Below are 72,089 nucleotides of genomic sequence, written 5' to 3'. Positions count from 1 at the left end.
TTTGTGTATTACTATACTGACTGTGTATAATTCACTAATTATAGAGGACAGCAGTGTGTACATTACTGTATGAAACTGAGTACAATCCATGGGTGGCAGGGAACAATGGTATGTGTATTGTTGCACTAAATTGTGTATAATCTACAGATTGCAGAGGGCAGCAGTGTGTGTCTGATAGTACTGGATTCTGTATAATCCACAAATTAGAGGGGAGAGCAATGCATTTATTATTGTATTGGGGTGTGTATAAAGCCATCAATTGAAGGGGACAACAGTGTGTATAATGTTGTACAGGGTTGTGCATAATTTACAAATTGTAGGGTACGGTAGTATGTGCCTGATTGTACTGGATTGTGTAATCCATAGACTCTAAGGGACAAAAGTGTGTTTGCATTAGTGTACAGGGATATAGGCAATCTTGAACGGATTTTTTGACTATAGTGTGTATGTTTGTGTGCGTGACCCTGTCTCCTATACTGTATAAACTATCTGTATTCTGATATATTGTTAACAGTTTGGCATAAATTGCATGTGAATGCTGAACATTACATTGGGATATAAAAGCAGTGATTCTCTACCCAGTCCTTGGGACACATCTAGACAGTCAGGTTTTCAGAATACCCACAATGAATATGCATGAGATATATTTGCATACAATGGAGGTAGTGCACACAGATGTATCACAAGCATATTAATTGTGGAACTCCTGAAAATTTGACTGGTTGTCTGTGGCCCATGGACTGGGCTGTGAACCCCTACTCTAAGGGGACCCGAAGGCTTAGGTCTGCCAGTGTGTTTCCTCCGGCAAAGAGCAGGAGGAAACTTGCTGCTGTCAGTTGTATTCTCTCACACACAAAATACACATCCATGGGAATTATGTCAAATATCTTTACTAGTCATCACATTACATATGCAACCTCAACATTTTATAATATCCCAGTTTAAAAGAAACAATCTAAGACTCTGTCATGTGACACTACATAGCACACTGACTAATCCATAGGCTACGCAGGAAAAAGGGTCACAAAGATTTGTGAAGATGCAGAACCCTGGCAGACTTTTATTTATTTAATGAAATAAGACCTGTCAGAGGATCCAAATCAGATTAAAAGTTGAGAAACAATGACCAGGACAGCAGAGGAAAGGAAAGAGGTGTCCTTCAACAAATTGAACTGGGACCAGGGCTGCTCAGTCAGTGTACTCAGAAATGATCACAAAAAGAGAGCAAACAATGATCTGGCAAAGTCTGCAGGGGACATACGGCTATTATGGATAATTAAGAGCAAATCTAATTGTGAGAAGAAACCAAATTTCTTGCAAACTATAATGGGTTTTGGTACAATGATATCACTCAGGACAGAATCACTATAGACACTTCTGTACAAGCATCCATGTGCCCAATGTGCGGTGGAGATAAATAAACTACTAGAATGTTGAGTATTATTTAAAAATGTTAAAAAAGGAGTCCTCAAACATTTCAAGAGAAGGACCATCCAGCACAGGGCTAGTGAGTAGGGTCCCAATCAGAGTTTTCGGAGCAGAGTGAGGCATGACACCTTGGAGCACCTTCAGCTTGTGGGCATGACATGTTGTCATCCTTGTCTTCAGCGGGTGCTATTTGGGAACTCTCCAGCTTTGTTGCCATTAGCCTTGTTACACATGAATAAAAGCAGAACTTCTTTCATGGGCCACCAGAAAAAAAGGACCTTTTGGACCAAATCTGGCCCACAGGCTGTTATTCGGAGATCCCTGGTTTAATAATTGCATTCTGGAAAGGCAGGGGAAAAAGTCCCTGCTGAAAACCAAACAAAAAAGAAGAAGTGGTGACAACTAATGGGAGGGATGATGGACAACATGGGAATCCATCATATTCAAACATTTTTATTCATCGGTATTCACAGAGGCCCAACACGGACCATGTTTCAACGTGATGTGCCTGCATCTGGGGTCCTGACTGTGATATGCCAGATCTTAAATTCATTAAAGTGAATAGGAATCCTTGATAATGATCAAGCTCTTTAAAAGCAAATTTTGCTTGCGCTGCAGTTCACCACAAACCCTGCTCAAAGATGTTAAACAAAGCAAGATCCATTAAAAGCACACATTTTCTGGTCATCCCTTTCTTACAAATGACATAGTTTTGTTTTTGTTACATTTGTACCCCGTGCTTTCCCACTCATGGCAGGCTCAATGCGGCTTATATGGGACAATGGAGGATTAAGTGACTTGCCCAGAGTCACAAGGAGCTGCCTGTGCCTGAAGTGGGAAGCAAACTCAGTTCCTCAGGACCAAAGTCCACCACCCTAACCACTAGGCCACTCCTCCATCTGGAAAAGTTACAGACAAATCAGAGGTAGATGAGGAGAGGATCATTGTAACATAGTAGATTAAGGGGGGGGGGGGAGTTAGCAACATGGGCTACCTTTATGACGGGTTATTTTATCACAGTAACAAAAGAGAGGGTAATACAACATACAAATATACAGCACAGACAAAAAAGCACCACTGGGCCTTCAAGAAAGAGATAATAGCTGTCCTTTTATTGTGAAAAAGACCTGACATGGTCCGTGTTTCGGCGCACAAGCGCCTGCCTCAGCGGTCAAGGTGTATCTTCACAATGTATAAGCAGAAATCCTAAGTGAATTGCCAGCTACCGCAGGAAGTTCTTTCAATCACGCTGAGAGCTGGCTAGTATCCAAAACAGCCAAAATAATATTTTTAAGTGCCTTTTGAAAAAGAAGAGATTAAATCTGATGAATCTGATAAGGAATATTATTCCAAATTTTGGCACTTTGATATATGAAAGATCTCTGTCAAATAGACTTTTGACTAACCTTTTTCATTGATGGAAAATCTAAGTACAATTATGACATGTTTTCAATGGAATTTTTCACCTTCTCATATTTTATTGAACTCTGACAAATATTTGAATGTTTCTATCATATCTCCACGGCCGGCTTAACCATTGGACCAGGTGAAGCACTGGCTCAGGGGCTGGGTGATAAAGGGCACCAAATTCCCTAGCCTCTGATATCAATGGCTGTGCCTTACCTGGTCTAAACGTTAAGCCTTCTCTTCCCCCCTCCACACGAGTTCAGCATCTACTTTGCTCACTCAGTCCAAAGTCTCTCCCCATCCTCCTGGTCCAGTCTCTCTCTCCCTATCTTCAACTGTGGTCTTGTACATTTCACTTTGATTGCCAGCAGTGGCATGAACAACAGGCAGCTGAGATAGTTTTTGATGGGGGCCACGTGACAAGATGGCGGCATGTTAGTTTGTGGCTTGTGAGCTCCTGAACTTTGTATGCCAAAACTCTTACCTTTTGTTTGAAGAATGCCTCATACTAAGCGTAAAGGGTCAGTCAGGGGTGATACCTCGACGCCTAGACCTCCCATAGGGCAACAAACAATGGAGAGATACGCCACAACTACATCTATCCCGTTATCTGGGGGCAGTCCTGCTGCCTCTATGGAAGGAGACCATGGGGGCTTGGGACTTGATGTCACTCTATCTCCCCCGGAACTCGAACCGCCGCCCCAACCCGAAGGACGCTATCTTCAACGGGAGTCCTTAGGACCATGTGTGGTTGTGCAAAGGCCCCTGGATTGAGGAGTGGAGGTGGCGAAGGCCGACGGAGGGAAGAAAGGGGAATCCCCCCTTCCTGAGCCGAGAGCTCTAGTTACCAGACTTGGGGTGGTGACGCTGGAGAGTATTTGGGAAGCTCTCCAGCGTTTGGACACATCAGTAGCCAATTCTACAAAAGAAATTTCATCCCTTGTAAGTAAAGTGGATTCATTATCTAATAGTATGGAAAATACAAAACAAGAATTCTACTCGCAGGTGACGGATTTAAAACAAGAAGTGAAGACTCTGCAGGAGTTTAATGTAACAAGAGTTAAAGACAGGACTTTTATTCACCAGAAAATAGAACAGATTGAAAACTTTAATTGTAGATTAACACTATGTTTCTTGAACTTTCCAAAGTCTTTAGGGGTTAGTCCATTGGACGCATTTAAGAAATATCTATTGGAAATTTTACATTATTCCCCAGAAATGATTCTGCCAATAAGCAAGATTTATTATTTACAGCCAAACAAAGTATTTGACTTACAATCAGGCCCAGAGACTTCTGAATTATCAAAACAAAACAAGGATATTTTGAATTTGACTGATTTCCTAGAAACTTCTATGACTGAAGACTCTGAAAGATGGACACTGTTAGTGTCTTTTGTATTTGAGCAGGATCTAGAGGCGGTCAAATGTTTGTATTTTAGAAATGCAAAAGCACTTTTTTTTAGGTAAAAAGATATGGATGTTCCCAGATGTGACTAAATCTACTCAAGAGAGAAGGAAAGCTTTTCTATCTCTTAGGACTGAAACTTTAGCTTTGGGAGCATTATTCTATCTCAATTACCCCTGTAAATGTATGGTTAAGTTCCTAGGGATAAAGTATGTGTTTTTTCAACCTAAACACCTTAGTGAATTTGTAAAAATCAAGAAATTGACTGCTGGTTAGAGCCAAAGCTGAGAGGATATTTAGAATGGTTAGGTGTGTGCTAGGCTATAATAATGCTATTTTTGTTTTGCCTTAAAACTTCTCCTGTTATTTTTCCTTCATGTGGCCCTGGATTTTAGTGGTCTAAAGAGGATAAAAAACTTTTTATTGAACTTACTTATTACTTTAATATATTGGTCCTTATTGCCTGTTAAAGTTTGTATATGGCTTGTAAAATAAAATTGTAAATTTACTAATAAAAAACAAAAAAAACAACAGGCAGCTTTCTGCGTGCTTCTGCATCTTCCCCTTTGCTTTGTCATGCCGACAGGATATTACATCAGAGGAGGCAGGATGTATCAGAGGGAAGACGTAGGGCGGGCCAAAAGCACTCTGCTGTTCATGCTGCTGCTGCCACCACTGTCACTGCTAGCAACCAAGGTAAAGTATATAGGACCATAGTGGATGAGGGAGAGAGATGGAGCAGGGGTTGGGGAGATAAAGTGAGAGACACTGGACTGAGTGAGTGAGGGAGAGATGCCAGACCCATGGGGAGTGCTGAGGATGGACGTAATGTGGTGGTGGTGGGGGGGGGGGGGGGCGCACCACCCAAGCAAGTTGGCTTAAGGCACCATAATTACTTGAGCCGGCCCTGCATATCCCTCCGCCTCTTTCCCTTCTTTGCTGATATGAAATAAATTGAGTGTAATGGTAACATAGTAGTTTACAGCAGCAACAGACTTATTGGCCCATTTCATCTGCTCAGTTACCTTTGTCCACCCTGCAAGAATATATCCCAGCTGTAGAAGCCTGACCACTTTTTAAATGTATTTATTGGGATTTATTATAATTTTGTTAACAGCAAAATAATAGTAAAATGACCAAATATAAGCATAAATACAGTCAGTGAGATAAACTTAGAGACAGTCAACTTGAATCCTACTAATAGGAATAACATGATACAGAGTCAGAAATACATTCATATAACAGAAACATGACAAAAGTCAGTAGAGGCAGTCATATAACACAGATATGATACACACAATACAAATGATCCCCTTTAATAGGCAACATATTAAAACATTCATATAACGTAGATATGATGCTCATAACGCCAATACAATACAATGATCAACACAAGCGTCCAAAGGAAGAGAGCAAATAACAATTCCTAATTGAAAAAAAAACCACTTCATGCTTTATCTCATAAATACTATGAAATAACTAAAATTAATATCAATGGTGGTTCAAAAAGTGGAGTTAAACTCTAAAAGTGTGTTTAACTCCACACACACACAAAATCTCTAATAACAAAAGGACAGTCATAAAAAAGGCAGGATCACCCACTCATCATAGTCACAGGCATCCATCAAAGCCTCTAAAATTTTAGTCATATATCCCTTTACTATTAAGTCCATTCTATATTCCAACAATGTTATGTTATTATCTTATAGAAAACAAGTATCAAAATGAAGATTCACTTATCTTAATAGTATTACTCTTCCATGGTTCAGCAGCTGTCAAATCAATCAAAATGCAACCAATGTGATCACGTTTTGAGCTGGAAGCTCCACCTCAGGGTTTGCTCTTCTCAACATTTATTCCTAAAACATATCAGTTACAAACAATTTATTATTAAAAAACATTCCCTAACTTATACCTCACCATCATGTTCCCCTGTGATTCTCAAAAGAGGGTATAAGTTAGGAAGCGGGGGAATGATGGTTTTTTTTTAAAATAATAAATTGTTAGTAACAGATTGATTCTACAGTATAGTCTCAATTATCCCACCTTCACTAATCTGACCATCCAGCATATCCAACAGACCCCCTGGTAATGCCATCTCTTTCCATTTTCCGGTGTAGCACAGAGGGAAGTTTCAACCTAAAACAATTTGTTTCAGACCCAGGACCCTGCTTTTACAGCTTTTGTTTACGCATTGTTTGAGGGGTTAACCATTGTATTATCTGACTTTTCACTTATCCAGCAACAAATGGATTGGTCCCATTTACGTCGGATAATTGAGACTTTACTGTATGTATTTTAGGAATAATTGTTGAGAAGTGCAAACCCTGAGGCAGAGCTTCCAGCTCAAAACATGATCACATTGGTTGCGTTTTGATTGGTTTGACATCTGCTGAAGCATGGAAGAGTAACACTATTAAGATAAGTGAATCATTTTGACACTTGTTTTTGATAAGATAACATTGTTGGAATATGGAATGGACTTTAATAGTAAAGGGATATATGACTAAACTTTTAAAGGCATTGAGGGATACCTATGACTATGATGAGTGGGTGATCTTGCATTTTTTATTGACTGCCCCTTTGTTATTACACATGTATTTTGCGGAATTAAATTCACTTATTGAACCCTCATAGACATTAATCATAGTAATTTAATAGTATTTATCAGTTAAAGCTTGAAGTGTTTTTTCAGTTATGAGTATGATACAATGAAATATCGTAAGAGACAGCTGACGGGGCAAATGCAGTTAGACATATAGGCACATAGATAAAATGGACAGAACAAAGTTGTTGGGTTAAATAGATGGGTGGCTAAATTGAAGGCAAATTATATGTACAGTTGAATAAGTTATGTGGAACTTGTCTTAGTTGCAAAGTTTGTGGCAAGCTAGTCCAGATGCAGAGTGGATAGCCAATTGCCACATGTATTAAAGACTTGGGAGAAGAGCCAGGCTTTTAACTTCTTCCTGAATTAGAGGTAGGCATAGCCCCTCTGGGAATGAGTTTCAGAGAGTCTGCATCACAGCTTCACAAGTCAAGATTGCTTTGCTTACATATAAGATCTCCAATGTCCTGGACAGACAACTACAAAAGCTCCCATCCTCATTCAAACACCCAACCATTGGGCACCATGGCACCAACGCCATTTCCTGGCTACTCCATGGCCTGCACTAAACTGTACTTTCTTTCTCCATCTTTTGTTTTGTCCTTTGCAACTCTCCCCTTGCTTCTGTTCTTCTTATACAGGAATATAGAAACAGAGAAAATGACAGCAGTATGTTAGCAATACTGCAACCTCCCAAATCTATTCTTGCTACTGTTTTAGACTAGAAACAAGAAATAGGTGGGTCAGCCCAGTGTCTCAGATGGTAAGTACTGTGCACAACCATGTGGTAGGTCTCCAGGCCTATTTCCTGGGCATCTGGGTATGGGGACGATGTGATGGTTATTGTTTAGAACTGATCTATGGGTGCTCTGAGTCAGGGAGCCTGGTTGTAAGGTCCCAAAGGGAGCCAGGCTACACCTTCCCTTGCTCAAGATAGTAACATAGTAGATGACGGCAGATAAAGGACCTGTATGGTCCATTCAGTCTGCCTAACAAGATAAACTCGTTGCAATGATCTAACTGAGCATGTTCTGGGGTGCAGTGTAAATATTGAAACAAACAAAAAACAAAAAAAGGAAAAAAATTCCTATTCTAGCTTGGCTCACACTGAACTGAAAAGGAGCAAGAGTGAACTGGTAGGTCTAAAGGTCTGCTCAGCACCATATCCAATGTAATGCCATCAATCTCTAACTCTCTTCTTCATCACCAGGGATCCTTTGTGAGTATCCCTTTTTATTTATTTTTTTGTTCTTACATGTGTACCCTGTGCTTTCCCACTCATAGCAGGTTCAATGTGGCTTATACAAGTACTTATTTGTACCTGGGGCAATGGAGGGTTAAGTGACTTGCCCAGAGTCACAAGGAGCTGCCTGTGCCTGTTGTGGGACTTGAACCCAGTTCCCTAGGACCAAAGTCCACCACACTAACCACTAGGCCACTCCTCCACTCCCCAATTTCTGGTGAAAGCTTTGATCAGAGCCTACAAAAGCTTCCACTGCAACCAGTTTTTTCACCTGCCTCATGTGGTTATACCTGAGCATTATAGACTGGGGCTGGAGCAGCAGCATTGGAGAGGAAGTGGCCTACTGATTAAGCAAAGGTTCTCAACCCAGTCCTCGGGACACACCTAGCAAGTCAGGTTTTCAGGATACTCACAATGAATATGCGTCACATAAATCTGCATGCTCTACCTCCATTCTATGCAAATTTATCTCATGCATATTCATTATGGGTAGCCTGAAAACCGGACTGGTTAGGGGTGTCATGAGGACTAGATTAAGAACCCCTGGGTTAGAGCAATGGGCCGAGAACCACTAGGGTCTGAAGTCCACATTTGCCATCAATACTCTTTGTGACCTTTGGTAAGTCACTTTAATCTCCCCCATTGCCTCAGGTAGCCACATAGCTCATTGGGGAAGGAAAAAATAGCACCTGAATACCTCTAACCCTTGTGGCATTATAAAAATAATAAGTATAATAAGTGGCAGCCATCCTTCCAATCACACTGGTTAGGAGGATGATAGCTGCAGTGCAGTCTTTTAGCCCTATCCTCCTCCTCTTCTGTGGCTGGGTCCCATATACTGGAAGTTTGGCATTTACTTCCTCTATCTCCACCCAGATTCCCTTGTTAGCAGGAGGACAGAGGCAGGGTGGTGTTTCTTCTAGTCGTGCTGGAATGGTATGGTATACCATGCAGTTCAAAGTGCAACACTTACCTCAAGGAAGCGGAGAATGTGGCTCAAAGTTCTGAACTGTCACTGCCCTCCTCCTAACAAATGGAAGGGCCACATGAGCATGACCAAGGGGAGAATCAATTGTACTGTGAAAATCGACTGGCTTACATTTTATTGTAAACTGCTTTGACATGTTTGGAAAACCGCAGCATATCAAATAATAAATATACACTTTTGGATTTATGGCCTACAAAAACAAAAGTAAAAACAATAACATCAACCTGTAAAACTTTAAAACTTCACCTTGGAAAGAAACATCTTTAGGGACATATAAAAGAAATGTATAAAATTATGAATAGCCATGTAGGGTTCTCACCTGTGTTACTTGTTCTTCATTGGCTTCCTGAGATATGGCAAATCCAATTCAAGGTCTTGTTATTTATTTACAAGGCCCTGAATATCAAAGCACCACTGATCATAACAGCAACCCTGAAAATCCATCACCCTTCGCGAACATTGTGTTTGGTGGCGAAAGGCCTACTGGAGGTGCTTTATTTCCATACAATTAGCTTACATGATTTACATGGGCTAGCCCAACCATTAAACAAGGGTGGCAACTTCTTGGGGCAAAACAATGGACCCGCTATACAGCCGGAAACAATCAATGTTTTGCCGACCGCCATCATTAAACCCGGAAATTCAATACCAGGCCATGTCAGGGCACTGGCAATGAATTTTCGTTAAATCTGATATTCAGCACTTAACTGGCTATGGGCTACTGCATAAAGGACTGACTTTTATGCGGGCCTATTTATGCAATTAACCTGGCCGAATATCAGTAGTTAACTGGAGAAGTGCCAACTCTGCCCCCATTCATTTTGGTGCTAACCAGTTATTGCTGCTGAAAATTAGCAGATAGCCCTTGAATAGGCAATTTAACTGGCCAGGAGCCATTTCTGGCCAGTTAAATCGCTTTGAATATTGACTCCAATATGTCCTGATGGCCACACAAACTCAAAGAACCATCAGCACATACTTTAAACCACATTTTTGTAGGATTTCTGCATTATGATCATTCTTGAGTGTAGTTATCAAAATCTTAGTGAAAGAGTTGGAGGTTAGGGGCATGAAAGTTAATTGAGGGGAATGTAAGGTTGAAAGTTCGCCTAGGGTACCAATGGCCCTTACACAACTCTGGGTTTACAGGTCAGCACTTTTCAAGTACTTGGGGTTGCAGTTATGGAACACACTTACAATTAAGATGTACAAGATGGAACAGTTGGTTTCATTTTGTGAACAACTGAAGCAGGCACATAAGTAGACCTCAGGTTTTGTGGGTGGGGGGGGGGGGGGGGGGGGTGGAGGGCAGAGCCCAAAGTGTGTGAGAGAGCACAAAAATTTGTCTCACCCTCTGCAACCCTATGTACTTGAGCTGGCAGGTGGTCCCAAGCTTTGCCAGTGGAATCTCTCCTCCACCCCAGCCTGGCAGTTGGCAGTGCTTTTTCTGGGCTGCTGCTGCACAACGCCCCTCACCCCCATGCATGCTTAGTTTTGTTTTGGGAAAACAGCATTCATGGGAGAGGCCTGCCCCCTGCCCGTGCTCAGTTTTCATGCATGTGCAGGGGGCAGGCCTCCCTCGTGCATGGTCAGTTTCACAAAAACCAAGCATGTGCGGGGAAGGGGGGGGGGGACGCAGCGGCGGCCCCTCAGGAAAAGCACCAACTTCCAGGCTTTGGGGGGAGAAGGGTTTCCACTGGCAGGGCCTGGGGACAAATTCCTTGACTCTGTCCAAAGACAGAGAGAGAGAGAGAAATAATTTTTATTGAGGTCATTTCATTTTGAAAAGCTGGCTCCCATGACCACAGATCCTATTTGATTTCTAGTTCTGACCCTCCTCTATCTTTACCATGGCCCTCTGTATCTATCCCATTGATATCTGAACCCTGTCACTGTACTGGTTTCTACCATCTCCGCTGGTCAATGATTCCAGGCACCCACCATCTTCTCAGTAAAAGAGGATTTCCTCATATTTTTCTGAGCCACCCTTGTCTTCAATTTTTTTTCCCTAAAATGTCTTCTTGTCCTTTATTGAAGCTATTTGAAGGTTTCTATCATAAGTTTCTAACTTTTCAGAGTGTAAAGAAAACACTACCCATCTCTAATTTGTCATAAAAAGGTTGGGGAGCACCAGGCAGTTTAAGAGGGATTTAAACTCTGGATAGCAGAAGACCTACAGATAACCAGTCGAAGAGGTACATAGTCAACAAGCAATGCTCAGCAAAATGGGTAAACATGTCCTAATCACTGTGCAGAGCTGTGCACACCGACCACGCTTTTAGAAATAATCAGTAATAGGCTACCCTGTTCACAGCCATGCAGAGGCCTTGGGTTCAATTTCTGGGCCTGTCTTCTGGTCTTCAGGCTGAAAATACTCCAGAGCTCACATTTATAGCCCCTGGAGTAAGTCTTGGTCATTGTGCAACGGCAATATTTAGTGATGTGGCTCAGGATGCTTACATACTAAGTTACAGAAGGAACTGCAATCTGTAACCCTTGGCCAAGGACTATCGCTGTGATAGCTGAGCTGAACTGAAAGGGGATACAAAAATAAGGGACAACCACTCCACAGATAACCGTGAATAAAGGCTTCTGATGCTGTAACCCGACAGAAGTCAGTTCTGATTGAACTGGGGAACCCAAAAGATCAGAAAAACTGCTAGGCCAAAGTAAAAATGAAAATAATTACTGAACATACAAGGTGCTTTACAGAGAAGTGTTCTGAGTTTTGAAGTAATAAAAGTGTCAATATTATACCTGTGACCCCAATGACTACTTATAGATGAAAGGGATTTTTTAAATAGTCATTTAACAGAGCTAGCTAGAGAGTTTTGAATATTTAATACATTGTGCAAAGAGGTGTAATAAATCAATCAATTAATGCTCAGAGCATAAGCTGTGCCATGCTGGATCAAGCATGTGGTCCATCAAGCCCAGAATTTTGTCAGATGGTGGCCATTCCAAGACACTAGGGAATACATGACAGATTCCAAGAGCAGCTATATTCCTTGTTACCCAATTTTAGGGATAAGTGATGCCTTTCCAAGTCTACCTGGCTAATAGTAGCTTATGGATTTTTCCTCCAAGAACTTGTCTACATCTCAGCCATGTTAAATGTCTTGACCACATCTTCCTGCAACAATTTCACAGCTTAATGTGCATTGAGTAAAAAAATATATTATATTTCTCTAATTTGTTTCAAGTTACCTATTAGTTTATGGAGTGTCCCCTAACAACTTTTTCATCAAACTTGTTATAGACCTCTATTCTTATTCCCTCTCAGTCGCTCTTCACAATGAAGGGCCCTAACCTCTTTAGCCTTCCCTCATAAGGGTGTCATTCCATTCCAGTGGAGGAGTGGCCTAGTGGTTAGAGCACTGGTCTTGCAATCCAGAGGTGGCCAGTTCAAATCCCACTGCTGCTCCTTGTGATCTTGGGCAAGTCACTTAACCCGCCATTGCCTCAGGTTCAAAATTAGATTGTGAGCCCTCCTGGGACAGAGAAATATCCAGAGTACCTGAATATAACTCACCTTGAGCTACTACTGAAAAAGGTGTGAGCAAATAAATAAAATTTTGGTTTGCCCTTCTCTGAACTTTTCTGGTTCTGCTATATCTTTTTGTAATGGATGACCAGAACCACACAGAGCATAATGATACTCTCATTTTATTCTCCATTCCTTTCTTAATAATTTCTATCATTCTATTAGATTGTTTGATCTCCACTTTATTCTGAGTTGAGGATTTCAATATATTGTCCACAGTGACTCCCAACTAGTTGGAAACTCTCAATATGGAACCCAGCAATGTGTACCTATAGGTAGGATTATTTTCCCTAATTGCAGCACTTTGCACTTCTCCACATTACATTTTCATCTGCCAATTCAATGCTCAGGCCTCCACTCATAAAGTCTTCTAGTAGCTCCTCACAATCCCTCCATTATTTAAGAATTTTCAATAATTGTGTCTCCTCTGCAAATTGGATCACTTCCTTCATTCCTCTCTTTTCCAGCTTATTTATGAATTTGTTATTGATCCTAGTATAGATTCTTGGGATACTCCGCTATTTTCCCTTCTCCATCAAGAAAACTGACCATTTAGTCATACTCTGTTTTCTGTCCTGGTAACCAGTTCTCATTCGACTCCATGATTTTTTAAATTCCAAGGCCTCTCTCATGAAGGACTTATGAAATGCCTTATAAAATCCAGATACACAATACTAACCAGCTTATCCTTATCCATGTTTATATATACCTACAAAAATTAGATGATAAGGCAAGACTTCTGCTTGGTGAATCCATGTTGGAACTTCCCTATTACTCAACAAGAACATAAGTGTTGCCATACTGGGACAGACCAAAGGTCCATCAAAGCCAGTATCCTGTTTCCAACAGTGGCCAATCCAGGTCACAAGTACCTGGCAAGATCCCAGAATAGTAAAACAGATTTTATACTGCTTATCCTAGAAATAAGCAGTGGATTTTCCCAAGTCCATCTTAATAATGGCTTATAGACTTTTCTTTTAGGAAATTATCCAAAGCTTTTTAAAACTCTGCTTTTAAAAAAGGTTTGGATAATATAGTAGATATACCACTTAAGCTTATTAGTATTCAGCCCAGATTCTATTGTACGCATCAAACTGCTATTTGATCTTCTGGAAGTGTAGGTTGAAAAGGAAAGAGAGGCTAAGCGTCTTTTTGCCAGCTAAGACCCGAGTTAGTTGGGTGGAGATTCCTGTCCCAAATTGTTTCAATATAGCCCCCTTGAAGAAGCTGTAGTTGACAGGCGAACCATGAATCCTTGTTTGGGTTGAGACTGCCTTGTCTTCTGTCTTGCCGTTGCAATAAGTTGTTACCATTAGACATTGCTAAAGGAAGAGATAAATATTGTTTAATACAATGTATTAAGTTATGATATGTAACAATGTGTGACCTTTGCAACAGCTGTAGAACAATGGAGATATAAGATGCCAGTATACAATTATTTTTTATTGTTTTGCAGCACCAATTTATTTCTGAGCACAGAATAAAAATGTAGCATTTAAAAAATTGAATACTGAACATTTTATTTTCTAATCTACCTGGATTTATTATTTGACACTTCCCCACTGAGACTTGTCTAGCCATAAGACTGGTGGTAATGTTTTCCATAATAGTTTCTACTACTCTGCCTGGCACCAACTCACTGGTCTATAGTTTCCATATCAATCCTGGAGCCTATTTTAAAAATCTGCATTACACTGACTACACCCCATTTTAAAAATAAGAGGTCCGAGATTACTAGTAACAAGCCTGCAATTTAATATTTGAATTCTTTCAAAACTCTGAGGTGTTTAACATTTGTTTCTGGTGATTCTTTTTTTTTTAACCATTTATTTTATTATTTTCATATATATTTTTGACAGTAAATAAAACATTACTAATACATCAAAACTGCTAGTCAAAGGCATCTTGAACAGTTCCAAATGCCTCTTTCTATACCTTGCTTATGAAGCTTCACTGGATACTTTATCAAAGTCCAATGCCGTACAAAATCTTGTGTCTACTCTTCAGTCCTTATACCAGGATGGACCGAAATATCTGGTTGAACCTGTGAAGTTCCGCTTCTATACTTTGGGTGGATCTGTTTTTAAGTAGACTTTATGATAGTGTGAACTTTAATTCTCCCACCAGCACGTTTTTGTATGGTTCTTCTGGTTGGTTTGATCCTTTCATGGACCATCTTGTTTGAGAGTTCCAATATATATAGATACTTAGAACTCATCACCTCCTTGAGCAGAGCTCAGACTTCCACTGATCCAGCATTTACCTCTGTGTTCCCTGTTGCTATCCTCTGAACTCCAATTTCCAATCATGCTCTTGATGTCATTGTCCCTAATCTCTGAAATGGTCCTTGTGTTGCTGTCTTTGTCAGCACTTTCACTGTCTAGTACTGATAGAATTAAAAAATGAACTTGCAGAACTATTGTTTTAGTAATATTTAATTTATCTTTAAAATCAAGCATGGCAGCGGAAGACTGAAGGGTGGCCAATGTAATGCCGATTTTTAAAAAAGGTTCCAGAGGTGATTTGGGAAATTATAGACCGGTGAGCCTGACGTCGGTGCCAGGCAAATTGGTAGAGACTATTATAAAGAACAAAATTACAGAGCATATTCAAAAGCATGGATTAATAAGACAAAGCCAACATGGATTTAGTGAAGGGAAATATTGCCTCAGCAATCTATTACATTTCTTTGAAGGGCTGAACAAACATATGAATAAAGGTGAGCCGGTCGATAATGTGTATCTGGATTTTCAAAAGGCATTTGCCACTCATGAAAGACTCCTGAGGAAACTGGAGAGTCATGGGATAGGAGGTAGTGTACTACTGTGGATTAAAAACTGGTTAGAAGATAGAGAGCAGGGTAAATGGTCAGGATTCTCAATGAAGAAGGGTAGATAGTGGGGTTCCCCAGGGGTCTGTGCTGGGACTTCTGCTTTTTAACATATTTATAAATGATCTAGAGATGGGAGTAATTAGTGAGATAATTAAATTTGCTGACGACAAAGTTATTCACAGTTGTTAAACCATAAAAGGATTGTGAAAAATTACAAGAGGACCTTACGAGACTGGGCATCCAAATGGCAGATGACGTTTAAAGTGAGCAAGTGCGGGGGACGTGTCAAGATGGCGCCGTAAGCAGTAGTGCTTGAAGCGAGGTCCTGCCTTCAACTACCGATTCCACTCGGTCTTTTTCCTGCTTTTTTCCAAAAATGCCGCATACAAAACGGAAGGGGACGATCTGGGGGGCTCCCTTACCTCCAGTGACGTCCACCCCGGTAGGAGCGGGTCTGGAGCGCTTCTTCCCCGCTCTGTCCCAGAGAAGCGGTGCGGAGTCCTTAGCGGGTCGAACCGGTGGAGCAGCTCCCCCGCTGGAAGCTAAAATATCTCTCTCCCTGCCATGCTCTGCGACGCCTCAATGCCCTGCAACTGTGGTGAGTCGAGTGGGGTTTCACTCGGAACCCAGAAGGAGCGAAACCGAGGAGGCCAGAGGGAAGCTCGACTCTCCAAACACATGTGGGGTTGCAGGAGAGACGGAGGTGAACTTGGATAGGATCTGGAGGAAGTTGTTAGAAATGGACAAGACCCTGAAACAATCATCTGAAGAGGTAAGATTTGAGTTCAAATGTACAGGAGGTGAAGAACTCCCTTGAATCGGTACAAGACTATTCTTTAAAAATTGAGGCCTTACAGAAAGAGACTAAGCAAATTGATGAATTCAAAGTGGCTGTGATAAAGGATGTTATAGATTTAAGAAGGAAGCTAGAATAAGTAGATAATTATAATAGGAGACTAAATCTTCGTGTATTGAATTTTCCAAGGTTGTTGGGAGTATCACCAAATGACATGTTCACTAGATATTTGAAAGAAAACTTGAAATTTCCTCAGGAAGTGTTTCCCCCTTTGAACAAGATTTATTATATATCCACTACAATGAAAAGAACAGATACAGAGAACCCAACAGATTTGCAAAATGTCACAGCCATCTTGGAACAGACAATTGAGGAAGAACCTGAAAGAGGGACGTTGTTAGTTTCATTTGTCTTTCAGCAAGATTTAAATGCAATAATGCATCTCTATTTCAAATCAACTAATCGGGTATTTGCTGGTCAGAAGATCTGGCTTTACCCAAAGTGTGACTAAAATACTCAGGAAAAGCGGAAAAATTTCTATAAGGTCTAAAGTTTTGGAACTAGGGGGCTCCTTCCTCCTGGCATATCCCTGTAAATGTGTTATTAGATTAAATCAGATGGAAATATATATACTACTAGTAAAAAAGGCCCGTTTCTGACACAATGAAACGGGGCGCTAGCAAGGTTTCCTTGGAGTGTGTATGTTTGGGAGAGTGTATGTGAGAGTGACTGTTGAGAGTTAGAGTGAAAGTGTGAGTGTGTGAGAGAGAGAGTGAGTCTGGGTGTGAGTGTGTTGTGAGAGAGTGTGTGTGTGAGAATGAGAGTGTGTGCAAGTGTGTATGTGAGACACAGTGTGAGAGAGAGTGTGTGTGGTGTGGGCGAGAGAGAGAGTGTGTGTGAGACACAGATTCTCTGTGAGAGTGAGTGTATGAGACCAAGCGAGTGTGTGAGTGACTGTGTGGCACATAGAGAGTGAATGTGATACAGTGTGAGATAGAGTGTGTGAGAGTGAGAGTCAGAAAGACATTGTATATGAGAGAGAGAGTGTGAGCCGTGCCCTCCCAATCCATGGCCATCTGTCCCCTGCCCCCTCCATTCATCCTTTCCAGCAATTCCCCTATCTCCCTGAGCCCTGCCCTCCCAATCCATGGCCATCCATGTTCTCTGTCACCTGCCCCCTCCATTCATCCCTATCCAAGCATTTCCCCTCTCTGCCTGAGGCCTGCCCTGCAATCCATATCCATCCATGCCATCTGTCCCCTCCATTCATCCCTATCCAGCAATTCCCCTCTCCCTGAGTCCTGCCCTTCCAATCCAGGCCCATCCATGCTCATCTGTCACTGGCTCCTCCATTTTCCCTATCCAGCAATTGCCCTCTCTCCCTGAGGCTGCCCTCCCAATCATATCCATCCATGCCCATCTGTCCCATCCATTCCATCCCTATCCAGCATTTCCCCTCTCTGCCTGAGGCCTGTCCTGCAATCCATATCCATCATGCCCCATCTGTCCCCTCCAGTTTTCCCTATCAGCATTTCCCCTCTCTGCCTGAGGCCTGTCCTGCAATCCATATCATCATGCCCATCTGTCCCCTCCATTCATCCCTATCCAGCAATTCCTCTCCCTGAGTCCTGCCCTTCCAATCCATGTCATCCATGCTCCTCTGTCACCTGGCCCCTCCATTTTTCCCTATCCAGCATTCCCTCTCATGCCTGAGGCCTGTCCTGCAATCCTATCATCCATGCCCATCTGTCCCCTCCATTCATCCCTATCCAGCAATTCCCCTCTCCTGAGTCCTGCCCTTCCAATCAATGTCCATCCATGCTTCCTCTGTCACCTGCCCCTCCATTTTTCCCTTTCCAGCAATTTCCCTCTCTCCCTGAGCTCTGCCCTCCCAATCTATGCCCATCCATGCTCCTCTGTCCCCTGCCCCCTCCATTCTTTCCTTTTCATGTAATTCCCCTCTCTTCCTTCCATGACCCCTCCTCGCATCCATGCTCCTCTCTGTCCCATGTCCCAGCCTGGCCCGCCCTCTTTCTTCCCCCCCCCCTCCTCTTCGCATCCATGCTGTCGTTTTTCCCCTGCCCTCCTGCTCCCAGTGTTCAACTTTGCTGCCCACCCACATCCCTTTTCTTTTTTTTTATTTACCTCCGTGTGGCGGTTCCGGCAGCGCAGCGTCAGGGAAGGAGGCGGCGCTCCCGACGTCTAGCCTTCCCTTCGCTGTGTTCCGCCTTCTTCTGACGTCATCTGACGCTGCGCTGCCGGAACCGCCACCACAGAGGTAAATGTAATATAGTAAAACGCACCGTGCCGTGGGTGCGATCCGTTTGTTTTTTTTTTTCTGCCCTCAGCGATCCGTGTGTTTCCCCCGCCCTCGACGTCATGACGTTTGACGCGAGGGCGGGGCAGAGACGGCTGGGTGGCTTCACGCCACGAACTCCACGAACCCCACGAACCCTTCAGGGAGTGTTTTTTAGTGACTTCAGAACGTTGTCCTCATTAGAACGTTCACGGTGCGTTTTATTATATTAGATATGCCTGATCAACTCCAGAACTTCCTAGATAGTAGATTGCTGCAGAGCTAAAGTTTGTAAGGGATTACGGAACCATAAATATTTCTTAAATACGTGTGTACTGTAAAGTGGTGTTAACTTCACTTATTCCTACTCCCCCACCCCTTTCAAGTAGAGGTCTAATGAAGCCAAGTAATGTTTAGATATTTGAGGAAGCAGTATTTTCTTTTTATTTGTAAATTATTGGCTGTATTACACTATGCAGTGTTGATATCTCTGTAAGTATATGAAACTAATAAAAATTATATGCATTATAAAGTGAGCAAGTGCAAAGTGATGCATGTGGGAAAGAGGAACCCAAACTATAGCTACGTAATGCAAGGTTCCATGTTAGGAGTCACCGACCAGGAAAGGGATCTAGGTGTCATCATTGATGATACATTGAAACCCTCTACTCAGTGTGCGGCGGTGGCTAAGAAAGCAAATAGAATGTTAGATATTAGGAAAGGATTAGAAAACAAAAATGATGACGTTATAATCCCTTTGTATCACTCCATGGTACGACCACACCTTGAATATTGTGTGCAATTCTGGTCACCGCATCTCAAAAAAGATATTAAGGGCAATTTTCGAAAGAAATGTCCAAGTGCAATTTGGACGTTCTTGCAAAACGTCCAACCCAGGGGCAGGGAAAACTGATTTTCGAAAAAAAGATGGACATTCATCTTCGTTTCGAAAATACAGTCAGAGACATCCCAAATCCTTAAATTTGGACGTCCCTAGACATGGACGTTTCTGACTTCGGCGATTTTCGAAACCAAACATGTCCATGTCAAAAACATCCAAATGCAGGCCATTGGAGCCAGCATTTGTAGTGCACTGGTCCCCCTGACATGCCAGGACACCAACCCTAGGGGGCACTGAAGTGGACTCATAAAATGCTGCCAGAAACATAGCTCCCTTACCTTGTGTGCTGAGCCCCCAAAACCCACTACCCACAACTGTACACCACTACTATAGCCCTTACAGGTGAAGGGGGGCACCTATATATAGATACAGTGGGTTTGTGGTGGGTTTTTGAGAGCTCGCTGTTTCCCTCCACAAATGTAACAGGTAGGGGGGGGGGGGGGTATGGGCCTGGGTCCGCCTGTCTGAAGTGCACTGCAGTACCCACTAAAACTGCTCCTGGGACCTGCATGCGCTGTCATGGACCTGAGTATGACATCTGAGGCTGGCATGACATATTTTTAAAGATATTTTTTGAGGGTTGGAGGGGGCTAGTGACCACTGGGGGAGTAATGGGAGGTCATCCCCGATTCTCTCCGGTGGTCATCTGGTCATTTTGGGTACCTTTTTGTGCTTATTCATAATAAAAACACATCTGGGTGAAAACGTCCAAGGGTTCGTCAGGGACATCCGTGTTTTTTTCATTTATAGGTCCAAACACGTCAAGTGTTAGGCACGCCCAAGTCCTGCCTTTGGTACGCCTCCGAACGCCCCCTTGAAATTTGAACATCCTTGCGATAGGCTGCATTTGGAGATGTCCAAAATCGGATTTCGATTATACTGATTTGGATGTCTCTGGGAGAAGGACGTCCATCTTCCGATTTATGTCGAAAGATGGACGTCATTTATTTATTTAGATTTTGCTCTGGTACTCTGGATACTTTCGAAAATGAGCCCAATAGTGGACTTAGAAAGGTACAGAGAAGGGCGATGAAAATGATAACAGGGATGGGCATCTTCCCTATAAGGAAAGGCTAAAATGGCTAGGATTCTTCAGCTTAGAGAAGAGACAGCTGAGGGGAGATATGATAGAGGTCTATAAAATAATGAGAGGAAATGAACAGGTAGACATGTATCACTTGTTTACTCTTTCCAAAAATACTAGGACTAGGGGGCATGCAACGAAGTTACAAAGTAGTAAATTTAAAACAAATCGGAGAAAATATTTCTTCATTCAATGTGCAATTAAAACTCTGGAATTTGTTGCCAGAGCATGTAGTAAAAGCAGTTAGCTTAACGGGGTTTAAAAAGGTTTGGATAGTTTCCTAAAAGAAAAGTCTATAAGCCATTATTAAAACTACTTGGGGAAAATCCACTGCTTATTTCTAGGATAAGCAGCATAAAATGTATTGTACTGTTTGGGATTTTGCCAGGTACTTGTGATCTGGATTTGGCCACTGTTGGAAACAGGATGCTGGGCTTGATGGACTTTTGGTCTGTCCCAGTATGGCAATACTTATGTAGTATTGCAGCCTCATGTACTGACCTTGTGCACCCAAGGCCCAGTGGCGACACATGATGGCTCAATCCAAGGAACAGCCAGCTGCTTCAAGACCGAAGTCCACATCTTCCTTGTTCTACTGCCAGGGTTGTCCCATTCTGTGGTTCTGCTTACCTAGTCCTTTGACTTTGGCCAGATCCCCATCCCACAATCTATGTTACTGCCAACAATCATCAGAGACCTTTTGTTAAATTACATCCCAGCAAAAATACTTTATTCTTTGCAACAAGCATTATTGAACATGCCTGGCTTTGTATATTTCAACACTACATGAATTTAGCTAAGAATTAAACTGAGAGCAGAACACGATTTTATTTATGGATTTGGATTTGGCTCATGCCGCTTTCAATTGTAGCTGAAGGTGAGTTGCATTCAGGTACAGTAGGTATTTTCCTGTCCCTAGGGGCTCACAATCTAAGTTTGTACCTGAGGCAATGCCCATATCACAAGGAGCTGCAGTGGGAGTTGGGATGTTTAATGTTTATGCTCCCTGGAGCTTTTAGTTTTAAACTGTTTCCTTCCAGAATTGGGGATGGAGGAAATCCTGTGTCAATCCAGTCAACCTAGGACCTCCTTTTCTTTCATGCCCAATGGATGCCTTTGTTCTTTGCACAGCAGGTACAGAGCCTATATTAATGAAGAGAGGAGGCAATTACTGCTTATGCGACCTAAAGTTCTTCAGACTGGGGCTTTACTTTTTCTTAATTCTCTTGCAAATATATAATTAACTATAGGAATGTTATATATCTATTTTTGGATCCTCTCGTTTGTTTTTTTCCTGAGCAACATGTTATTCTATTGACAATATGCTATCCTTTCCAGTGGATATTCTTGGAACTTCACTGTGTCTCTATATAATTTGGTACGTACCATTCAGGGCGTTATCTGCCCTATTCTCTTGGTGGGAGTGTTTTCCTTGCTTTGCTGTTTTAAGTCTGCTTCATCTCCCTATTAGAGGGCTTTACAGAGACAGAGAATTTCTTTGTCTTCTTTATTATTACAGAATTGCTTTATTCTATCATCTTTTCTTTTGAATTCGTTTCTAATATTTTACAAGTTCATGCTTGGATGGTGTATTGACAATTATATAAATAAAAATTAAACAAACTATCTGAGCTTTCATAAAAAGTTCAAGGCTTGCATATTTGTATAGAGACATGTATCCAGTTAGAGCCTTGCTTATTTTGCTAATCTCATTTGACAGTAAGGGTAAGAGGCTAGAAAACCATTCTGCATTATTGCTATCCTCAGGTGCTGAAGGTTCCTGCTACTTAGTTCAATTAATTAACCAGAGATCTGATTGTGACATTAGTTAAGAAGGGGTTTGACATTTTTTATTATATGTTTGGGGTTTTAGATATAATTATGGATTTGCAAGGATTGTTTACTTAGTATATATTATACACATCAATGAACTAGACAACATGAATTGAGGTTGCAGGCTGGCAGAATTAGGAGTAACATAAGGAAATACTTTTCACAGAGAGCACTGTGGAGGCCTGGAATGCTCTGGTGAAGGTGATGTGGACATAAACAAAAAGTGAAAGAATTCAGGTTTTGCTGTGTGAATTAGACAGTAGTTGAAGATGTATTATTGGGCCATTATATTTAGATGGTATAGTTTTATAATAAACAATAAAAATGTGTGGGATAAGCATAGATCATCCTTATCTAGAAAGAAGATGGAATCAAACAAAAATCAGATGACCACATGGCTGTTAAAATATTATGACGGATAGGAGTGGTACGTAAATGGCAACTCCAATTGGGTTCATAGGAGCCCTTTAGAGCAAAAATGTGCCACTGTCTACTTTTTGCATTATTTCAACTGTGCACTGATTCATAGCCTCTATAGTAGTGGTTCCCAAACCTAGCCCTGGAGTCAGTCAGGTTTTCAGGATATCCACAATGAATATTCATGAGAGAGATTTGCATGTACTGCCTCCACCTCATGCCTACCTTATGAATATTCATTTTGGATATCCTGAAAACCTGAGGTGCCTCCAGGGCCAGGTTTGGGAACCACTGCTCTATGGGCCTAAAGACTAACAACTTAGAAGAAAAATTGGGCCATGTCCATATTTATACAATTCTATCATCAGATGGCCATGGTCCGATTTTTCTTCTAAGTCATTAGTCTTTAGGCCATAGAGACAGTGAATCAGTGCATAGCCAAAATAATGCAAAAAAAATGGACGGCCGAGAAGGCCAGTGCTGAGCAGATTTTTAAGTCTATGTCCCCATAATGGCAAAAAGATCAAGATGGGCTGGAGTGGGCTTCAATGGCTTGCCAACTGATTGTGATGCCAATGCTGAATCATGAAGAGTGTAACCCGCACAGAGTGGCAAATATGGCTCTGGTCACCTTGCTGGGCAAACTGGATGGACCGTGCAAACCTTTATATGCTGTCATTTACTATGTTAATCTGAAGGTTATTTGTAATTCACCCTGGGTTACACTGAGCGGATATATAATGATTTCAATAAATAAACACAGCTCCAACTGACTACCTCACAGGCTTCAAATGTACTTTTAAAAAACTTTTTAAAAATTTAGTTTCTGCCTGTTTGATAGCTTGCTTCCTAAAGGTTTTTCTCAGTTGGAGGAATAATGTCTTTGATCCCCCAATCTAACGATTTGTACTTATTTAAAGCAGACTGGTGGTCTCTTATGCCTGCTTGCTTTTAGTAGGACAATGGATCCCAGGTTCTGATTCTATAGCTTCTTTTGGGATCTCTTTACAGCATTATCCCATTAGATAAAGTAGCCCCTCCTTCTCCTCAACTAAACTCCATCCGTCCTATTTACAATTCTCTACATCTTCTGACTACATTTCCCTTCCTCTAGTGTGCTTGGCTTGAAGGTGCTTCTCAGGTGTCAGGCACAAAAAAGCGAAAGATTCTGAAGTAAGGTTTAAGATTCTTTTAATATTAATGCTAAACAAGTGGCTCATGCACTCAAACCCCATCTTAAGCTTGGTTTACTTGTTTGAAACAGATTTTTTTTTTAGACTTTCAGCTTTGAATGCTGTCCTATCTAGATGTCCATGTGAGTACAGCAATACTCCAATTTCTTGCTAAAGACATAGAAAACACCTACCCACCCCACTGGCTTTTCTTATATACACTCCGAAGAACTTTCATTCTGTAGCCATATTCAATAAGTTGCTCCTTCTGCAATTCTTCTCACCTATGTTGCAGCCCGTTTAGCTTTTCCTAGTTATGGCCTTCATTAGCTCAAGGCCTTTTTTATGTTCTGTGTTTGGTTCATTTGTCTCTTCTGAGTCTCTGTACAGTACAGCATTGTGTACAGCTGGTATGTGAAATACAAATACATCAAAAGACAAACTGTCCCATATCGTTCCAGGAGTTCATCCTCCATGTAATGTTGAGATGAAAGTGATGCTGTCTTCATTCTGGAGTTTATAGGTCAGCTCCCCCTGCAGCCAGACAGAGAAGATAAGCTTTACTTTTCTCTCCCAAGAAGCACAAAATGCTGAACAAGCTTTCTGAAGGCAGAGGGGATGAGTACTAATGAGTGAGGTATGTCATCTTTTTAGGGGAGGAGCCTGCTATAATAATAAGGGAGAGGAAGGAAATGGGCATGTGGGTAGCACTGAGAAGGAAGAAAGCACAGGTGCCAGATAGGGCAGAGAGGCATTTAGAGGTGGATTCTAGGGAAAAGAAGGGTAGTACAAACCCAATGAAGCATACAGACCATTAACTCCCAGTCAGCATCATTGATGAGCACCAGGATACCAGGCCTCCTGTGAAAGAGAACAAGGAGAAAAAGTACAGCTTATAAGTTACTTGTGGTACAGAGAGAAGGGACCAAACCTTGTCTGCTCAAGCAGTCAGCAGTATTTGCATCAAGGGGTGTGAAAAATAACCATTTCTGCAATTAGAAGACAATCTCCTGACATTAGGCATCCTTCTACCTCCACATAGCAGAATTGTGGGTGCAGATGGAGATGTCTGCAGTGGGAGACATGGAGATACAGAAGAAAAGTATCTTGGGATGAACACTTACACTGAGTCCCCTTGAATAAAGAGCTCTGGTCTCTCTTGCAATAGGTTCTGTTTGATCCAGACCAGTAAGTGTCTGATATCCCCTAAAGAGTGGGAAAAGTACAGTCTTATATCAATGCTCTTATAATCATTAAGGAAATTCACATACAACACAGGAGTTCAGAGACAAATTTATGTACACACCTACTTGGACATGTGACATATTGTATATTTACAAGAGCATGCAAGCAAGACACATGGGAGGTGTACAGCCCCTATGTAGCAGGCTAGATTCCCTACACCAGAGAATGTGGAGCGTCATCCTCAGATATCTGACATCAGGGAATTCCTCTGCTATCTGATTATAAGGCACCAAAATTGAAATATGTTGCTGAGAGAATTCATTCTTACTTGGGTAAGTCACATATCCAAGAAAGGAGAGCAACAAATTACACCATGAAGAGCACATAACCTCGGGCATCCTATGGTCATCACCACAGTGCAAATCAAGGATTTTTGATGCTTCTCATTCCCTATAGATGGATTCTCTCAGAACACATTTCTGACAGCTGCAATACACCCAATAAGCATGTAAATGTGTTATAAGGGTGGAAGGTAGGGGGTGGTGTCAAAAGGCAGAAATGAGTCAGAGAAGGTGGAGGAGATGTAATGGTAGAGCTGGAGAAGATGTCCCCTCTTTACAGAAACTATTTAAATCCATTTTCCTTCCAAGTTTTAAAGCTCATGAGTGTCTCGGATTTCACATGAAGGCAATAAATGACCATGCACAAGGAAATTGGGGACTGGAGAGGTGAGGAATGATGCAAACTAAATAAGAGGGATACGTATGGGTATAAGCAATCGGGCTGCTGCAGTGTCTTCTGGTTCAGTGAATTTTTATTCTAAGGTTAGTTTGCGTTCCCTGAAACTGACGGCTCATTTAAGTCTCTCTGCTTTGGATTAAATCTCAGCTCATCTGACATAGAAATCTGCAGTCAGAGTAAAGATCTCTGGGCTGATTTTGGAGGTACATAATATTCGCCTTCTCCCCTCCCACTCCTCACTCTCCACCCACAGACAGGATGAGGTACTGATGTATTGACTTCATCCAGCAGCTGAGTCAAGATCTTGTTCCTTCCTGTGCTGTCCAGGGGACACAGGGGATGTGCTGTGTGCTGTCTGGGTTACACGTTAATTATTCAATTGATTCCTGTAGTCCCAGGCCAGGATCATGCATATAATCAGAGCTATTATCCTATAAAACATGAGGCTAGAGTCAGACATCACCAAGCAGAATCCAGGAAATAAATTAAGGAAAATGCATATAACGGTGGTCCTCGCTGGTATTACACCCCAGTTAATTGCAAGCTATGTTTCTGAATGTAAACACTGATGTTTGTTGGCGTGTTTGGAAGCTAAAAGGTACCTTCTACCATATATGGTGGGAATGTGGGAAAACACAGGCTTATTAGACCTTCGTTGTGCTGTATTGATATTTCCCAAGAACCCTAAGTCCTGTTTGCCCGGTGTTAGTAATAAGAGTGGACTCACTGGCAAGTACAGCTGAAATGCTTATGTCTGGCTGCGGCTAAATATGAGATAGCGGCTCACTGGAAGAAAACAAACTGGACCTACCCTGAGTGATTGGATGGTGTGTATGGCACATTTAGGAGAATTGGAAATCCTTACAGATTGTCTCCATGGACGTTATAATCTGGATAAATAAGAATGGACTCGTCTAATCACCATGCTCGTGTTGGGAGAGCAGGAGGTTAGGGGAGGGGGTAGATGCGGCAGGGTGGCACTGAAAAACCACACTGTGTCCCTCGGGTTTATGTTACTAAGAGTGGATTGTAAGTTGAAAGGGTGGAGATAGGGGACTGGGTTTGTTGGGATTTGCTATTTAGGTTGTATGGGGGGGGGGGGGGGGGGGAATTGTTTGTAATGGAATTGTGGTTTCCTTTGTATGCTTGGTTATTTAATACAAATTTATAGATTAAAAAAACAAAAAAAACCCAGCCAAACATCTGCAGGTCTTTATCAAAGACAGACCTCTTCTACATTAGTGATTGAGAGAGCTGACTGTGTGTAAATGGTCTTTCTCCAGTCCCCATGCTGACAAACCGCACCCTGTCAGTGCACCACCTTTTCAGCTTCTTGTAGCACACATAATAATGGCAGACACACAAGCTAACAGCACGAAGAGTGTTAATGCATGGAATTTGCTGTTCTATCTCATGTCCTCCAGCTACGATCTGGGTAGAGCTGTGTACTCAGACACTGCTAGGTTCCTGTATCTATGCACAAAGAACGTGAGTGCCAACAGTCAGTGTTGGGGTCAGTGCTCCAGGCCAGCCTTTCCCACTGCTGTGACCCAGAATATCATTGTTTATCACAGTGACGTGCTGAGGTCATCAGCTATGGCCCAGCTCCACCCACTCACATTCTCAGTTAGTAGTAGCCATTGTAACAGAGTAACCATGGCAAGCCCCAGCCTCACTTTGCCTCCTCCATTGTTCCATGGCTGGGAAGGGTGACATCCTTCATCTCTTGCCTATTTATTCTGAAACCTGCAACGGATCACTGGGGGGGGGGGGGGGGGGGTGGACTTAAGGCAGGGCAATCAGCTATTTTACTTTCTCAGCATCTCTGAAAGCAAATACCAGCTCCCTCTGTCTTCACTAACAATCCATTTTTATGTTCTCAGTCAGATAAAGCAGCTTAGATGCTCCAGAAGCAATAACTTAACTTGCGAAAGTCATTTAACCCTTCACTGCCCCAGGCACAAACTTAGATTGTAAGTCTTCCAGGTTCAGGAAAATACTTAGTGCATGATAACGCAACTCATATTGCACCAATTCCAAATAAATAAACTAAAATTAGAGAAATGAAAGTGTTTCTCATCATGGGTCCATGTCAGGCCCTGTTCTCTGTATCATAGCAACACATAAGTACATAAGTACATAAGTAGTGCCATACTGGGAAAGACCAAAGGTCCATCTAGCCCAGCATCCTGTCACCGACAGTGGCCAATCCAGGTCAAGGGCACCTGGCATGCTCCCCAAACGTAAAAACATTCCAGACAAGTTATACCTAAAAATGCGGAATTTTTCCAAGTCCATTTAATAGCGGTCTATGGGCGATCTGGGCCCTGACCTCCATGCTTCTGCGTTACAGCTTCTTCCTTATGCTAGTTTTAATACCAACCATCACCTCAAAGATCTTCAGTGAGATGTAAGGAGGATGCAGTCAGAACAGTAATGTAGTAGATGATGGCAGATAAGATCACTCTAGCTCACCCGATCTGCCCTGTTCTCTTCCATTTTGGCTGGATGAGCATATAAAATTCCCTGACTTAACCCAAGCTCTGCCTGCATGCCTTTTACCCAACCTCTAAATGCTGTTCCCACCACTACCCCCATCTTTCAAAAGCAAATCCAAATTCTTTTCCATTGCTGGCCTCCATTTCTGCTAGGCTACTCCAGGCCTTCTCATTCTCCTCTTTGTATCCCACTCATGCATCTGATGAAATGGACTTTGATCTTTAAAAGTTCATGCCTCAATAAATTATTTAGTCTATAATGGTGCCACCTGTCTCTGTCAATTTTGATATATTAGACTAACATAGCTATCCCCTTTTGAAGCTTCCATTTTCCTCGTAGGTTCTTACAAGATCTATACTTAATCCAAAACCCTGGCCCCTCCTATGTCTTATCCCTAAACTTTGTAAGTATCCAAATGGCCACCGAGGCCGTTTCCGTCAGTGGTGCAAACATTCTTACTGGAACTGCCTATATAAGGCATGTATACTATGAGGGACGTTTTAAGCCACATCAAATCCACATAAAGATCAGTGGGTAATTATCCACATATCCTTTGCAGGTTAAAAAAAAAAAAAAAAAAGAGAGAAATATAACTTGTTGATGCTGACAATACACAAAATACATAGATATACAGATAACAATCATATATCTTTATACATGCTATTCATACAGTCAAGCACAGATAATTTGTCCATTTTTTTTTTTTTGGGGGGGGGGGGGAATAATTTCATCAAAGGGCAATCTCTATGTAAAATGGTCAAAAGGCATCTATTTTATAAATGCAACATAAGGACTATGTGCCTTATTAAACAGACTCTTCCAATGACCCCTAGCAACATACAAATTTTCAAACAATTTTTGCACATGCTCAAAGGTGCTCAAAATGTTTTGACACTATGGTAAACACATTATTGTTTAACAAGCCTTTAGGGTTTAGGTATGCTCTATGCATATGTGACCGTATATCATGTTGTATGGCAGTGTTACTTAATTTTTAAAATGTGTAGCCCGCACATCTACCATTCTGAGCAGGGGACAATTTACATTCAAATATAAATTCACATGTTACAAAACTCCTAATACAGACAGACAACTTTCTAAAACAAACATCACAAAAATAGCAATTATAGATAACAAACAGTCCAAAAGAAAATGCAAGGCCTGGGGGTCAAATGGTGGTCCCTGGAGACCTCTGGGGCAGACCCCATCTTCATTCTGTTTTTTCCCTACTGCTCTCTGCCTCTCTACTCAAGATCAGGACAGAAAGGGAGAGAGAATGGTAGAAGCTACATGTTTGAAGGCCAAGGTATTTCTCAACAGACAAAGAGAATGTGCCCAGCGCTCCCACCAGGTGCTGTGGAGGACTTGCAGCCCTTCTGCATTTCCTCATAGCTGTATCCGGGTGACTCCAGTTCCACCCGATCTTCCCAGGGCCTTCTCTCCAAGTGCCCAGAGTTCCCAGGTGCTTTTTGGCTAGGATCAGGCGACCCTCAGGGGGAGGAATGCTGGCTTCGGCCTAACCCATGGTAAGCCTTTCCTCAGCTGAGAGGTACCCACCTCTACCACCGGCTGCCCTTTCAGGTGCTGTGTGGAGGACTTGCAGCTCATCTGCATATCCTTACAGCCTTCTCCGGGGTGACACCCAGGTCCACCCCGATCCACTCAGGGCCCTCCGCTCTAGGTGCCGCGCGCCGGGGCATTTTTCTCTTTGTAATCTAATCTTTTTCCAGTTGCTAAAGTACCTTAATCATTTATGGCCCCTATTCACATTCTCTTCCTAGCTCTGTCCCTTCCTAATCTTTTCCCTCACCCCCTACCTCTCTCCGCTACAGGAACTCACTTCCCATCCATTGATTTCATCACCTCACCTTCTCTCCTTACCCTCTTCCTCCCCTCTTGGCTTTTAATCTCCGTCTCTTTCTTACCTCCATTTTGCCTTCCCCATTCCACCTAAATACCTACTCGCCTTCGACGCATTCGTGGCCAAACCTCTTCCTACTCTCCTCCGCTCTCTTTTACTCCTTCTCTTACTCTCAGCTGGTGACATCAATCCCAATCCTGGCCCTCCTCACCAAACTATTATCCAAACTCTACAGATCTCACCGTGACCCTCTCTAACCTCATCTCTATTCCTCTACTCCCCTCCTCTTCTCTGCCTTCTCTTGCGCCCTATGGAATGCCCCGCTCTATCTGTAACAAACTCCCCTATATCCAGGACCTCTTTATCTCGCGTTCACCTCCATCTGCTCGCCATAACAGAAACCTGGCCTCTGCCCTGATGGACTCTGCTTCAGTCGCAGCCCTGTGCCATGGCGGTTATCTATTTTCACTACTCCTCGCTCTGCTGGCCGTGGGGGGCGGTGTTGGACTACTTCTCTCTCCCTCCTCCAGATTTCAACCCCTTCTTCCACCTCAATCTCACTGTTTTTCCTCCTTTGAAGTCCACTCTATCCGCCTTTTCCTCCTCTGCCTCCTTCGAATAGCGGTCATTTATCGTCCCCCTGATAAGTCCCTTTCATCCTTTCTCAGTGACTTTGATGCCTGGCTTGCCTTCTTCCATGATCCTTCCTCCCCCTCTCTCATCCTTGTGACTTTAATATTCCTGCTAATGATCCTTCCAACTCTTATATTTCCAAGTACTCGCTTTAACGTCGTCCTTTAATCTCCAACTATGCTCCACCTCCCCCACTCATCAAAAGGTCACTGTCTTGATCTCATCTTCTCCTCCAACTGTTCACCCTCTAGTTTCCTTGCCTACCGATCTTCCCCTCTCTGATCACCATCTTATAACTTTCACACTTAAAATCTCCTCCCTCCCAGTCCCGTCCTATCCTATCTAATTTATCTAGGAATCTTCACGACATTGACCCTTCATCTCTATCCTCCCATGTTTCAAACCTCCTCTCTACTGTGGCACCATCCACGTCTGTCAACGAGGCTGTTTCTTCTTACAACAATACTCTATCCTCTGCCTTAGACACTCTTGCACCTTTGATGACCCGCCCTGTAAGGCGTACAAAACCCCAACCTTGGCTGACTTCTAATATCCGCTATCTACGTTCCTGTACCCGCTCCGCCGAACGCCTCTGGCGAAATCTCGGACCCTTGCTGATTTCTACACTTTAAGTTCATGCTGACCTCCTTCCAATCTGCTCTTTTACATGCCAAACAGGATTATTATATCCAACTGACCAACTCTCTTGGCTCTAATCCTCGACTTCTCTTCACCACATTGAACTCTCTCCTCAAGGTGCCCCTCCCCCAACTCCCCCTTCATTATCTCCTCAGACCCTTGCTGAATTCTTTCACAACAAGGTTCAAAAGATAAACCTTGCTTTCTCTACCTCACCAGCTCTCCCTCCACTAGTCCGTTCCCCTCATTCCCTTTCCTCCTTTCCTGAAGTTACTACTGAGGAAACTACACTTCTCCTTTCTTCCTCAAAATGTACCACCTGTTCCTCTGATCCCATTCCCACCCACCTTCTTAATGCCATCTCTCCTACTCTTATTCCTTTTATCTGTCACATTCTCTACCTCTCACTTTCCACTGCGACTTGTCCCTGCTTCCTTTAACATGCTGTGGTCACACCCTCTCCTTAAGAAGCCTTCACTTGACCCTACTTGTCCCTCTAATTACCGACCATCTCCCTCCTTCCTTTCTCTCCAACTTACTTGAGCGTGCTGTTCACCGCCGCTTGCCTTGATTTTCTCTCCTCACATGCTATTCTTGACCCATTACAATCTGGTTTTCGCCCTCCTCCACTCAACTGAAACTGCGCTTACTAAAGTCTCCAATGACCTATTACTGGCTAAATCCAGAGGTCAATATTCCATCCTCATTCTTCTTGATCTTTCCGCTGCTTTTGACACTGTCGATCACAGCATACTTCTCGATACCCTGTCCTCACTTGGATTCCAGGGCTCTGTCCTTTCCTGGTTCTCTTCCTACCCTCTCCCTCCGCACCTTTAGTGTCACTCTGGTGGATCCTCTTCTACTTCTATCCCTCTGCCTGTCGGTGTTACCTCAGGGTTCTGTTCTTGGTCCCCTCCTCTTTTCTATCTACACTTCTTCCCTTGGTTCATTAATCTCATCCCATGGCTTTCCTACCACCTCTATGCTGATGACTCCCAAATCTACCTTTCTTACCCTGATATCTCACCTTGCATCCAAACCAAAGTTTCAGCGTGCTTGTCTGACATTGCTGCCTGGATGTCTCAACGCCACCTGAAATTAAATATGACCAAAACCGAGCTTCTCATTTTCCCCCCCAAACCCCACCTCCCGCTCCCCCGTTTTCTATTTCTGTTGATGGCTCTCTCATTTCTCCTGTCTCCTCAGCTCGAAACCTTGGGGTCATCTTTGACTCTTCTCTCTCCTTCTCTGCTCATATCCAGCAGACCGCCAAGACCTGTCGTTTCTTTCTTTACAACATCCGTAAAATCCGCCCCTTTCTTTCCGAGCACTCTACCAAAACCCTCATCCACCCCTTGTCACCTCTCGTTTAGACTACTGCAATCTGCTTCTTGCTGGCCTCCCACTTAGTCACCTCTCCCCTCTCCCAGTCGGTTTCAAAACTCTGCTGCCCGTCTCATCTTCCGCCAGGGTCGCTTTACTCATACTCCCCCTCTCCTCAAGACCCTTCACTGGCTCCCTATCCGTTTTCGAATCCTGTTCAAACTTCTTCTACTAACCTATAAATGTATTCACTCTGCTGCTCCCCAGTATCTCTCCACACTCGTCCTTCCCTACACCCTTCCCGTTGCACTCCGCTCCATGGATAAATCCTTCTTATCTGTTCCCTTCTCCACTACTGCCAACTCCAGACTTCGCGCTTCTATCTCGCTGCAACCCTACGCCTGGAATAAACTTCCTGAGCCCCTACGTCTTGCCCCATCCTTGGCCACCTTTAAATCTAGACTGAAAACCCACCTCTTTAACATGCTTTGACTCGTAACCACTTGTAACCACTCGCCTCCACCTACCCTCCTCTCTTCCTTCCCGTTCACATTAATTGATTTGATTACTTTATTTATTTTTGTCTATAGATTGTAAGCTCTTTGAGCAGGGACTGTCTTTCTTCTATGTTTGTACAGCGCTGCGTATGCCTTGTAGCGCTATAGAAATGCTAAATAGTAGTAGTAGTAGTAGTAATGCAACCTCCTTGAGGATATCACCAGTAAAGAGTTTGAAGATGGGATGGAAGGGAAGGATGCCCATTGACACACACTGGTCACAGTGTTACGGTCCCTTATAGGAAGATATTTGACAGCTCACCTTCAGCTCATTTGGATCCAAAGTGGCCCCGACTTAAAAAAGAAAATCACTTTTGCAAAGTTTTAAAATTAATGACTCTATGCCACACAGGATGAAATTGAATGGGTGGGTTATAAGCATGTTAAATAAACTCCATCCCAAACTATCCTGCAGCACCTCCCTGGAACACAACATGCAGATCACATAAAAGCAGGCAGTCTTGAGCACTGCCTACTTTTTACATCCATTTACTTGTATGCAGTTTTATAACGGCTATTTTGCTGCATACAGAACTCGCTTTATACATGGAAAATGCTGTATAAGTAGGGCTAGATCTAGGGGGCTTTATAAATTGTAAATTTAGGTGATTTGGCAGTGCAGTGTAAAAATCAGTGGTTAATGTCTCAGAATTAAACCGTAGGCAGACGTTTAGATGGTTTCTATTTTTTACTTGCCTTATATTAGTAAAAAATTTAAAGTTGTTTACACTTTCTCTTTATTCTTCTTATTATATCCAGAAGTCAGGACACTCCCTCTTATCTCATTCCTCCTCCTTTCAGTGATTCCAGTACATACTCTCCCCTCCTCCCTGATCCCAGCATACTCTCTCCTTGTCTCCCATCGCCAATTCTTCTGCCATACCCACAGCTGCCTGGCTTAAACACAATGTGGCTATTACCTCCACTGCATCTTCCTCCCTGTGCATATGGAGCCAGTGACAAGGTCCCCCTACTTTTTATGGTGCCTTGACATTCTCACTGCATGGAAGGTGTGTCCCTCTTCAATGACATCATCCATTTGTGATGGTAGCAGTCTGATGATATCACTGGAGTGTAGAAGCTTTTTTTTTTTTTAGGGTTTTCCCAGTTCTAGCCAAAAATTAGCACCCCTATTTGTAAAATTAGTCCACTGTGTCTGAATAGCAGAACTATGCAGATAAACTAGTGCAATCATTGGTAATGAGCCATTTGGACTATTGTAATTCCTTATATGCGGGATGCAAGGCACAAAACATTAAGAAACTCGACAGCCCAGAACACCGCAGCCAGATAGATATTCGGAAAGGTGAAATATGAAAGTGCTGGACCCCTTAGAGAAAAACTGCATTGGCTCCCACTGAAGGATCGAATTGCATTCAAGATTTGTACCTTGGTTCATAAAATTATTTATGGAGATGCCCCCATCTTACATGTCAGACCTAATAGACTTACCAGAGAGAAACAACAAAGTTATTCACGCACTTGCTTAACCCTTCACTATCCCAGCTGCAAAGGACTTAAATACAAATCTATACATACATCTAGCTCTCATACATCTGCACACAACTATGGAATGAATTACCGATCACCTTGAAAACAACACACGACTTGACAGCCTTCCGAAAATGACCTGAAGACTTACTTATTCATAAAGACGTACAAAAAGATCCCCCATAACGATCTGACTCCCAAATAACTCCAAAAACAACTATTATGGACTCTCCTAATTTGTTTATTTTATTTACTTCCTCATTACTGAATATTATACCTTGTCCTGATATCATTATATTATGTTTTATCCATTTATCCACTTCCAATCCTAAATGATATACTTATGCACCTTTATTTGCAACAAATCTGAAATTACCATTCCGCTAATATGATTGCCATGATATTCTTATGCACCTTATCTGTATCTACATTCTAAAATTCTTATTCTATTAATGTGAATGTCATTGTAACATTTTGTAAGCCACATTGAGCCTGCAAATGGGTGGGAAAATGTGGGATACAAGTGCAGCAAACAAACAAACAAACAAATAAATAAAGGCAGCATTGATAAGAATATCGGACTATTTGTTATCTATCCTGGGATTCAAAGATGTTGCATAATTTAAAGCAAACCTGAAGTTCTTCAGCTAGGAATATCCTATTCTATTCATTAGTCTTATATACAGTGGTGTGCTGGAGTCGGCTTGCACTGGCTCGCAAGAGACGGTTGTTAAATTTTTTACCGACTTGCGAGCCAGTTGTTCTTGAGGGTGAGCCGGCTCTCCTTCCTCCCCTCCCTCCCAGCCACAGGGTCCGGTCCCTCCCCTCCCCTGTCCAGCGAATTCTTCGGGGCAGGCAGTCTTGTCAGCCCACTGACGGCGCTGACCCTCCCCTGCTGCCGGATCGCTCTTTAAAAATGGCTGCCAAAACTTCCAGCGGCGGCCTTGCGAGACTTCTGCTGAAGTCTTGGAGGCCGCCCTTGTAAGTCTCGGCGGCCATTTTGAAGAGCGATCCAGCAGTGGGCAGGAAAGACTGGGGATCTTTCCTGCCTGCCCTGAAGCATCTGCAGGACAACTTCGGTGGCTGGAGGGGGGGGCAGGGGAGAGAAGGGAGTCATTGGGCATGGGTGGCTGGAGGAGGGGCAGGGGAGAGAGGAGAGTCGCTGGGCATGGGTGGCTGGAGGGGGAGCAGGGGAGAGAGGAGGGTTGCTGGACATGGGTGGATGGAAGGGAGGGCAGGGGAGAGAAAGGTCGCTGGGTATGGGTGGCTGGAGGGGGGGGCAGGGGAGAGATGAGGGTCGCTGGACATGGGTGGGATGGAGGGGAGGGCAGGGAGAGAGAAGAAATGCTGGACATGGATGGAAGGGAGTGAAGAGTGAGGAAGGAGATGAGGGAAAAGAAAGAGAGGAGAAAAACTGCACATGGATGAAGAAAATAGGCAGAAGCTGGATCCACTGGACAGTCAAGTCTGTGGAGGACCAGAAATGAAGAAGAAAGGAGGAAAGGAAATAAATAAATGGAAGGAAGCCCTGGAAACGGAGTTAAGAGGACAGATAGCAGGCAGAATCGGATACTGGGCCAGCATGATCAGAAAAACAAAGTCACCAGACAACAAAGGTAGAAAAAAATCATTTTATTTTCATTATAGTGTTTGGAATATGTCACTTTAAGAATCAGGTGCTCAACATTATTTATGGCATTTTGTCGCACATTAAACATGAATTAGATTGGAATCTGGGATCATTTAATTTTTTTTTTCCTGGAGTAATGCATTGCCCCCCCCCCCAGGCTCTCTCCCTGGCTATAGCCAGCTCTGCAATTGGGGGGGGGGGCGCAGAGGGGGACGGGGAGAGAGCCTGTTGTTAAACATTACCAGCATACCACTGCTTATATTTATTTATTACATTTGTACCCCGTGCTTCCCACTCAAAGCAGGTTTCAATGCAGCTTCATAGTAATTGGATTGCAAAGTATTGGTAGAGAGAAATAAGGTTGGTATTATCAGAGTAATAAAAGAAATAAGAATGCAGAAATGCAGGGATGAGGGGAGTAGAAGTATGAGCAAGGGTAAGTGAGCGATTGGAGGGTAGATGAGGCGGAGGGGAATGGGTAAGAGTGAAGGGAGTAGGAGAGGTGTGAGTAAGGGTAGGTGAGCATGGGGGGAGGGGGTCGATGAGGCGAAAGGGGATAGAACAGGGGATAAGCAGGGAAAATGAGGCGGGGAGATGTAGTCTAGGTCATTGTCATGGTCTCCTGGATATGTGATGAATAGATGGGTTTGTGGGAATACCATTCTACCCTTTAAAACAGTCGGGATGTGGTTTTGAAAGTGTGGGAGGAAGTGAAGGGCCTTGAGGGGTCTCTTGGGACTCCTTTCTGCAGTTGCATAATCAGGTGTCAGCCGTCATCAGAAAGGACAGATTAGGTTTAGGTTGATGAGACAGCTACAGCTCTTTTCAAAACATCAGGATCGCAGGGTGGTGATGCAAGCAATAGTTCCTAATCATCTTGATTACTGCAATGCCATTTAGATAGTACTCCCTAAGTGTTTGATTCAAAGGCTGCAGATTATTCAGAACATGGCTGCAAAAATTTTAATGTTTGGGAAACCATGAGATAAGTCTCTCTGCATATGATAAAGTTTCATTGGCTCCCCATTGTTAAGAGAACTGAGTTTAAGTTATTCTGCCTCATTTTCCAGCTTGCCCAGTTTCTCTCACTCTCCCCAGCCCATAGCCTCTGACTCTCCTTCCCCCTTTATCCAGTATCACCCATCTCTCTCCCCGCTCTCATCCAATCTTGACTTATTTCTCTCTCCCTCCCCATCTATCCAGCCTTGCCCAATTTCTCTCTCCACCAGCCCATAGCCTTTGTCTCCCCCTTCCCTTTTATCCTGTATTGCTCTATCCCTCTCTCTGTCACTCTCTTTCCCTCTCCCACCCCACCCATCCAGTCTTAACTAATTTTTCTCTCTTCCCCCTTCCATCCACTGTGGCCCTGCAGAAGTGTCTCGCTCCCTCCCTCCTGTGCACCACCACCGGGCCTGAGCTAATAAAAACTACCATGGGAGACACGTGGGACCTGGCTCTTTGTAGTGTCACTAGTGCTTCCTGTGCTAGTCCTGGAAGTTTACTTCAGAGGAGCTGGGCCCTGCCTGTCTCCCATGGTAGTTTATTAGCGTAAGCCTAGCAGAGGTGGAATGGGAGGACTGGAGCAACACTGCCCTGCAGGGCCACAGTGGATGGGAAGAGAGAGGGAGTGGGCCCTGCACACAGTGAAGGTGTGGTTCAGGCTGGGGAGGCAGCCAAGCCTGACAACAACAAAGTAATAGCCAATCAACAGCTGTTCTGGGTAGGTGTAGAGGGTGTGTACTAGGGTTTACAAGTGATATCAGACCCTGGTTTGCATCTGATTGAGCTTGAACTTCCTGTCTCAGCTCAGCTGTTTTTGGGACCAGATGTTTGTGCCCATTCAGCTGCAAGCCACACCTGTTATTCCTTGGAAAGCCTTTACAAGGGGAGAAGCAGAGGGATGGATTTTTTTTTTAACTACTTTACAAATTTGTACTTTGTAAGTACAAGTACAGCTTAAATATAACTAGTTACAAGTAAAAAGTATGGCAAAAAAAAAAATGTAACTCATTACAAGTAAAATGACTGCCAATTGTACTTAAATACTGTAACAAAGTACAAGTACTGTGTTACTACTCACCTCTGCTGCTGGCCCAGGACAGCACAGACTGGGTGTGTAAAAAGTCACCTCACTGCGTGTTACACTTTTAAGGGAATCCTGCAGGAACTGCTTCTGTTCCCGCGTGAGTCCCGTGAACCCGGAAGGGATTCCCTCAAACCCTGTTCCCATGCAGGTCTCTAGTTAGTAGGTCAACACAAACTTTTCATGTTTACCCCAACACTTTGGAAAAGGCTGCCAGCACTTTTGAATCAGATTTGATGTTAAGATGATAAAGGCTTTTAGAAGAGTCTTAAAACTTTTCATTTTCTTAAGGTTTGCAGCGTGAGGGATACTTGGTTATATAGCAAAATGTGCGTTGTACGTGGGATGTGTTCAATTGTTGAAGCAGATGGGAGTTTGAATGGTTAATTTCAATGCTGTAGGAGTTTGTATCCTTCAATGATATAAAGATGCATTGGAAGAGACTGAGGATGGTTTTAGTAATGTTTTTTTTCTTGCCATTGTAAACTGCCTTGAATAGCCCTTGAGGCTGAAGTGATGCAGAATATAAATGCTTAATTACATTAAGCCAAATCTTCTCTCTCTTTGAGTGCAGAGGTTTGGCTTTTTATTTATTTATTGCCTCACTGACTTAAGTTATTTAATGTCTGTATATGTCAACATAAAAAATGTAATGTTCTCATGTAATTAAAGTGTATGGCAAATCAAAAAAAGTGTTGTCTGGTCTTCCTCTGGCCACATTTGCAGGTCTTTTGTAGAATATACTTTGCATATATTTAACTATAACCCTTTAATGACTGTATATACATAACAATATCTCCATTTTGACTCATCATTCTTGGAAGCTTTTTGTTAGCTACTCTCTGCACTTTTGCTTAGGTTCTTTCCTCTACGGCCCTCTAAAGTGCCAAAAGATTGCACATACATAGCTCAAAGACCTTGGAGAAACATAGGTCTCATGCAGCTGGGTCTGTCTGGAAGACTATGCAGGGGTCTAGAAGGTAGGATGTAGGATGCTTGAACAACAACCATGCTAGTGTTCCTAGCTATTTCAAGGGTGGGTAACCATGGTCCTTAATGATTTCCATAAAGAATGTGTATAAGATCTATTGACATACAATAGAAGCAGTATATGCAAATCAATCTCAATATTCATTGTGGAAAACTTGAAAATCTGACCAGATTGTGGCCCACCAATGGGCTATTTTAAATGTGATATCATGCTCTACCAGACCCTCCCCTAAAGCATTAGTACTAGGTGCCAGCCAGAAACGCCAATTTTTACCCCCTTTCTTATTAGTTACTTGCAGCCAGAGCTGCAATATATGCAGCATAAGGGCATTGGATATATTAGTTAACCAACTACTCATCCATGCTACCCAAGGAATGAGGTACAGAGGAATATATGGAATATAATGCTACTCAGTTTGATTGTTTGGTTTCCAATTTACTGTTTCCTTCCAATCCCAATGATGTCTAATTTGCAGAGCTATATAATACCCTCTTAAATCTGGTGAGCCTAGGATCATCTTCTGCCACCTTTGTAATATTCCTAGGCTTATCCTAACTGGTAAAGCTTTACTCCTATGGGAATTCTGAACTACTGCACAATGCAGGATTTTTACAGAATTTTGCACAGGGACCAAGGATGCAGCATCCTTTTTTTTTTTTTTTTAATTTTGTAGGACATTTTCCACCTCCCTCCCTGAACATTCCCTGGAATGTAGCCCCCCTGAGGCAAACCCCTCTCCCGTAGGACAAAATTTTTTTTTTTTTAAAGATTCACAAATTTAACACAAAGAAACAGTCATTGCACAAAAATATGCCCAAAATTACAAACTATTTCAAATATTTTCTCTTATCCCGTAACCTAATCTGCAAACACAGGAAAAGGAGCACAGCGGCTGCATATCAGACTATGCACTCTTGTAGCATGCGAGCCTGACTGAAGTATTTGAATCACAGGGCCCTACAGTCCCACGGAAGATAAGGGTGTTAGTGAAAAAGAGGCTATGTTTGGGGAATGTATGAGGGAAGGGGGCTGGAGGAATATGTGTCTCAGGAGGAACAGGACAGTTGTGTGCCTGGGAAGGGGTGGGATATGCCTGGTGGGGGCAACTGCCTCACCATCTCACACATGAACCAACTCCCCAAAAATACCTTGCCTGTGACTGCCCCTCCCAAAAAAAACCCAAAATTGCTCTGCCTTCAATACTAGGCCCTCCACACACACAATTCAAGCTTAATCTGGTTTTGCCTACATGTTGTGAACAGGGCCAGATTATGCCATTGGCAAACTTTGCGTTCTCAAGTTTTGGAGTGGGGGAGGAGGGGTAATATGAAATATGCTCAGAAATCTGGAGATTACAGATTGCCAACTGCCTGCCTGACTTTCAGAAGTCAGCAGAATGTTGCATTAATGTCCAGAAGGTAGAAGTTTGGGTAATAGGTCTCGACATTTTTCTGAGTTTAAAACCTCTATTTGCAGTTCTCTATTTCAACCCCCCTCAAATGTGAGTCTGCTCTGCTTGCTTCCTATCATGATTTTGGAGTTCCTTTCAAAAATGTTGTGCTATTGATTTTACTCTGTAAACCGCTTGGATCTGCCAGTTAGGCTAGGTGGTATAGCAAGTCTAAATAAATGGACTGTAGATGGGATCCATTCAGTGAGAATGCAGTGGGGGTGGAAGACTAAAACACAGCTCTAATCACAAAAAAGGAGGAAGTGATCTGGAAGAAGTTTCTGTACTGTAGAACTGAAGTTTCTGCATGGGGTGGGGGTGGAAGATAAATGAACATCCTTCCAAAAATGCCCCAATATAATGCAATGGGAGAATAGATTCCAACAGTACTACTTACTACTTATCATTCTACAGCACTACTAGATGTACACAAACATATAAGAGACAGTCCTTGCAAATCTATCTAAAACAAACTGGACAAATAAGAAATTAAGGTATTTCATTTATTACAGGAATAATTAAAACATGGGTAATAAACAGATGAATATGGGATTAACAATTAAAAGCAGCCTCAAGAAGGTGGGCTTTCAGCATGGATTTGAATAGGGCCAGAGATAGAGCAAAATGCACTGACTCACGAAGTCTACTTCAGGCATACAGCACAGCAAGACAGAAGGAATGGAATCTGGAGTTGGCAGTGGAGAACAGGGCACAGATAAACTCTTACCTGAAGAATGGAGTTCCCGGGGAAGGGTATAGGGAGAGATGAGAGGAGAGACAAAGCGAAGCAGCAGAATCAATACACATGTAAGTTTGAGACATTTGAAGCATACATGGCAGTGGTCTTCAGTCTTCACTAATTTTAAAGTTATGGCCACTTTGGATCCAAAAGAAGATGAAGGAAGGCCACCAAATATCTTCCCATGTGGGGCTATGAAACTGCTGACCAGAATGTGTCAATGACATCCATCCCTTCCAGCTTGCTTTCATGCTTTCAAAGTTTTCACAGGGGGGGGGGGTTATTATTTCTTCAAGCAGATGGGTGTTTCCAAATGCATTTTTTTCTTCTACTGAAAAATACCTTGCCTCTCTCCCTCCCCCCATCTGTCACAAGCTTGGAAAAGAGTAGAGAGAATAAAACAAAATAGAATGATGATAGGGGCTGCCATTGTCTCCCAGGCCTTTCTTTGAAGAGCCCTGGTATACAGAGATGGATAGGGAACCAAATGAGTGACTTGAGAAGAGGGGTTATGCAAGTTAAGTGACACTGGTAGATTTAAGTTGTGCAGCAGAATTTTGAACAGATTGAAGGGGAAAGAGATGGTTTAGTGGGAGAACTGTAAGCAAAGGTTGCGGTAGTCTAAGTGGGAAGTGATGAGACCATGGATAAGGATTTTGGTATGCTCAGAACGGAAGGGACAAATTTTGGTGATGCTCTACAGAGAAGAAAACAGGTTTTAGCAGTCTGCTGGATATGTGCACAGAAAGAAAGTGAACCAAAAGTAACAAGCTGAGGAGACAGAAAAGGATGATGGTGTTATTCACAGAAATAGAGAACAGGGGAAGAGGAGGAGAAGTGGGTTTAAAGGGAAAGAGAAACTCAGTCTTGGCAATGTTCAGTTCCAGGGCAACAGTGTCAGACAAGCACACTAAAACTTGGGTCTGGATTTCTGGTGAATTTTCTAATGTAGAGAGGTAGATCTGGAAGTTATCAGTATAAAGATGGTACAGAAAACCATGAATAAAGATCAAAGCACCAAGGGAATAAGAGAATAATAAAGAATAGGTGGAGATGGAAGAAAAGACAGGTGATAATATAGCCTTGTGGCAGAGATTATAGATACCACATTAAAAAAATAAAAGTTTACATTAAAAAAAACATGATGGGAGAGGATAAACAACCCACTTACTACACTGACACTCCAAATATGGGAGACGTGAAAGCCAGAGCTCCTGAGGAGCAGGGAGTACTCAAGCCAGAATTCTGCCAGGGAGACAGATAAGATGTATGCAAATGTGAAGTGGGTGGGCTACAGTGTCCGAGTCAATTTTTGGAGGAAGGGGAGATGATCAGCTATAAGAACAAGAAAAAGCCATATCCACTGAGCGACCAGGGATACTTCAATATAATTAAATTAAATGCTATTTGTTCAAGCAAATCAAGGGGTCTACTGAAGCAGAGCCAAAGCTGGTTCAGATAATTTTTCAAATGTAGAACTCCAAATAAGGAATAACAAAATTATATGATTTCTTTCGGAGTATAGAGGAAGTGAAACCACTTTATGTGAAAATCTGGGAACAAGACCTAGGTTGAAAAGAGAAAGGCCTGAGGTGGGAGCGAATATATAAGCACATGTACAAAGGTATAATAGCAAGTAATATTTTATTTATTATGATTTATTTACCGCTTTTTTTAAGAAATTCACTCAAGGCAGTGTACAGCAAGAATAAGTCAAACATAAGCAATAGACAATTACAGCATTAAAAATCAAACAATACGAAGTATGGCATAGTATACTGTATTATAATGCCAACACAATACCCAATCAAATGGCAACACTAAAAGGTCTTAGACAGCACTCACAAACGCTCACCTTGGTTTTCTGCAGAACTTCAGACCTTTAAATGCAAAGGATGTAAACTGGAAAGGAGATGGCGTAAACCTTGCCTGGATGAGGACAGACTAAACTGTAGGAATCACATGACAAAGTACCAACAAGCCTTAACAGCAGCCAAAAACCAACATTTCTCTCAATTCATTGAATAGGCTGCCAATTCAACCAAGCACCTGTTCAGGATAGTAAATAGCCTACTGAAACCAATATGTTGGAAAACAACTATAATACCGATGGTATTACACCCCCAATCAGTTAGCCAAGATATATATGGAAAGGGAACATCAATCTGTTGGACGAGGACCTGTTCTTCCATATTAGATGGGAATGTGAGAAAGTATGGGGGTATTGGGACAGCATATTCAAATACTTGGCCTCACCGATATAGAAGTGAACAGTAACTAAATCAGAGTACGTTCTGTTGGGAGAAAAATCTCCCAATCTGACAGATGTTGAAGCTCAATTGGTAAGGTTAAGTATGATAGATGTGAGACTGTATTGTGCAATGGTGGAAATCTAAGAAGATTCTCAAACTGGGAGTAATTCGGGGAGTTTCTCCGCTGTCCCAGTTATTGCCTCATATCGCAGGGTAATAAGCCCAAAGGGAAATATTTAAGCAAAGAGGGAATGGAGGTAAGGGAGTACATGGAGACTGGTCCCAAGGGAGAGGAGGGGGAAATGGGGATAATAGAGAGAATTAGTTGATGTTGATCTACATGAGTGGTGAAGATCTTTCATTGACTGTAGCAGTGGAGGAAGATGCGCCAGAGTATACACAAAGTGTGATGGGAGAGATAAGAAGGAAACCAAGACAGAATAGAGCCCCAAATCCAAGTGAGTACATTGTGTTGAGAAGTAGTCGGTGATCAACAGTGTCAAAAAGCAGCAGATAGGTCAATAAGGATTAGGATTCAGTAAAGGCCCTTGGATCTGGCCAGGAACAGGTCACTGGAAACTGACAAGAGCTATTTCTGTAAAATGTAAAGGGTGAAAGCCTGATTGAAGTGGACCAAGAACAGCTTGAGATGAAAAAGTCAAGGCAGCCTGCTCCTGAGAAAAACTTCTGGGGGTCTTACTGGCTGCCCACCCGAATGTAGTGAGGTTCTTTGGGGGGGGGGGGGGGGGGGACACATTCATCCCCCGCACCAGGAGTTCCTACTACTACTTATCATTTCTACAGCACTACTAGACGTCCTATGATCCTACCATAGTGGGTTCTTAATTTGACCTTGATGTGTTGGGGGACCTCCCTTAAAGACCTGTCCCTTAACACAGTGTTTCTGGTGGCCATTTGTTCAGCTAGGAGTGTTTCAGAGCTCCAGACCTTGTCCTGCAGAGATCCATACCTGTCATTTTCAGAGAGTGCAGTTTTGATTAGGGTGGTCCCTCCTTTCCTGTCTATGATGGTGTCTTTTTTTTTTCAGATCACTCTGCTGGTGGGCCTTCCGGCCTTCATAGAGAGGCAAGATTATGATACAGCCAAAAAGGTCCTCAGGCTGGACGTTAGGAGGGTTCTCCTCCAATATCTAGATGTCCCCAATTCCTTTTTGCAAGTCTGACAGATTATTTGCTCTTTTTCAAGAGTACTGCAAGGAGAAGCAGCCTCCAAACTGTCGTTAGCATGGTGGATTAAGTTGGTGATTGAGATGGCTTATATTATCCATAGCAAGCTGGTTCCCAAGAACTATGGTGCATTCTACGCACATCCAAGCAACTTCCTGGAGGGAGGTCTGGACAGTAGTGCCAGAAGATATCTGCAGGGCAGTAACACAATCGCCCCTGTACCCCTTTGTGAAGAACTACAAACTGGATTTCCTGTTGAAAACAAGACTCTGCTTTTGGCAGAGCAGTCATTCAAGGACCTTATCTTCCCCTTCCTTTAAGGAACTGCTCTTGTACATCCCATTGGTTTAGGTTGATTTAGTAGGATGATAAGGAATGAGAAATATATTCATACCTGTTAAATTTCCTTTATTTGAGAAGGAACCCACCCTAGAAAACAGAGGCATAAGGATACTGGTCCTTGCAATTCCAGGGGTTGTAAAGGAAAGTTGAAAACTAGAGAATCTACCTATTTTGCTTTGGCATTTGCATACTGAAGGATTGCAGCCTGCACCAGTCCTTACACCAGCGATGTCACTGGAAAAGTTCAGTACCTCTACCTCCATCTGCTTGTCACCCCGGAGCTCTCGGCACCCTGTGTCGAGGAGGAATGGTGGCAGTGCTTCTTAGTCTTCACTCGATGCACCTCACCGAAGCTCCTTGGTGCCGACGAGGACAATGTCGAAACCCCACTTCACCTCGGGGTCGGATCCAATGATGAACGGTCCTGGGGGGTCTGTACAGCAGGAGACCCACTCAATGCCTCACTACTCCCAGCACACTGTGGCCTCTCAGCAGTCAGGCCTACCTCCACTCCTGATGTTGATGCATCCCTCGATGTCGATGCCACCACCCTCGGTTCCGATGACAATGTCGAAGGACTGGAATGAGACCCAAAAAGTTTCTCTCTTTGGGCGTCTCGAGCCAATTGAGTCCTTTTCTTCATATGAAGACAAAGGACGCAATGAGCTGGGCTATGGTCGGGCCCAAGGCACTGAATACACCAGGAATGGGTATCTGTGCCTCTACCCACCCACCCCTAGAGTGACATGTCTTATATAACCTCCCTATCAACCCACTCATTACTTTTACCTCACCCATTTCTATTCTTCTATCACCTTCTCCCACTACTCCAACCAGAGTTACACCTAATCACACTGACCACCCTTCAACATCTTCAGTCCTTCTGTGACTGTTCTCTTGTGCTTGACTGCTTAAATATTTTTAAATTTAAATGCTTTACTTTTTGTCTATTAGATTGTAAGCTCATTGAGCAGGGACTGTCTTTCTTCTGTGTTTGTACAGCGCTGCGTACACTTTGTAGCGCTCTAGAAATGTTAAATAGTAGTAGTAGTTTGGACTGGTCTAGTAAGACTCAAGGAAAGGAAATTAACAGGCATGAACACATTTCTCCTTCCCCCTATTCCCATTTGGTTGTTTTATTTTGACATTTTAAAATGTTTATCTATTTTAGGCAGAGGTCTTACTGAGGTCATAATATATTTAACACTTACATCACCCTGTCTCAAAAAATAGGGTGGACAACCAAAAACATTTTTAACAGCAAGAGAAAATTCAGGGTGCAGCATTATCCTATAAAGCAGGCTCTTCTTCACCTCTGTATCAGCTACTTATCATAAGCAAACAAGAAATAAAAATGTTCTTAAAACCTACTTTAAATTTACAAAATGCAATTTCAGATCTAAGATAATACAGTAAGGAATTCCATAGGACCAGTACTAAATAATAAAAAGCAGATTGTCTAGTACAGTCCAAATGTGCCCTAGAAATATTTGGTTCTGCCTAGCTCATAGAATATCAACAGTTCAGACGGATAGATAGGAAGGCCAATATAAAGGGGCCCTTTTTCTAAGCGGTAAGTGCTAGTGTGCACTTATTACAGCTTAAATTGGCTTATTGCAGGACACACGCGGGCATCCTGCAGTGAGTTCTAAATTTAGTGTGCAGGTAGAGTGTGCAAAAAAAAAATTTCTGTTAGGGGGCTTGTCTGAGGGATGGAAAGTAGGCATTCCTGGACTAATCAGTTAGCGCATCCGCATTACTGCACAGGATTACTGCATGAGCCCTTACTACCTACAAAATAGGTGTTGGTAAGTGCTCCCACTGTAATTCTTTTTAATGGTCATGCACTAACTGTAACATTAGCACATGGCCATTAATAGAGAAAAAAATAGGAAATCAGCCATTTTCCAGGTGCGGAAAAATGGCCTTAGTGTGCGGGAAAAACCTGCACAAAAGCGCAGTAAAGGCCATTTTTTATTGCAGCTTTGTGATAAAATCAGTATTTTAAATTTGATAAGTCAAGTCACTGACAACCAGGATATTTTTTCAAAAGTGGAGTAACTCAATCAAATTTTTGCTTATGAGTGATTAATTCAGTCACCATGGTCTGCAAGATTAAGAACACTGTGTAATTAAAAAAAATTGCAGTAATCACAGTAAAACAGTAAAGGACCTGTTTACTAAGGCATGCCAGCATTTTTAGCATGTGCTAATGTTAGAGACACCCATATATTCTTATGAGTGTCTCTAGCATTAGCGTGCGCTAAAAACGCTAGCACGGCTTAATAAACAGGGCCCTAAATGATGGCAGATAAGACCCACATGGTCCATTCAACAAGGTGGCCAGAGTTGCACCTACTGATCCATTCTGGTTACATACCGCTATGTCCTATCTGAAGTGCTGGGGCTGCTTTGATTCCATCCTTTTTATAGGTCTTCTGTGTATATCTAATGTGTTTTTGTCTCCATCACCTCTACTGGAAGGGTATTCCACGCACCAATCATCCTCTCCTCAGGTTAATTAATTACAAGAGCACACCTGCCAGTCCGCTCTAGTACAAATGAATGGTTTGTGCAAAAGGCTTGCGAGAAAGGCAGTTAAAAAGCATTTTTTTAAAGATATGGGAACCCTTTATGGGATCACTGGTACCTCAAGTGCAAACAGCAATACTAAAGAATTTAGAGGTGTAATTTGGGAATGAATAATCTGGGGGGGTGGGGGGGGGAATTGGACAGGGATGGGTGTTAGGAACCTTGATATACAGTTGTGCAGTTACATATTCATACAAACGAGATTTAATCTAAAATCACAACAGCACAAATGCTGAAACAAAACACTGCTTTGTCCAAATAGGACTCATTGACAAATATATCTTAATGCCTAGTAGCCTAGTGGTTAGTGCAGCGGACTTTGATCCTGGGGAACTGGGTTTGATTCCCACTACAGCTCCTTGAGACTCTAGGCAAGTCACTAAACCCTCCATTGCCCCAGGTATAAATAAATACCTGTATATACTATGTAAACTGCTTTGAATGTAGTTGCAAAAAAACACAGAAAGGCGGTATATTAAGTCCTATTCCCTTTCCCAATGCAATGAAACAACAAAAGCAAGATGAGGACTGAGGTAACATTCTACCACTTTCAAATTTTGCACTAATGGCAGTGATTGTCCATATAAAACTAACAAGCAGGAACTGTAGGATGACTTCCACATCACTTGTTATTTTAGGGGGTTTAGCTTCAAGCAAGTATTTTATTTATTTGTGACATTTATATCCCACATTATCCCAAACAAGTTTGAGTTCAATGTGGCTTACAATAAACAGTATAGGATACATAACAAAGAGTAATACATAAGAAAGTAACTTCTTGTACAAATCCAATTTTACAATACAGTATCATAAACATACTGAGATAGCTATGGATGTTTAACATTTAGAAAATCTATTATGAACAAGAAATTGTACATGAAGCAAAGAGAAGGTTAATGGTAAAATAGATTAAAAACCAATTCAAATAATAATTAGTTGTTTTTGTTGTTCTTTGCCAGGGTTTGTTTGAATAGGAACAATTTGAGGATTTTGCGGAATCTAGTATATCCCTGTATATTTCTTATTTTGTATATTCTAATCTATCAGCAACATCAGTTAAATAGTCATTGAGTTTTGGCATTTGCAACCTCTGCCACTGCTGGAAGAATTATGCAACATATTGCCACAATTTTCAGTCTTTCTTACCATACATTTCCCATCATTCACTTCCATACCTTTATGTTCATCAGTATCAAATATAGCACTAATATTGGTATAAGAACATAAGCAGGGCCATGCCGGGTGAGACCAAAGTTCTATCAAATTCTACCTCCACCAATGGCGGCCAATTGAAGTCATTTGGAAGTGCCTGGTACACCCTCATGGGGGAGGGGGGGGGGGAAGGAATGACCTTTCCTGTTGTTCATACCCAGAAGCAGCATTGATCCCCTTTCATTGTCCCCTATGTTCATGTATATTTGCTCCAAATCTAAGAACTGTAATATCACCTGCATTATGCTCTGAGAAACCGAGATGGCTGCCCTTATTATTAATATTTAATCACGCTTCCAAAATTAAATCTTTGCCAAAAGAGACATTTGAAAATTATCAACATATATCAAATATTTAAATCAGATAAACAGATTGAATGTACTATGTGTCTTTTATCTGCCATCATGTTATATGTTACACAGTAGCAGATAAGGTAGGTTAGTTATACTCACAAGTATCAGATTGTATGGGTAAGGTGACATGATGTTTCTTTAAACCACCAAAGAGAAGTTCTGCTCCGCCACTGAAACAAGGTAAACCAGTTATTAGCATCAAATAATCAGCAGTACTAAGGGCCCTGTTTACTAAGGCACGGAACAGGCATGCATTTTTAGCATGTGCCAACACTAGAGGTACCCATAGGAATATATGGGTGTCTCTAGCCTTAGAATGCGCTAAAAATGCTAGCGTGCCTTAGTAAACAGGGTCCTAAGGGCCTCTTTACAAAGCCACACTGCCGATTCTCGGTGCAGCAAATGAGAGGAAGCCCGGGCTTCCTCTCATTTGCCGCATAGGAATCGCTAGCGCAGCTTTGTAAAAGAAGCCCTAAATTTCTACAAGGCTGCTTAACTGGAATTAATTTTTTTTTTTTGTTAACTACAGCTGCCACTGGTCTCAATGTGAAACTTTTTGGGATCAATAGTTCAGAAAATCCCCACTGGCAGTTATTATCTGATTAGAAGGACTATGTAAAAGGCTATCATTATGGAAAGAAACACATGAATTGGAAAAATACCACGTCAGGTAAGACCAAAGGTCCATCAAGCCAACTATCCTGTCTCCTGCAATAGTGGGTCACCCAGATTTATTTGTTTGATGTCTGTTACACCACAAGTGGCCAGAACACAAAAGTGGTTTATAATTACTAAAATAAACAGAGTAACACAACCAATTACATCAATAAATAAAAAAGGAGCAAACAATAGAAACAAGAGACAGTAGGAAGGGGATGAATAGCACAACAAAATATTCCTGTGAACAGCAAAGGCAGCAAGACACAATACTACTACTACTACTACTATTTAGCATTTCTATAGCGCTACAAGGCGTAAGCAGCGCTGCACAAACATAGAAGAAAGACAGTCCCTGCTCAAAGAGCTTACAATCTAATAGACAAAAAATAAAGTAAGCAAATCAAATCAATTAATGTGTACAGGACGGAGGAGAGGAGGGTAGGTGGAGGCGAGTGGTTACAAGTGGTTACGAGTTAAAAGCAATGTTAAAGAGGTGGGCTTTCAGTCTAGATTTAAAGGTGGCCAAGGATGGGGCAAGACATAGGGGCTCAGGAAGTTTATTCCAGACGTAGGGTGCAGCGAGACAGAAGGCGCGAAGTCTGGAGTTGGCAGTAGTGGAGAAGGGAACAGATAAGAAGGATTTATCCATGGAGCGGAGTGCACAGGAAGGGGTGTAGGGAAGGACGAGTGTGGAGAGATACTGGGGAGCAAAAGAGTGAGTACATTTATAGGTTAGTAGAAGAAGTTTGAACATGATGCGAAAACGGATAGGGAGCTAGTGAAGCGACTTGAGGACAGGGGTAGTATGAGTAAAGCGACCCTGGCGAAGATGAGACGGGCAGCAGAGTTTTGAACCAATTGGAGAGGGGAGAGGTGACTAAGTGGGAGGCCAGCAAGAAGCAGATTGCAGTAGTCTAAACAAGAGGTGACAAGGGTGTGGATGAGGGTTTGGGTAGAGTGCTCGGAAAGAAAGGGGCGGATTTTACGGATGTTGTAAAGAAAGAAACGACAGGTCTTGGCGATCTGCTGGATATGAGCAGAGAAGGAGAGAGAAGAGTCAAAGATGACCCCAAGGTATCGAGCTGAGGAGACAGGGAGAATGAGAGAGCCATCAACACAAATAGAAAACGGGGGGAGTGGGGAGGTGGGTTTGGGGGGAAAAATGAGAAGCTCGGTTTTGGTCATGTTTAATTTCAGGTGGCGTTGAGACATCCAGACAGCAATGTCAGACAAGCACGCTGAAACTTTGGTTTGGATGCAAGGTGAGATATCAGGGGTAGAAAGGTAGATTTGGGAGTCATCAGCATAGAGATGGTAGGAAAAGCCATGGGATGAGATTAATGAACCAAGGGAAGAAGTGTAGATAGAAAAGAGGAGGGACCAAGAACAGAACCCTGAGGTACGTCGACAGGCAGAGGGATAGAAGTAGAAGAGGATCCACCAGAGTGAACACTAAAGGTGCGGAGGGAGAGATAGGAAGAGAACCAGGAAAGGACAGAGCCCTGGAATCCAAGTGAGGACAGGGTATCGAGAAGTATGCTGTGATCGACAGTGTCAAAAGCAGCGGAAAGATCAAGAAGAATGAGGATGGAATATTGACCTCTGGATTTAGCCAGTAATAGGTCATTGGAGACTTTAGTAAGTGCAGTTTCGGTTGAGTGGAGAGGGCGAAAACCAGATTGTAGTGGGTCAAGAATAGCATGTGAGGAGAGAAAATCAAGGCAGCGGTGGTGAACAGCACGCTCAAGTAATTTGGAGAGAAAAGGGAGGAGGGAGATGGGTCGGTAATTAGAGGGACAAGTAGGGTCAAGTGAAGGCTTCTTAAGGAGAGGTGTGACCACAGCATGTTTAAAGGCAGTAGGGACAGTTGCAGTGGAAAGTGAGAGGTTGAGAATGTGACAGATAAAAGGAATAAGAGCAGGTGAGATGGCATTAAGAAGGTGGGTGGGAATGGGATCAGAGGAACAGGTGGTACATTTTGAGGAAGAAAGGAGAAGTGTAGTTTCCTCTATAGTAACTTCAGGAAAGGAGGAAAAGGAATGAGGGGAAGGAGAGAGAGGGGAACGGACTAGTGGAGGGAGAGGTGGCGAGGTAGAGAATTCAAGGTTTATCTTTTGAACCTTGTTGTGAAAGAAGGTTCAATAGGGTAGATAGGATATAGGTAGTGAAACAACTGAAGGCGGAAGTGGAGAATAGAGATATATATTTTTTAAATATACTAACTTGTACTAGGAGAAGACCTTATAAAAAACAATCCATGCCTTCAGTGCTGCCTTGAATCTCTTCAGTGTGGACTGACGGCGGAGGTAAAGGGGTAGTTGACTCCATAAAGAAGGCGCCAAACAGTGGAAGGTCAGAGAACATGAGTCCATATGGAGTACAGAAACAGAGGTTCACGTTAGACAATGAAGAGTATGGCTGGGAATATAAGGAATAAGCATCAAGGAAAGATATAGAGATTGATCTGGATAGTATGCTTTATGAGTAGGAAAATTTTATACTGAACATGACTTGTGATTGGTAGCCAGTCTTGAGCATGTAAGAGCAGTTACAAAGTAATATTTTTTTTTTTTTAATGTTTAGAAGTCTTTATTGACATCCAACAACCACCGATATAGTAACAATGCAAAGTTGCCCATGAAAACCAAACCACAAAACTAAAAAAACTCCCCCCCCCCCCCCCAAGGGTATGGCAAAAATGAAATTTTGGATTAGCGTAGAAATAAGAAAAATGAAACATGAACACTTCTCAACATTTATAACAAGTTTCCCCCATCCCAAGAAACAATCAGTCTTTTTTGTTCCATAGATTAGTCTAATAGCTATGTTTTGGATAAGTTGGAGTCTGTGAACGCAGTATAAAGGGTAGTCCAATACTAAGTGAGATGCAACAGTCAAGGCGATTTAATCTGAGTGCATGAAGGAGAATCTTCAACACTTTCTCATCTAAATTAGCTTTCAGAGATCTGATTTTCTGAAGAGCAGAGAATGATCTCTCAACAACCCAAGAAATGGGTGAAGGTGAACAGAATAATAACCCCAAGAGAAAGGCTACCATTTTTAAAAATGGATAGAAGAGTTAAATGGTGAGGAGGATTGATTGGAGAACCAAACAGCCTTGGATTTGTTTGGGTCAAGGACAAGTTTGTATTGTGAGATCCGTAAACAAAAAAAAAATCCTGGAGAGATCATCAAAACTGGAATCCCATGTGTCATGTGCAATTAATAACCAAATGTCATCTGCATAAATAAAAAGGCTGATGTACCTTGCCGAACTCAAAAAATATATCCATTTCTTGCTGTTCCCTTCCAGGGATCAGCACTAGCATTCTGAGATTTGCTTGGCAAAGTGATTTCTCTTCTAGACTTCACACTATTCAAAACACTGCAATTAGATTACTTTACTCTGCTAAAAACACTAATCATATTTCTCCTCTGCTTAAAAAGTCATTGGTTGCCAGTAACCCACAGAGTTAAGTTCAAGATCTTGGTTATGGCACTTAAAGTCATACCTAAAGTCAGTGTGTTTTTTCTAGTTAAAAATGTGCCGGTACTCAAGTGCCAGGCTACACTTCAAGGGTGGGGTGCTGAGGGACCCACCCCACAATAGCCATGCCCCCTGCAACCAGTCACAGAATCTATGACAAACTTGGGGACCATGGGTCAATTTTAGCAGACAATGAAAAAGGTGACGGTACTCAGTACCCCCTCAAAAAAAGCCCTGCCTAAAGACAACTGGCATCGCTTTTCAATAATCTGATCACCCACGCATCTTGAGTGCTTTGTTCTCAAAACGATAAAATTTTACCTCCCTCTAAGACACGTCTTGAGATTAACCCAGCTTTTTATATTCTAGCTCCATTGTTATGGAATTTGCTCCTGAAGGATCTACAAACTAAAAACTCTCAGGCTAGATTTTAGACTTTAAGGTTTATTATTTTTCCTGCACCTTTGTTGACTGTATCTTGGTAGGCAGTTAAGGAGTGGATGTTAGTTCCTACAAGGGAATCTTCTCCTTTCCTTTTCTTTGTTTCTTCTGCGGCATTTGTTGTTTTGTTTTTTATTTGTTTGTTTTCTTTTTAAATTTGCAAACTGTTTCGATACCCCGTGAATGGCAGAATATTAAGTCTTGCAATAAACAAACACGTCAAAAATCCTTTTAAACTCAGCTATGTTAGATGTCTTGGCCACATCCTCTGGCAGTATATTCCACAGTTTGGACTATTCGTTGAGTGAAAAAATACTTTCTCCAATTTGTTTGAAATCAGTTTCCTATTAGCTTCATGGTTGTTTATGGTTTATTATCTCCTATATTGCTTTTCATCAAACATCTGTCACGCACTTAGCATGAAGAAGGCTGGTCCCATAAGGAAGTGAGCTTTATACTGTCAGTGTCTTGGGATAATAATCTAGTGCACCCCGACTGGTCCCGTATGAATGCTCCTGCTCCCACTGGCTTCTGTAGTATGCATCTCTGCTGACTGACCTCCTGTGCCTACCATGGAATGCCCAACTCACCCTGTCCTCAGATAGGTCTCCTTGAAATCAAGTCTCTTGCTACTTCTTTGTGTTTGGCCACTGCTAATGTCCCCATATCGAACCTGCCCTGCCTGCCCAGACTCTTGCCTGTTCCTGGACTTTGCCTCTACCTGCTGATTTGGTTTATCGCCCGCAAATTTGGCCTCTTCCTTTTCCCTGGCATCCAATATCTACTCCTCTCTGTAGGGAGTGCCTTGGGCCTACACTTCATGTCTCGGCAACCTTCAAGTAGTGGAGGGCACTACCTGAAAGGGAGCCGTTATAGGTGAAAAAGCGTATTGCTGGTCTCTGTTGTTTTTGAGAGAGGAACCAGCCATGACAATATCAGCAAAGTAGTTTATAATAAATAATAATGAAGAAAAAACCCCCCAAAAGAAATAACAGAATAATAAAAAAAAGACTTAAACAAACAAAATATAATCAAGCTAATAAATAGAAATAACAAGCTAAGACAAGGTAAAATTATGTATAATCATACCTGATAATTTTCTTTCCATTAATCATAGCTGATCAATCCATAGACTGGTGGGTTGTGTCCATCTACCAGCAGGTGGAGATAGAGAGCAAACTTTTGCCTCCCTATATGTGGTCATGTGCTGCCGGAAACTCCTCAGTATGTCGATATCAAAACTCCATCCGCAGGACTCAGCACTTAGAGAATTACACCCACGAAGGGACACTCTGCCCAGCTCACCACCGCCGAAACGGGGGAGGGGAATTAACCCAGCTCATCCCCACACAAGTGGGGGAGGGGAATCCGTCCAGCTCATCCCCGCGGAGCGGGGGAGGGACACCACACCCGCCGATGCGGGGGGATCTGGCTTATCCTGCAACCGCAACCGCGGGAGGAGCTGACTGACCCTAACACCGCCGAAGCGGGAGGGGTACAAAGCTGCCCTACAGCCGCACGAAGCGGGAGGGAGAGCCGGCAGAATTTATGTCTCAATCCAGCCCCGTAAAACGGAGGGGAGAGGAATGCAGCAGCTCACTGTAACACAAACTCGTCTCAACTCTTGAAGAATCCAAGTGAAAGAAGAACTTGAACACGAAGTCCTCCTGAAGTAACTGAAGGCTAAACTTGAACCTAAAATTCAACCAGAATATAAACAGTACAGATATCTGGGAGGGGCTATGGATTGATCAGCTATGATTAATGGAAAGAAAATTATCAGGTATGATTATACATAATTTTACCTTCCATATCATCAAGCTGATCAATCCATAGACTGGTGGGATGTACCGAAGCAGTACTCACCCAGGGCGGGACATAGAAATCCCTGACCTCAACACTGAAGCTCCCAACCGGGCCTCCGCCCGTGCAGCCACAGTCAAACGGTAATGCTTGGAGAATGTATGAGCCGAAGCCCACGTTGCCGCCTTGCATATCTCTTCCAAGGAGACGGATCTGGCCTCTGCCAACGAGGCCGCCTGAGCTCTCGTGGAGTGAGCCTTCAGCTGGATAGGCGGCACCTTCCCCGCGGCCACATAAGCCGCTGCAATGGCTTCCTTGACCCATCTTGCCACTGTAGGCTTAGCAGCCTGCAGACCCTTACGAGGACCTGCAAACAGGACAAACAGATGATCCGATTTCCGGAAATCATTGGTCACTTCCAAGTATCTGATGATGACTCGTCTCACATCCAGATATTCAAGAGCGGAGTACTCCTCTGGGTAGTCCTCCCTACGAAAGGAAGGGAGACAGAGCTGCTGATTCACATGGAAGCGAGAACCAATCTTGGGCAGGAAGGAAGGCACTGTGCGAATAGTCACTCCTGCCTCAGTGAACTGCAGAAAAGGCTCTCGACATGAGAGCGCCTGGAGCTCGGAAACTCTTCTGGCTGAAGTGATAGCCACCAAAAAGACTGCTTTCAACGTCAGGCCTTTCAGAGATGCCCTCGACAAGGGTTCCAAAGGCGGCTTCTGCAATGCTCTTAGCACCAGGTTGAGATTCCACGCAGGCACCACTGAGTGCAGAGGAGGGCGCAGGTGATTAACTCCCTTGAGAAAGCGCACCACATCTGGCTGCGAAGCCAGGGAAGCACCCTTCAGGCGGCCCCTGAAGCAAGCCAGAGCCGCTACCTGGACTTTAAGGGAACTGAGCGACAGGCCTTTCTCCAGACCTTCTTGCAGGAACGCCAACACTGAAGAAATTGGAGCAGTGAAGGGAGAAAGTGAGCCTGCTTCACACCATGCTGCAAAGATACGCCAAACCCTGGCGTAAGCAGTAGAAGCAGAGCGCTTCCTCGCTCTCAGCATAGTGGCGATGACCTTGTCTGAGAAGCCCTTCTTCCTCAGACGCTGCCGCTCAATAGCCAGGCTGTAAGACCAAAGGGAGAGGGATCCTCCATCACCACGGGACACTGATGTAACAGGCCCTGCTCCACTGACAGCCGCAGAGGATCGTCGACTGAGAGCCTGAACAAGTCCGCATACCAGGGACGTCTGGGCCAATCCGGACCCACCAGGATTACCCTGCCGGGATGCTTTGCCACCCGGTCTAGCACCCTGCCCAACATGGGCCAGGGCGGGAACACATAGAGGAGCTCTTGTGTCGGCCACTGTTGGAGAAGAGCATCTACTCCCAGGGATCGAGGGTCCCGTCCTCTGCTGAAAAAGCACGGCACTTGGCAATTGGCCAATGACGCCATCAGATCTAGGCTCGGCTGGCCCCAGCGCTTCGTGATGTCCAAGAACGCCTGAGCAGATAGTTGCCACTCTCCGGGCTCCAAGGTATGGCGACTGAGAAAGTCCGCCTTGACATTCATGACTCCGGCAATATGGGCCGCTGAAAGCTGCTCCAGGTTCGCTTCCGCCCACTGGCAAAGACTCATAGCCTCCTTGGCTAGAGGGGCGCTCTTGGTACCTCCCTGGCGGTTGATATAGGCCACAGCCGTGGCATTGTCCGACAGGACCCGTACAGGCTTCAACATCAGTACCGGGATGAACTCCAATAACACCAACCGAATGGCTCTGAGTTCCAGGAGGTTGATAGACCACTTGCCTCTGCAGGAGACTAGAGCCCCTGCGCTGTCCTTCCCAAGCAGTGGGCTCCCCAGCCCATCAAAGAGGCGTCTGTCGTGACGACAATCCACTCCGGGGTCACCAGAGGCAATCCTGCAGACAACTTGTCTGTCTGCGTCCACCAGCTCAGCGCCTTGCGCACTGCTGGGTCCACGGGAAGGCGCACAGCATAATCCTCCGACATCGGAGCCCAGCGCAGCAGCAGAGATAGCTGTAGTGGTCTCATATGAGCCCTGGCCCAGGGCACTACTTCCATCGTGGCCGTCATAGAGCCCAACAGCTGCACGTAGTCCCAAGCCCGAATAGGAGAGGCTACTAGGAACTAGTCCACCTGAGCCTGAAGCTTGACAATCCGATTGTCTGGCAGGAACACTCTGCCCACTTGGGTGTCAAATCGAACTCCCAGATACTCCAGGGACTGAGTCGGGCGCAGCTGGCTCTTCTTCCAGTTGATGATCCATCCCAGGGAGCTCAAAAGAGCAACTACCTGGTCCATAGCTTTGCCGCACTCTGCATAAGAGGGGGCTCGGATCAACCAGTCGTCCAGATAAGGATGGACTTGTACTCCTTCCTTTAGCAGGAAGGCCGCTATGACCCCCATTACTTTGGAAAAGGTCCGCGGAGCAGTAGCCAACCCGAAAGGGAGGGCTCTGAACTGGAAGTGTCGTCTCAGGACTGTAAAACGCAGAAAGCGTTGGAGAGGAGGCCAGATGGGAATATGCAGGTACGCTTCCTTGATGTCCAAGGAAGCCAAGAACTCTCCTGCCTTCACTGCCGCTATAACAGAGCGGAGAGTCTCCATGCGAAAGTGCCTCACTTTCCAGGCCCGATTGACCCCTTTGAGGTCGAGGATAGGCCGGACAGAACCTCCTTTCTTTGGAACCACAAAGTAAATGGAGTAACGTCCCTTGCCAATCTGATTTTTTGGCACCGGAACGACCGCACCCAGGCGGATCAGGTTGTCCAAGGTCTGCTGCACTACCACAGCTTGACCGGAGACTTGCAGGGAGAGAGTACAAACCCGTCTCTTAAGGGTTGGCAGAACTCTAGCTTGTAGCCGTCTCTGATGACTTCCAGCACCCACGCGTCTGAAGTTATAGTGGTCTACTCGCCCAGAAACGAGGACAGCCGTCCTCCAATCTGCACTGGGGCGTGGACCAAGGCCCCGTCATTGGGTACGAGACCCTGGGGGAGGACCGGAGGGAGCACCTCCGGGACGGCGGTCTCTGCGAAAGGAATGCTGCTTGGGGGAGAAATTCCTCTTGAAGGAAGAGGGGGCAGAGGAACCCGACTTGCCCCGGCGGTACCGACGGGCTTCCTGCAACCGTCCTCTGGAGGTACCGGGACGAGTACTAACCCGAGCCCTGACCTCTGGTAATTTCTTGCCCTTAGACGTGCCGAGATCGGTCACGATTTTGTCCAGCTCGACCCCAAAGAGCAGCTTGCCTTTAAAAGGCAATCTAGCCAGGCGGGATTTAGAGGCGTGGTCAGCAGACCAATGTTTCAGCCAAAGCCACCGCCGCGCAGAGACTGTCTGAGCCATGCCTTTAGCTGAGGCTCTCCAGACATCATACAGCAAGTCTGCCAAATAGGCTAAGCCCGATTCCAGGGCCGGCCAATCAACCCTCAAGGAATGATCCGAGGGGGAAGCCCGCTGCACCATAGTCCGGCACGCCCTGGCCACATAGGAGCCGCAAACTGAGGCCTGCAAACTTAAAGCAGCTGCCTCAAAGGACGACCTTAAGGCCGCCTCCAATCTTCTGTCTTGGGCGTCCTTTAGGGCCGTGCCACCTTCCACCGGCAACGCCGTTTTCTTAGTCACCGCAGTGATTAAAGAATCCACGGTAGGCCACAGATAGGCCTCACGTTCACTCACAGCCAAAGGATAGAGGCGGGACATAGCCCTAGCCACTTTAAGGCTCGTTTCCGGGACATCCCATTGAGCCGCAATTAAGGTGTGCATGGCATCATGCACGTGGAAGGTTCTAGGCGGGCGCTTCGTCCCCAGCATAATGGCAGAGCCAACAGGGGCTGAGGGAGAGACGTCCTCCGGAGAGGAAATCTTCAAAGTGTCCATGGCCTGTAACAACAGGTTGGGCAAATCCTCTGGGCTAAAAAGCCTCGCTGCAGAGGGGTCATCCGCTCCATCCGAGCGGGGATCTATCTCCTCCAAGGAATCCGCAAAGGATCGTTGGGAGACCTCAGACACGCTGCCCTCATCTACATCGGAGGAGACAAAAGTCCTCCAAGGCCTGGAATCAACCCGAGGGCGTTTACCTCTGGGAACCTCAACCTCTTTATCAGAAGAGGGAGCAGGGGCAGCGTTTTGCATGAGGAAAGCCTGATGCAGCAGCAAAACAAACTCGGGGGAGAAACCCCCCAGACTGTGCACTTCCGCAGCCTGGGCAACAGCCCTAGACGCACTCTCAACCGGCGCTCGCAATAGCGGGGGAGAGACATGCTGCGCATCCAAAATGGCGTCTGGCGCGAAACTCCGTGAAGGAGCCGCGCGGGAAGAACGGCGCTTAACTTTAGCCGCTTTTGTGCCGTCGCCCAAATTAAGGGCGTTCATGGCATTAATGTCTCCAACCTCAAGGGCGGCCCACGAAGAAGCCATCCGAGCCGCGTGGCCGGCCAAGATGGCGGAGGCGAGGAGCGGGGGATGGGCGTTTATGGCGGGAAAAAACCGCCACGCCGGAGGAACGACCGGGACATTCATCGGTCACTAAACTATCACCCATCAAGGGCGAATCAGGTTGTAAAACCCCCGCATCCCCTCTAGAAGCGCTCCAGCGATCCGGGGAGCGACCCTTTGCGCCCTCGCCCTCCGACGCCATTGCCACGAGGAGAAGAATCGGGGAACCCCCTGCCCGCTATAAAAAGGTAAAATTATGTATAATCATACCTGATAATTTTCTTTCCATTAATCATAGCTGATCAATCCATAGACTGGTGGGTTGTGTCCATCTACCAGCAGGTGGAGATAGAGAGCAAACTTTTGCCTCCCTATATGTGGTCATGTGCTGCCGGAAACTCCTCAGTATGTCGATATCAAAGCTCCATCCGCAGGACTCAGCACTTAGAGAATTACACCCACGAAGGGACACTCTGCCCAGCTCACCACCGCCGAAACGGGGGAGGGGAATTAACCCAGCTCATCCCCACACAAGTGGGGGAGGGGAATCCGTCCAGCTCATCCCCGCGGAGCGGGGGAGGGACACCACCCCGCCGATGCGGGGGGATCTGGCTTATCCTGCAACCGCAACCGCGGGAGGAGCTGACTGACCCGAACACCGCCGAAGCGGGAGGGGTACAAAACTGCCCTACAGCCGCACGAAGCGGGAGGGAGTGCCGGCAGAATTATAAGTCTCAATCCAGCCCCGTAAAACGGAGGGGAGAGGAATGCAGCAGCTCACTGTAACACAAACTCGTCTTAACTCTTGAAGAATCCAAGTGAAAAAACTTGAACACGAAGTCTTTCTGAAGTAACTGAAGAGTAAACTTGAACCTGAAATGCAACCAGAATAAAACAATACAGATATCTGGGAGGGGCTATGGATTGATCAGCTATGATTAATGGAAAGAAAATTATCAGGTATGATTATACATAATTTTACCTTCCATATCATCAAGCTGATCAATCCATAGACTGGTGGGATGTACCGAAGCAGTACTCACCCAGGGCGGGACATAGAAATCCCTGACCGCAACACTGAAGCTCCAAACCGGGCCTCCGCCCGAGCAGCCACAGTCAAGCGGTAATGCTTGGAGAATGTATGGGCCGAAGCCCAAGTTGCCGCCTTGCATATCTCTTCCAAGGAGACGGAACCGGCCTCTGCCATCGAGGCCGCCTGAGCTCTTGTGGAGTGAGCCTTCAGCTGGATAGGCGGCACCTTCCCTGCGGCCACATAAGCCGCTGCAATGGCTTCCTTGACCCATCTTGCCACTGTAGGCTTAGCAGCCTGCAGACCCCTACGAGGACCTGCAAACAGGACAAACAGATGATCCGATTTCCGGAAATCATTGGTCACTTCCAAGTATCTGATGATGACTCGTCTCACATCCAGATATTTAAGAGCAGAGTACTCCTCTGGGTAGTCCTCCCTACGAAAGGAAGGGAGACAGAGCTGCTGATTCACATGGAAGCGAGAAACAATCTTGGGCAGAAAGGAAGGCACTGTGCGAATAGTCACTCCTGCCTCAGTGAACTGCAGAAAAGGCTCTCGACATGAGAGCGCCTGGAGCTCGGAAACTCTTCTGGCTGAAGTGATAGCCACCAAAAAGACTGCTTTCAACGTCAGGTCTTTCAGAGATGCCCTCGACAAGGGTTCAAACGGCGGCTTCTGCAATGCTCTTAGCACCAGGTTGAGATTCCACGCAGGCACCACTGAGTGCAGAGGAGGGCGCAGGTGATTAACTCCCTTGAGAAAGCGCACCACATCTGGCTGGGAAGCCAGGGAAGCACCCTTCAGGCGGCCCCTGAAGCAAGCCAGAGCCGCTACCTGGACCTTAAGGGAACTGAGCGACAGGCCTTTGTCCAGACCTTCTTGCAGGAACGCCAACACTGAAGAAATTGGAGCAGTGAAGGGAGAAAGTGAGCCTGCTTCACACCACGCTGCAAAGATACGCCAAACCCTGGCGTAAGCAGTAGAAGTAGAGCGTTTCCTCGCTCTCAGCATAGTGGCGATGACCTTGTCTGAGAAGCCCTTCTTCCTCAGACGCTGCCGCTCAATAGCCAGGCCGTAAGACCAAAGGGGGAGGGATCCTCCATCACCACGGGACCCTGATGTAACAGGCCCTGCTCCACTGGCAGCCGCAGAGGATCGTCGATTGAGAGCCTGATCAAGTCCGCATACCAGGGACGTCTGGGCCAATCCGGACCCACCAGGATTATCCTGCCGGGATGTCTTGCCACCCGGTCTAGGACCCTGCCCAACATGGGCCAGGGTGGGAACACATAGAGAAGCTCTTGTGTCGGCCATTGTTGGAGAAGAGCATCTACTCCCAGGGATCGAGGGTCCCGTCCTCTGCTGAAGAAGCGCGGCACTTGGCAATTGGCCGATGACGCCATCAGATCTAGGCTCGGCTGGCCCCAGCGCTTCGTGATGTCCAAGAACGCCTGAGCAGATAGCTGCCACTCTCCGGGCTCCAAGGTATGGCGACTGAGAAAGTCCGCCTTGACATTCATGACTCCGGCAATGTGGGCCGCTGACAGCTGTTCCAGGTTCGCTTCCGCCCACTGGCATAGACTCATAGCCTCCTTGGCTAGAGGGGCGCTCTTGGTACCTCCCTGGCGGTTGACATAGGCCACAGCCGTGGCATTGTCCGACAGTACCCGTACAGGCTTCAGCACCAGTACCGGGATGAACTCCAAAAGCGCAAACCGAATGGCTCTGAGTTCCAGGAGGTTGATAGACCACTTCGCCTCTGCAGGAGACCAGAGCCCCTGCGCTGTCCTTCCCAAGCAGTGGGCTCCCCAGCCCGACAATGAGGCGTCCGTCGTGACGACAATCCACTCTGGGGTCACCAGAGGCATTCCTGCAGACAACTTGTCTGCCTGCATCCACCAGCTCAGCGCCTTGCGCACTGCTGGATCCAAGGGAAGACGCACCGCATAATCCTCCGACATCGGAGTCCAGCGCTGCAGCAGAGAGTGTTGTAGTGGTCTCATATGAGCCCTGGCCCAGGGCACTACTTCCATCGTGGCCGTCATAGAGCCCAACAGCTGCACATAGTCCCAAGCCCGAAGAGGAGAGGCTACCAGGAACTGGTCCACCTGAGCCTGAAGTTTGACAATCCGATTGTCTGGCAGGAACACTCTGCCCACTTGGGTGTCGAATCGAACTCCCAGATACTCCAGGGACTGAGTCGGGCGCAGCTGGCTCTTCTCCCAGTTGATGATCCATCCCAGGGAGCTCAAAAGAGCAACTACCCGGTCCACAGCTTTGCCGCACTCTGCATAAGAGGGGGCTCGGATCAACCAGTCGTCCAGATAAGGATGGACTTCTACTCCTTCCTTTCGCAGGAAGGCCGCTATGACCACCATTACTTTGGAAAAGGTCCGCGGAGCAGTAGCCAACCCGAACGGGAGGGCTCTGAACTGGAAGTGTCGGCCCAGGACTGCAAAACGCAGAAAGCGTTGATGAGGAGGCCAGATGGGAATATGCAGGTACGCTTCCTTGATGTCCAAGGAAGCCAGGTACTCCCCTGCCTTCACTGCCGCTATAACAGAGCGGAGAGTCTCCATGCGAAAGTGCCGCACTTTCAAGGCCCGATTGACCCCTTTGAGGTCGAGGATAGGCCGGACAGAACCTCCTTTCTTTGGTACCACAAAGTAAATGGAGTAACGCCCCTTGCCAAGCTGACTTTCTGGCACCGGAACGACCGCACCCAGGCGGATCAGATTGTCCAAAGTCTGCTGCACTGCCACAGCTTTGACCGGAGACTTGCAGGGAGAGAGTACAAACCCGTCTCTTAAGGGTCGGCAGAACTCTAGCTTGTAGCCGTCTCTGATGACTTCCAGCACCCAAGCGTCTGAAGTTATTGTGGTCCACTCGCCCAGAAACGAGGACAGCCGTCCTCCAATCTGCACTGGGGCGTGGACCAAGACCCCGTCATTGGGTACGAGACCCTGGGGGAGGACCGGAGGGAGCACCTCCGGGACGGCGGTCTCTGCGAAAGGAACGCTGCTTGGGGGAGAAATGCCTCTTAAAGGAAGAGGGGGCAGAAGAACCCGACCTGCCCGGGCGGTACCGACGGGCTTCCTGAAACCGTCCTCTGGAGGTACCGGGACGAGCACTAGCCCGAGCCCTGACCTCTGGTAACTTCTTGCCCTTAGATGTGCCGAGATCGGTCACGATTTTGTCCAGCTCGACCCCAAAGAGCAGCTTGCCTTTAAAAGGCAACCTAGCCAGGCGGGATTTAGAGGCGTGGTCAGCAGACCAATGTTTCAGCCAAAGCCACCGCCGCGCAGAGACTGTCTGAGCCATGCCTTTAGCTGAGGCTCTCAAGACATCATACAGCAAGTCTGCCACATAGGCTAAGCCCGATTCCAGGGCTGGCCAATCATCCCTCAAGGAATGATCCGAGGGGGAAGCCCGCTGCACCATAGTCAGGCACGCCCTGGCCACATAGGATCCGCAAACTGAGGCCTGCAAACTTAAAGCAGCCGCCTCAAAGGACGACCTTAAGGCCGCCTCCAATCTCCTGTCTTGGGCGTCCTTTAGGGCCGTGCCACCTTCCACCGGCAATGCCGTTTTCTTAGTCACCGCAGTGATTAAAGAATCCACGGTAGGCCACAGATAGGCCTCACGTTCACTCACAGCCAAAGGATAGAGGCGGGACATAGCCCTAGCCACTTTAAGGCTCGCTTCTGGGACATCCCATTGAGCCGAAATTAAGGTGTGCATGGCATCATGCACGTGGAAGGTTCTAGGCGGGCGCTTCGTCCCCAGCATAATGGCAGAGCCAACAGGGGCTGAGGGAGAGACGTCCTCCGGAGAGGAAATCTTCAAAGTGTCCATGGCCTGTAACAACAGGTTGGGCAAATCCTCTGGGCGAAAAAGCCGCGCTGCAGAGGGATCATCCGCTCCATCCGAGCGGGGATCCGTCTCCTCCAAGGAATCCGCAAAGGACCGTTGGGAGACCTCAGACACGCTGCCCTCATCTACATCGGAGGAGACAAATTCCTCCAAGGCCTGGGAATCAACCCGAGGGCGTTTACCTCTGGGAACCTCAACCTCTTTACCAGACGAGGGAGCGGGGGCAGCGTTGTGCATGAGGAAGGCCTGATGCAGCAGCAAAACAAACTCGGGGGAGAAACCCCCCAGACTGTGCACTTCCGCAGCCTGGGCAACAGCCCTAGGCGCACTCTCAACCGGCGCTCGCAACAGCGGGGGAGAGGCCTGCTGCGCATCCAAAATGGCGTCCGGCGCGAAACTCCGCGAAGGAGCCGCGCGGGAAGAACGGCTCTTAACTTTAGCCGCTTCTGTGCCGTCGCCCAAATTAAGGGCGTTCATGGCATTAATGTCTCCAACCTCAAGGGCGGCCCAAGAAGAAGCCGTCCGAGCCGCGTGGCCGGCCAAAATGGCGGAGGCGAGGAGCGGGGGATGGGCGTTTATGGCGGGAAAAACCGCCACGCCGGAGGAAGGACCGGGACATTCATCGGTCACGAAACTGCCACCCAACAAGGGCGAATCAGGCTTTAAGACCCCCGCATCCCCTCTAGAAGCGCTCAAGCGACCCGGGGAGCGACCCTTTGCGCCCTCGCCCTCCGACGCCATGTGCCACGAGGAGAAGAATCGGGGAACCCCCGCCCGCTATAAAAAGGTAAAATTACCTGCTGTCCGCTCCGAGTTGTAACGACCTGGTGTCCCAGTGAGTAGCTGCAATAGACGCTTAAATAAACGTCGAAATAAACGCCTTTAAAGACGTTTAAAATTTTTTTTTTTTTTTTTTTTTAACGGAGCCAGCGGGAGGGGGGAGAAAAGGAGGGACCTGGCACCACCAGGTTTGCACTTGCTCAAAAGAGCCCTCAACCCCAGGCACTCAACAAAACCTAAAAATTAGGCTTGGAGGCCTAGCCAGAGCTGCTGCTGCTGTGTGTGACCACCACCTGCTGAGATAGAGAACATACTGAGGAGTTTCCGGCAGCACATGACCACATATAGGGAGGCAAAAGTTTGCTCTCTATCTCCACCTGCTGGTAGATGGACACAACCCACCAGTCTATGGATTGATCAGCTTGATGATATGGAAGGTAAAATTACCTGCTTGCCGCTCCGAGCTGTAACGAACTGGTGTCCCAGTGAGTAGCTGCAATGAACGTTTAAAGAAACGTCGAATTAAACGCCTTTAAAGACGTTTAAAATTTTTTTTTTTTTTTTTTTTTTAAACGGAGCCAGCGGGAGGGGGGAGAAAAGGAGGGACCTGGCACCACCAGGTTTGCACTTGCTCAAAAGAGCCCTCAACCCCAGGCCTCAACAAAACCTAAGGATTAGGCTTGGAGGCCTAGCCAGAGCTGCTGCTGTGTGTGACCACCACCTGCTGAGATAGAGAACATACTGAGGAGTTTCCGGCAGCACATGACCACATATAGGGAGGCAAAAGTTTGCTCTCTATCTCCACCTGCTGGTAGATGGACACAACCCACCAGTCTATGGATTGATCAGCTTGATGATATGGAACACACATAAACCTACTATTCATAAAGTAACAATTATAGTTTGTACTTAAAAATACTTATTTATTTCTGGCGTTTGTACCCCATATTATCCCAAACAAGTTCGGGTTCAATATGGCTTACATCAAACTTTTAAAGCAAATTACAATAAGAGAACTATAATGAAAAAACCCCACAATAATAGGTAAAAACATCCACGCAGTAAGATGACTCATTCTGAAAAAATTAAATTAACTAAAAGAATAACAATCACTAACAGCGGAGAGGAATTCACTAAATAAAGAATGCTTTCAACAATTTATGAAATTTCAGGTAGTCAGTAACATATCTGAGTGACTTTGGTAGGGAATTCTATTTCCTAGTAGCTTGGTATGTGAAACTTGCATCATGAATAGATCTGTAACAAAGATTTTTTACAACATGGAAAATGGAAGAGATGATAGTCTCTCTTAACGTCAAATGAGCATTACATAAAGGTCATTCTAACAAGTATTGCAAATAGGTTAAAGACCAAATAAAATTTGATAAACAAGTACACATAGTTTAAAGGTTAACTGCATTTATTGGAAGTCAATGCAGCTTGATTAAAAGAGGAGCTGCCTTGATGAATCAAGGGGCTTTATATATGAGATAAGCCACGGTATTCTGAGTTGTTTGAAGTTTTTTGATGAGAGACTTTTAGGCCTCAGTAAACAGCATTACAGTAATCAAATTAACTAAACTAAATTAGCTAAAATCAAAATTTAATAAACAGGACAAAACAAAAACTGCATATTTGCCGCTATCACTCTGGGGAACACCTGAACCATCCAAAAGTGGCATGAAAACACAAACACATATTTTGCACCCTTAAAAATCCTAATTAGCTGGAAAATAAACCACTAAAAATAGAAGCCCTAATTATATTTATGATTATTGTAGTTACTATAATGCCTTTGACAATATTCTCTTGTTTTATTATCCATTCTAACATTTTAGTCACTTTTTTTGACAGCTAAGGATTTCAAGATATTGTCCATAATGACTTCAAAATCCTACCCAGCACTGTACAAGTACAGCTAGGACCATTTCCCCTTTTCTTCCTTTGGATTATTATGTTTTTCTCTTGTACTTTACAAAGCTATACTTCATGTGTAAAAGACTTACCTTCTAAACCTTATTTGAACTTTCTAAAAATCTCTCTATATAAAACGCACCTCCAACGTTCTATGAAGCCTCTTTTAGCCAAAAGTGAAGGGGGTGAGATCCCATTGTGTCTGCCCCGCCCACGCGTCAAACGTGATGACGTCGAGGGCGGAGCAATGACACTCAACCAATCGCATTGCTCGACAGCGAAGCGTCAGGGAAGGAGGCGGCGCTCTCGGCGTCTAGCCTTCCCTTCGCTGTGTTCCGCCTTCTTCTGACGTCAAGGATGACGTCAAAAGAAGGCGGAACACAGCGAAGGGAAACCTAGACGTCGGGAGCGCCGCCTCCTTCCCTGACGCTTCGCTGCCGGAACCGCCACGGAGGTAAATTTTAAAAGAAGAAAAAAAAAAAAAAAACCCCCGATGCATGGATGCGAAGGGGGGGAGGAGAAGAGGGCGGCCCAGGCTGGGACATGGGAGAGAGAGGAGCATGGATGCGAGGGGGGGTCATGGAAGGGAGAGAGGGGACTTGCTGGAAAAGGATGAATGGAGGCGGCAGGGGACAGAGGAGCATGGATTGCAGGGCAGGCCTCAGGCAGAGAGGGGAAATGCTGGATAGGGATGAATGGAGGGGGCAGGTGACAGAGTAACATGGATGGCCATGGATTGGGACAGCAAGGCTCAGGGAAAGGGGAATTGCTGGATAGGGATGAATGGAGGGGACAGATGGGCATGGATGGACATGGATTGCAGGGCAGGCCTCAGGCAGAGAGGGGAATGCTGGATAGGGATGAATGGAGGGGGCAGGTGACAGAGTAACATGGATGGCCATGGATTGGGACGGCAGGGCTCTGGGAAAGGGGAATTGCTGGATACGGATGAATGGAGGGGACAGATGGGCATGGATGGATATGGATTGCAGGACAGGCCTCAGGCACAGAGGGGAAATGCTGGAAAGGGATGAATGGAGGGGGCAGGGGACAGAGTAACATGGATGGCCATGGATTGGGAGGGCAGGGCTCAGGGAAAGGGGAATTGCTGGATAGGGATGAATGAAGGGGACAGATGGGCATGGATGGATATGGATTGCAGGACAGGCCTCAGGCAGAGAGGGGAAATGCTGGAAAGGGATGAATAGAGGGGGCAGGGGACAGAGTAACATGGATGGCCATGGATTGGGACGGCAGAGCTCAGGGAAAGGGGAATTGCTGGATAGGGATGAATGGAGGGGACGGATGGGCATGGATGGATATGGATTGCAGGGCAGGCCTCAGGCAAAGAGGGGAAATGCTGCAAAGGGATGAATGGAGGGGGCAGGGGACAGAGGAGCATGGATGGCCACACACACACACTCTCTATCACACTGTGTCTCACATACACACTTGCACACACTCTCATTCTCACACTCACACCCAGACTCACTCTCTCTCTCTCACACACTCACACTTTCACACTGACTCTCAAACAGTCACTCTCACATACACTCTCCCAAACATACATACTCCGAATAAAACCTTGCTAGCGCCCGTTTCATTTGTGTCAGAAACGGGCCTTTTTTACTAGTAAAATAATAATAAAGGACTTTTCCCCTCTATCTGCATCACTTTGCACATCAAACTTCATCTAACATTTTGACAATAACTTATCCAGTCTGGCAAAATCCTTCTGCAGTTCTTCACTGTCTGCTTGGTTTTGTACAGTGTTATGTCATTTGCAAATTCATCAATTCACTCTTTGCTTCCTTTTCCAAATCTTTACTAAATTAAACCTATATGTCCGAGCATCTATCTCGGAAACATGCCTCTATTTACCCCTTTTTCCATTGGAAAATTTTACCATTTAGTTCTTTTCTTTGCTTCCTATCCTTTTAACCAGTTGTCAATTCAAAGTACCTCCTACGCCAAACTTCCTATAGAGTCTGTCATGGGGTACTACTATCAAATTGCGACTCCAAATATATTAGCCAGTCATCCGTTATTCACATCTATTTACACTTCCAAAGAATGATAATGGACTAGTAAAACAAGATCTCCCTTTTCTAAATCCATGTTGTTTCTCCCATGCTTATTTATACGACCAGTAATTTTGTTCTTAACGATAATTTCCACCGTTTTACCAGGCACTGATGTAAGGCTCATCATCGGTCAGTAGTTAACATGAATCCCGTGATCCCGTCTTAAATATCACGTTAAATTAGTTACTAGTTGGATACCAAATCTTATTTGTTTCCAATTCAGTTTCAAAATTCAAGTACAAGCCTCTGTAATTAACGGTGCATCGATTAACAGCCCCCCCCCCCCCCCCACACACACACACACACACACACACACACACACGTTTTTAACGTTCTATGAATATTCAATAAGTCCAGAACAAATTAACTCTGACCAAACTCCGCAAGAGTAATAAGAAATTCCAGGAACTACCAGGGAATTGCGGTCCAGAAAGAGAGAAGCGCGCGTGCGCCCCAAACTATTCTGCTTAGTTTCCTCTCCTCCATTAACCCTATCACCGAATGAACCACAACCTCCTACTAATAAATCAAATTCAGGGTCACCCTACATCTACAATATACACCTGAATTCCAGCTGTAAAGAAATAAACGCCGCCATCTTGCTGCTGCCACATACAGGATGTGACCTAAAGTTTATTCAAGAAATGACGCCACACCACTTCAGACTGTTTCTAGAGGGCCGTTTCTTAGAAATGGCCGTAGGCTGCATCCGGGTCTGGGAAATCATTGTTTTGGGTTTTTTGGGGGGGAACCGGGCGCAGCTTCGATCGACTGCTGATCTGATCACGAAATCGAGGTTACTGTACAGACCTCAACATCTCTCCTCTCCACTGATTTGGAGGTCACTACAATCCTACCTTGATCTGGAGTTACAGTCCTACTCCTAGGTCTAGCCAAGGAGGTTAGATTAAGAACAAGAAACGGTACGACCCTATCAAGCCCGTGATATGGGTTGAAGCCAGTAGGCGGAGTCAAAAGTACAACCAAAACAATTGCAAAAGCTATTGAAAGTAATAGTAAAAGATGATTACAGATCATGGACTGCCTATGCGTGGTCCATCTGTAAAAAGTCAAAAGCTGTTCCAGTTGAATAAGCAGTGCCTTAAAAGGTGGAGGACAAAAGATTTATTTTTTAAATTTGACCGGTTTTTTTGTTTATTTATTTGAAAGGTTCTCATATCTCTCTCTATATAAAAGGCAACACCAACGTTCTATGAAGCCTCCAGCCAGAAGTGTGAAGGGGGAGAGATATCCGGTTTCCCCATGAGTGTCTGCCCCGCCCTCTCTATAACACAAACAGTCAGTGAAGGAAAACACAGCAAAGCAATGAAGGACTCAGAGGGGGAGAGGGCAGAGGGCAGAGGGCAGGGACACACACACTCCCACATGCACACAGAAGAAAACCTTGCTAGCCCCCGTTTCATTTGCATCAGAAACGGGGCTTTTTTACTAGTGTAGATATAATAAGTATGAAGCAAACGAAACAACAAGAGGAGGAGAAGGACCTGAGAAACAAAACAAACCAGAGAGGTAAGTCCAAGGAGGATAATAAAAATGCTTTATTGGCAAAGGTAAAAACAACCCGACACGGCCGTGTTTCAGCACGAAGGCCTGTCTCAGAGGTCTTGATCAATCTACGTAAAAAACAAATATAATCTAATATAATAATTTGCTCCTGCAACGTTCCAATGTATCTCACTGCGTTCGTAACCATCTCCTGACATCACGCTCCCGCAGTAGAAGCCTGCTTGCCTGACGTCTACCTCCCACCACTGCCTTCGTTTGCCTGCACCGCCCAGCGATTCTCCTTTCTCCCCTGCCCCCCTCCAGCCACC

The 72,089-nt window shown here is 44.6% G+C and overlaps 1 protein-coding gene across 2 annotated transcripts; it reads right to left on the bottom strand.

Moving 5' to 3' along the window:
• Positions 1–23,957: 23,957 nt before the first annotated feature.
• Positions 23,958–70,901, bottom strand: URM1 (ubiquitin related modifier 1). Of its 2 annotated transcripts, none has more exons than XM_030207944.1 (5): positions 70,818–70,901; positions 49,815–49,885; positions 25,080–25,161; positions 24,768–24,816; positions 23,958–24,489 (listed from the first exon to the last, which is right to left on the bottom strand). In XM_030207944.1, the coding sequence occupies exons 1-5, from the start codon at positions 70,850–70,852 to the stop codon at positions 24,421–24,423; spliced, it is 306 nt and encodes a 101-aa protein (XP_030063804.1). In that variant the 5' UTR covers positions 70,853–70,901; the 3' UTR covers positions 23,958–24,420. The 2 variants fall into 2 exon arrangements, with proteins under 2 accessions (XP_030063804.1, XP_030063803.1); XM_030207943.1 differs by lacking the exon at positions 70,818–70,901 and adding an exon at positions 70,667–70,761.
• Positions 70,902–72,089: the final 1,188 nt, after the last annotated feature.

This window comes from Microcaecilia unicolor, chromosome 6 (assembly GCF_901765095.1).
Source record: "Microcaecilia unicolor chromosome 6, aMicUni1.1, whole genome shotgun sequence".
NCBI lineage: Eukaryota > Metazoa > Chordata > Amphibia > Gymnophiona > Siphonopidae > Microcaecilia > Microcaecilia unicolor.
This window is presented reverse-complemented; position numbering and strand designations above follow the sequence as displayed.

What these genes read in the sequence shown, in the direction of transcription:
- URM1 (XM_030207943.1), bottom strand. Translation starts at nt 70,740, where the DNA reads ATGGAGGAGAGGAAACTAAGCAGAATAGTTTGGGGCGCACGCGCGCTT. An exon ending in TTTATTCAAGGGGACTCAGT is followed by an intron (nt 24,817 to 25,079) that starts GTAAGTGTTCAT and finishes TCTCTTTCACAG; the next exon opens with GAGGCCTGGTATCCTGGTGC. An exon ending in ATGCTGACTGGGAGTTAATG is followed by an intron (nt 24,490 to 24,767) that starts GTCTGTATGCTT and finishes GTCTGGCTGCAG; the next exon opens with GGGGAGCTGACCTATAAACT.